Source organism: Pinus tabuliformis, chromosome 7 (assembly GCF_031772625.1).
Source record: "Pinus tabuliformis cultivar Carrire ecotype Pingquan chromosome 7, CPIR1, whole genome shotgun sequence".
Classification (NCBI taxonomy): domain Eukaryota; kingdom Viridiplantae; phylum Streptophyta; class Pinopsida; order Pinales; family Pinaceae; genus Pinus; species Pinus tabuliformis.
The window spans coordinates 1,015,433,806-1,015,505,894 of NC_142293.1; the positions used below are offsets into that span (position 1 = coordinate 1,015,433,806).

At 38.6% G+C, this 72,089-nt stretch overlaps 1 pseudogene; it reads right to left on the reverse strand.

The window, feature by feature from the left end:
* Positions 1-19,702: 19,702 nt before the first annotated feature.
* Positions 19,703-40,519, reverse strand: LOC149251006 (conserved oligomeric Golgi complex subunit 5-like; annotated as a pseudogene).
* Positions 40,520-72,089: the final 31,570 nt, after the last annotated feature.

The window sequence follows — 72,089 nt, forward strand, 5'->3', positions numbered from 1 at the left end:
TCATATGTCTGGTTATGCTACTACCCAAAAAATCCTTTGTGACTTTTGGCCCTCCATCTTTAAGGATTTCATTCTTGTCGTCCGTTCTTGTCATGCGTGTCAGATTTACCAGTGGAAGATGTGTGTGCCACCTTCCCTTTTGCATCCTATCATCACCATGGGCCCTTTTGATAAATGGGGCATTGATTTTGTGGCCTGTAACCCTCGCTTAGCCGGGGGGCATTGGTATATCATCATTGTCGTCGATTATTTTACAAAATTGGCCAAAGTTATGCCTACTTTGTCTAATGACGGTAAGATAGCTGCACAATTCCTATTCAATCATGTGATTACTTGATTCGGAGTCCCTCAGGCTATTGTCACTGATCACAATTCTAATTTCTGTGGTTATATGATGACTGAGTTAACAACCCAGTTAGGTTTGTGTCACGATAATTCAGTGCCTTATTACCCTTAGGCCAATGGCCAAGTCAAAGCCGTCAACAAAGTGTTGGTTATGCTGCTTCAGAATACCATTGGAATGCACAAGTCCAACTGGCACTTGATGTTGTTTTCCGCCTTATGGACCTACCATACCTCAGTGAAGGATGCAACCAGATTCACACCTTTTCAACTAGTTTATGGTATGGAAGCCACCCTTCCAATTGAATTTGAAATACCTTCTCTCAAGTTAGTTGTCAAATTGCTCCCTAATACTACTCCTGTGGAAGAACGCCTTCTTTATCTAGAGCAGCTAGACAACATTGAATTTCTTCTTTAATAATTGAAGCACAGAAGAAGAGAGTGAAAACTCACTTTGATCAGAATGTTAACCCTCGTTCTTTCACAGAGGGAGATTTAGTCCTGCTATATGATCAAGAAAATGATAAGCTATGGGTAGGAAAATTCATACCTATGTGGCATGGGCCCTATAGTGTGAAACATGTTTTGCAAAAAGGGGCTTATGAGGTAATTGACTATGAATAAAACCCTTTGGATAAACCCTAGAATGAGATTTATCTTAAAAAATATTATGCATGAGTCTTTCATGCATCTGCTATGTACATAAGTGTGCTTTTCATTTTGTACATGTTTGGCTTGGTGTGTAAGCATTTGCCACTTATTGTGTCTTTTACTTCTTGTGCAAATGTCTGTTGCACCTTATATCGGTTTTGCTGATGGTTCCTACCATAGTACCCAAAATCTCTCCTCTGCGGCATGGGTGATCTACAATCCTCACGGTGAGTTAGTATACCTTCAAGGTGTTAGTCTGGGGTGTACGACAAAAATGTTGCTGAATATAGCACCGTCATCGAATTACTGGCTGAGGCCATTGACCTCAATATTTGTGCATTATTGTGAATCTGGACTCTCAACTTGCTGTTCCTCAACTTAACATGCATTACTCTGTCAGAAACCCTCAAATATTAAAGTTGTAATTACGTGTTTTCTTATTGCAAAGAATTTTGATTATATCACATATCGACACATTCCTAGAAGGCTAAATACGTTAACTAATGCATTAGCAAACCATGCATTAGACAGACATTTACACAATTTATAAAAATCATAAACAAGTATTCAAACACAATAGGTAAATGCAGTAAAACATAAATAGATATATATCGTGTGTTGCGCACCGAGGTGCTCAAACAATATATGTATATGTCCAAAAAATATGTTTTCAAGTTACAATAGGAGACACATGTCTCTCAAAAACACCAGAAAATGAAACCTAGGAGTCTAACTATGGATGTTGTTCTCTATAGTAGACCACTACTCGGACCACTCGTTTGAGCAATTGGTGTACCCTGTTTGACACACTCGCGGTGTGTCATTGGTACCGTCTCAGGACCTACTCAAATCCTCTGTAATTAGGGATCCCCTTAGTCAAGCCCTCTAGGTTCTGGGCTATCTCCTCCTCACCATCTCCACCCAGAGGTGGCAAGGCGATCTCTCTGTTATCCCTCCCGATAGTAGGAGCGAGACCTACTTGTATCTCAAGTCCGACATATGAAAAAAAATAAACATAATGATCAGGGCATATATATTTAAAATCCAAAAAAAACAACAAAACACAAATTACAAAAAGTTTGACGGTCAAACCAAGTATTTTACCTCTCTAATCCCACTGATCTCCAGGAGGAAGTAGCATGTCAGGGTCTCCCCTCAAGTCCATCCCTGAATATGGCCAATCCTCGACCACCACCTGCTGATGATTTAGCCACTCCATAAATTCGGGACCCCATGACACTGACTGGCCGCCACCTCCTCGCGGCATAACAAGATCCCATCAAATTATTCGGGTCTCTCGTAGTCCTGGCCACCCCACTCACATGTCCTGTAACTAAAGGATAGGTGCCCTCTCCAGCATGAGTGGTATCAAGATCAAACCATACCCAAATTTTTTTGTCTCGCCTCTCTAGCATTTGGTCAACTGCCACTTCATGTTCAGAGACATGACCTCTGCCCAGTCAAAAAATAGTAGAGTTGAGACAATATAAGGGCAACCACAGTTGAGTTTTGGATGCCTTGTGCTAGGTTTGGGAACCAGCCACCCTCGTGATGGTGAATAACAATACTTGTAGTGACAGATCATTCACCGTGGGTATCTGTAACTTACCACTAATGGATGATTTTTGTGCCCGTGGGCATAATCATGCGATGAGCATATCTAAGGAATCCCCAGTGATTCGCAAACTACCCATGCGGGGTCTCTTGCCTCGTCATGATAACTCGGTCAGAAAATAGATATCTGTGGCATCAAAGTCAACCTCTTGCCCACGGATGATGAATTTCCACTCTGTTGGGTTCCACGATAGAATTAAGTATTCAGGGAGATCTAGTTGCGCTCTCAATAGCTGTGTTAAGAAGAATTTTAGAAGTCCGCAGTTCTGGAGAACATTCAAACACTGAGGATGAACTTCCCCTCTCATGTCATCATTGTTGTGAGTGCATTCTTGCTAGGAGAATGGCATTTTTCACCTGCATGCACAAGCATTCTCTAATTAAAAGTTGTTTAACCATTTTCATATGCCAAAGTGGTTTAAAAATGAATTTTTTCTGCTTTCTGCACTCGTTGCAGCCATTTCTAAAACATATATTACGGTCCGATTTGATTAGTTCATAATTTCTTGGATCATCGCAAGGGTACATCACTTTCCTGCGACGATCCCGATTTTGGCCTGTTTAGATTTCTCGATCGTTGCAACCCGAGGGGGAAACCTGCGATGACCAGGGGGGATTTTTGAACCAAAAATTCCTCCAAAACCCAGTGAAAATTGTGAAATTACATTTCAAATTAACACAAAAAACAAGAGAAAGGGCAAAGTATTTACCTAGAGGAAGTTTGGGAAGCAATGAACCATCGAAGCTCCAAGAATCGACCACCCAATTTCGCAAGGTATGTGTAGTTTGAAGTTTTTACCATGGTTAAAAAAAAACACGAAGTGAATTATTTTTTACCATATGCCTTTTTATTGCCCTTTTTTCAAAATTTAGGGTTTTGAATTAGGTTTTTTGAAAATTAATCATGTATTCTTGCAGAACGAGTCTTACGCTTGGACTTCTTTCTGCAGTAACAGGTGTTTTGGATGTGGGTAATAATCGATACATGCTCGGTAAATACTGCAAAAGTTTGTCTTGAGTCAACTTTAAGGTCTTTTCTGACTCTTGAAACATGAAAATATTGTCGAGACCTTTTCGTTTCGAGTTCGTTAATCGTTACTAAATATCGTTTCCTCAGTAAGTTTTCTACTTTTTTGAGCTGGAGGCACTATTTACGAAAAGTACTCCTTGACTGCAATGGTCAAGCGGTTCTCTCGAGTATCATTTTCTACCTTCTTGGGCTCAAGAGACACAAAAGTGCGAAAAGGGTTCCCTTTGGAGTTTTCTTTTCCATGTAGTTTTCAAACTCTCTAAACAAGAAAAAGACTCTGAGTTTTACCTATGTCGGATTCATTAAACCCCGATGACATTGGAGTCGTTGCCATGATGAGACTCGAGCTTCTCGTCCCTAGGGCTCATTAAAACTTCACTAGGTTGGATTTATCTGAAGGATGAACATATATGGCAAGCATATGCTATCCCCTTCAAGCTTATGTTTCAAAAATAATCGGGGTACTCGCCAGCAATGGTGGGGGAAAATTTGGAAATATTTTGTTGATTACCTACGGTAGCTTGTTGCTCTTGAACATTGACACCTTTGTTGATTTTAGCTGGGTTTGGGACATCCTCACTTTTTCATTGGCCTTCTGGGTTTGGGTTCTTCCTTTTTCCTCATTCCATTTGATTCCTACTGTCTCTGCATGACCTTCGATCCCTTGGTACCAAAATGCTGCCACATTCTGAATTTGTGTTGCCAATGTGTTCAAGAGCTTAATCCTTTTGCAGTTTGCACCCTTACCTCCCCCTCTGACTCTTTGTTTCATCCATCTTCATCTTGTTCCTTGTCTCATGTCATTGATGTGGGAAACATTATGGCCCTCCTGCGGAGGATCGCTTCCTGTCGACATCAACTCATTATCTAGGAAGTTGATATAGAGACTCCTTTCGGGTATCTTGGAGCTTGCATGCCTCAATGGAAAGTTCTTAATGCTCGACGACAGACTTGCATTATTGGTCTTCGATCGAGTGATTTCACAAGTCTTCAACTTCATCTCATTCTTCATACTTTGTGGATTGTACTAGCAGTACCTTGAGGACCATTGATGCCACTGGTGGTCTCTCTCGCACTTGTTAATAGTTCACATCATTGGCCGGTAATCAAGTGATTTTCTAGTATGCTTGACTTCAACACATTTATTTTCATATTCGCAATTTTATGATGGACAGGTTGGATTCAAGACCCCAGACTAAGATTACATAAGTTCGGGTTGTGTGGATTGGTTGGTGATTGTATACATGACTCTTTGATTAGATGGCTACGACCATACCTGAGTCCTTCTAGATGGCTGTGACCATACCTATATTTTCATATGGTCTTACTAACTGGGTGGCTCTATCCATACCATAGACCAATTCTATTTGTCTTTTGCATGGCTGCGCCCATACCTAGACTACATGTATTTCTTTCGCTATCAAAGATATTAGTTGTACTTGCATCTACAGGTTCTCCGTGATGGTATTCTGATTCAATTATGGTTTCATAAATCATTTCACCCCTCCCACTCTCTTAGCCATCATGCTTTAGGGGGCATCTGTTACACAGTATTTTGTCACCGACCCCACATTCCTGATCCCAGGCAGAGTCGGTCCCTAAATGGAATCCGTTCTGTGTGATACATCAAAATATGTGTCCACATATTCCACATCACTCAATAAGATCAACCATTCTCATTAATCATGAAGCTGACCCTTTTTGCCTATGTTTCAAGATTGTCACAAGACATTAGTCTTCTATCTGCGACAATGGACCAAAGTGAACCAAAACCTCGTGACACTGTCGCAAGAGTACATCTGTTCTCTATGACAGTCAGATTTTAGGGGTTTTCACAAGTCCTCAATATCCTTCTTGCAACAATAGCTTTGAATACAATGTTTCCTCATGACGTCATCTTTGAGTCCTATTGTTTGACTTGCGACGACCCAAATATGGCGAATTAGTTCAAATATAATGTTTCTAGGTGGTTCTAGAACTGTTTGTTGGGTCAAGGAAGTTCACCTTTGATCCTTTGAGATGGTGCTTTTTCCTTTTGAGTAACCTCCCATGAAGATAACTTCCCTATCCCTCATTTTTGGAGGCTCCTCCTCTTATAAAAGCATCCTCCATTTCTATGATCAGCGAGTTTTTTGGGTGTGAGAAAATTAGCAAGCTTTTGGTGTTGGATTGTTAGTTTGCAGTGTGAATTGCTAATAGTCTAGTAATTGGTTATGGATTGTTAGTGTGATTGCCTTAGCCTTATACTAGTTCCTTTGAGTGAGAGAGAGAGAGTCATCATCCTTTCTGGGAGACCTTTGAGAGTGAATGCTCATGGAGACATATTGCATGGACCCTTTAAGGAAGCTTGTGATGTTAAGGCATGGTTATAAGATTTAATTTTGCTCATATTAATATGATCAATGGCTACTTCCTATATCTTGTATGAAATATATTTGATAGCTTATGGTTCCTTGACTCTGTAACTGAATATTTCATTGTTGTGCTCTATTTTGTGTTTCGTTGTTCTCTTATGTTGTTTTAGGTGAACCACTCATCAAGGAGAAGGAAATGATAGCTAGAGCAATGTAATGAATACTACATAGAACACCGACATAAGGTAGGCTCTTTTGACAATGACTATTAAGGAATTAACTATTACATTTGTTTTGCGGTGACTAGACCCAGTTCAGAGCTAGAGGGGTTGCCTCTGTCCGCAGAGGGAACTTTACCTACATCACATGGGGTATCCAGCAATTTTCCAACAAACTGACTCCCACCATAATGTGAAAGGCAGGTTAACTGTGAAACCTCTTTCCCACATTGTAGTATTGTTGCCTCTTGAATTCCAACAGGTATCTAGCTGCTTAGATCCACAAAAATTGTGCCAGGTAAACTATGCATGATACAATTGTGACGTGCAAGCTTGACACACACTCTAGTTTCCCTCTAAAAGAGGATAAGTCAAACTATTATGACAATATTAAATGTAATTTGATCATACACTATTGAGGCATTGCATGGAATGAACAATATACTATCAATGCACTAATTAAGAAATCAAAATAAATGAATTTCTTATTGCTACAATAGCGCCACTCTTGGGATTCTCGGATAAAGCACCTAACTTGCATGGAAAAAGCTTCCTATAATAGAGTACCTCCTACCTAGAAGTGTCTCCCTTGCTCAAAATATAGAACCCTTCTCTAATGTGCACTTTTCTTAAAGATAAATCTATGCATAAAACAGAACTAAGAAAAACACTTAAATTAAGAAAAGTGAGCATATAAGTCAATCTATAAAAGCATACTAAATATGGCTCTATCTAAGTTTTGGAAACACTAAACATGCATGCTTGCATACCTCAACCACAAGATGCCTAAAATCGATGCACTTATTTCATCGGTGCTGCACCCTCATAGGAAAACTATAATCTACAACATGTATCCCAAGGCTGCATGCATCTACTGAAGGTGTAGACTGAAAGGATCTACTGAGATGAAGTATTGTTGAACGAGAAACACCTTTAAAACAATAGGTAGAGTCTAATGTGCATTCAACCCATCTGCACACAGGCCAAGGTTTCTACTGGGCACACTTCTCCCCTGAATGGACACTGCAACGTATTGCTGCTCTACTGAAGGAGAAACACCTTCAGAGAAACATGGATAAAACTATAACATATATTGTCACTGTGGTATCGGTTGTAGAAGATCTCTTCAATATAGGTAAAAACTTCGATAATTGAAAAAACAAAAGGTGAGCTACATAGATCATTTGAAATGATGGATTTGGGCATACTTTATTATTTTTTAGGAGTGTTAGTATAGAAAATGCAAGGTAGCCTATTGCATCTTTATGTCACAGACCAAGGATGCGAAAAAATACAAAAAATATTAAATAGCATTGTAAAGGTTATTGCAGGTTCTTTTGAAACAAGAATGGAGTTCTCCTTGTGCAGATTATAATCTGGTGGGTATAGATTTAAATAAGAAATTTATAGTTATGGGTTGGAATTGTTTCACGATTCATGGCATGTCCCAAATTTGTTCACTAGAAAGAAGTAGAACGGGTCGATAGGTTTAGGAATGGGAACACCCTATTCTCACGGAGAAAACTTCAAATTAGTTAGGCATATTATTTCTCATCTTATTGTATGTGTGTGATTTTAAAATATAACCACCTCCAAAGACTCAAGAACAGCTCTGGTAAAGTTTATATGTGTGAAGCACTTCTAAGAAAACCCATCACATAATGACAATTGAGCGAGGAAAATTTCTAAGGATTCGATGTTTCACTCAATCATAAAAAGGAGGAAATCTACAACACTTTGCATGAGGTAGGACAATACTACGTTTAGTATAGGATCACATGATTGTTGGAAATAATACTGAGAGGGGGGGGTGAATCAGTATTATCAGATCTATAAAACTTTTTCAATGCTCAGAAACATATACGCTACTTTCGTTAAGTGAACCAGCGTGTACACGCAACGGTGTCTAAAGAAAACAGCGTATAACCAGAAATATTATAATTCAGTTAGTTTATCTTTAGTTAAGTGCATAAGGACATTATTCACGATATTAAGAGTAAACAGATGCAGTAGAACAGATCACACAAAAACCACACACATGAACACCATGATATAAGGTGGAAACCCAATGTGGGTGAAAACCACCTGCTGCAAGTCGTCTCTATCTTTCTTTAATATGAAACTTCAGTTTACAATCTTTTGTACTGGTGCAGCCTTATACCAGTACGCAGGCTACAACCTGCAGAAGGCTACAACCTTCTCTCGTTCTCCAAACTTCCTTGGAAGGGAGCTCCAACCCCCTTTGCTCTTGTACTAGCCAAGATACTAGTACGTAGGTGCTGGCCTACAATCTTCTTTCTTTCAGGTACCACCTTTCATACATTTTCAGACTGGATATTCCTGAAGCACAACATTACAATCTGAAGACCACAATTCATTCAACTTTCACAACAAATCATTGAAGCACAAGACAACCAATACTAGCATCATCAATCTTTGAATCACTGAACCACTGAAACCCTGTCAACACCTGTCACCAGAACACAGAGCAGACTACAGAACTCTGAAATATCAGTCAGACCCAACTGCAAACCCAAAAATCATGCTTCAAAAGATACACGCTACTTCAATGAGGGCAACCCGCGTATACACGCGGTTTTACCGAAGACAACCTGCGTACAGATCTAAAAATAACTTTTCATAACTTGCAGCTGTACCAGATATCAGTTAGACCCAGAACATAACATTGCGTCAGTATGCAGATCTAGAAATATGCATAATCAACCATATCATAATAGTGCATTTCAAATCATTAGATCCCGATCTATCCTTAGATCTAGTCTTCCATCAACCGAAGTGATCTCTCCTTAGCTTAGATCAAGCAACCCAGAACCTGCATACCAGATCTCTTTCTTTTTCAGATATTCAAGCCTTTTCAAAAGATGCCCTTGCCTAATGATCTTCTTCTCCTTATATAGCCTTAGGCCTTGCTCAATACCAAGAGCCAAAACCATAGAAATCCAAAACCATCAACTTCAAAACTAGAGATCTACACGTCTATCGAGGTACTTTGGTCCAAAGACATGGGCACAAGTACCGAGGACTAACTACCATGGACCAAAAGGAAACTTCCCGACATATACGCCCTTTTCTGTTCATGCATCTGCGTGTATACGCGCCTTAGTATATAGCTCTCCTGCGTATACGCGACTTAGTATGCATATCACCTGCGTGTATACGCAACTTTGACTTAATTAACCTGCGTATATGAGATTTCTCTTCATTCTTGTAGTCTGGATGGAGATCTGTCATCAAGGAGAGTTGCCATCAAGGACAACACCTGTATCATAGCGCCACACCTGAGCCAAAATGCCAACAATCTCCCCCTTTGGACTTGATGGCAACCTTCAGATCCTTAGAATCATTCTCCCCCTTTGTCATCAAGGGCAAAGGGCTGTGCTCCCCCTGAGGACATGCTGATACCTCTGCTTGCCTGTGCTGAATCATGCTCCCCCTGACTGTAGGCCAGATCTGCAAAAGATGTTCTTCAACAAGAACCAAGACTTATACACCATAAGGGACCTTCCTATCCCCAAAAGACTCAATACACACATCCATACTCCCTACCAAGAGGGGACACATTAGAAACAACCAATTATATTACATCATTCATCCCAGGCATAGTGGGGAAACCAACATAGGCCGTTACATGACCTTGACACCATAAAAGAGATATCACAAAAAAATACATGACATAGAGACAACAGATCTAGACCAAGACTTATGAAAGTCACCAGCAGCATCTGATAAACATTTTTAGATCAGCAACCAGGATTTCTTTCTGAGCTCCTTCTCCTGAAACCAACAACCAAAACATCTAAATGCCAACAATGCTTTATGAGACTTTTAAGCTGCTCCCCCTGAACCTGTGCCTGCTGCACCCCTTGAAACTGTGCCTGAAGAATTCTGACATACCCATCTCAGACCTGTTCAAACCAGAGATTGCCCTTGTTGTTCAGAACTCCATATACGCGATTTCACCTGCATAAGCCAGCGTATGTACGCGGATATACTGTCTGCAACAAGCGTACAACATACACTACAACATACACGCGACTTACCCCGCATATATCCGCGTATATACGCCGATATCCCTTACGTAACTTGCGTATACCAACTTTTCTGTAGAACAGACAAGCTTTAACAGCAGGATGAAGCATCAACTACTCCCAGCTTTTGTCTGAGATATTCAAAAGTTTCCCTGGGCAGTGGTTTTGTGAGAATATCAGCAACTTGTTCCTTAGAAGGAACATACTCCAACTTGACCTTCTGCTCAAGTACTTGTTCCCGAAGAAAATGGTACTTGATTGGTATGTGCTTGGTCTTTGAGTGCATGACTGGATTCTTTGAAATGCTGATTGCACTTGTATTATCACATAAGATAGAGACTGGTGGAGTGCAAGTGATTTGAAAGTCCTGCAAGGTCTGCATCATCCAAAGAAGTTGTGTGCAACAAGATGCCGCAGCCACATATTCTGCTTCAGCTGTAGATAAGGCAATCGAACTCTGTTTCTTGCTGAACCAAGATACTAATCTGGAACCCATGAAGAAAGCACCACCACTTGTGCTTTTCCTATCATCCACACTTCCAGCCCAATCTGCATCTGTGTACGCATGAAGAGTGAGATCTGTATTTCTAGGATACCATAAGCCATAGTTTTGGGTCCCTTGAAGATACTTGAAGATTCTTTTGACTGCCTGAAGATGAGTTTCTTTTGGGTTGGCTTGAAATCTTCCAACAATTCCTACTGCATGTGTAATATCTGGTCGGGTACCTGTCAAATAAAGCAAACTCCCAATCATGGATCTATAAGTGGGTTGGTGAACTGCTGCTGATTCATCATTTGCACTGAGGCTGCATCCTGTAACCATGGGTGTACATACTGGCTTTGACTCTTCCATGCCATACTTCTTCAAGATCTGCTTGAGGTATTTGGTTTGAGACAAGAAGATACCTCCTTCATTTTGTTGGATTTGCAATCCAAGAAAATATGTCAATTCTCCAAGTAGTGACATTTCGAATTCTTTCTGCATAACCAAGGCAAAGTTTTGACTCATAGTCTCTTCATTGCTGCCAAATATAATATCATCTACATAAACAACAAGAATTAGCAATTTGTTATTTTCAACTTTTATATAGAGATTGCTATCTGCTGATCCTTTTGAAAAGCCTTGTTGGTGAAGATATTTGTCCAACCGATAGTACCAAGCCCTTGGAGCTTGTTTGAGTCCATAGAGAGCCTTTTTCAATCTGCATACAAGGTTTGGATCATTCCCAAGAATGAAACCATCTGGCTGCTCAATATATACTTCTTCTTCTAAGTCTCCATTCAGGAAGGCTGATTTCACATCCATTTGAAATACCTTGAAGTTTTGAAAGCTTGAGAGAGCAAGAAACATTCAGATGGCCTCAAGTCTTGCTACAGGAGCAAAGGTCTCTTCAAAATCTATCCCTTCTTGCTGCGCATACCCTTTACAAACAAGTCTGCCCTTGTTTCTAATTACTTCTCCATTTTCATTCAATTTATTCTTGAAGACCCATTTTGTCCCTATGACATTCTTATCTTTTGGTCTAGGAACCAGTTCCCAAGTGTTGTTCTTTTTGATCTGCTCAAGTTCTTCATCCATTGCTTTGACCCAACATTCATCTTTGCATGCCTCTTTCACATTTTTTGGTTCAGTGGAGGAGAGTAATGCCAAATAGCTTGAAGCTTCTGCAAGTGTCCTTCTTGTTTGTACTCCTGCTTCTTTCTGCCCCACAATCTGAGATTCTGGATGATTCTTTTGAACATATATGGATGGAGTCTTCTATTCTATTCTTGTCTGCTCCTCTGGTTCTTCTTGAGGTTCTTCTTCTTCTTGAGGTTCTTCTTCTTCATCATTCTGCCTTTGAGGGTAGCCTTCATCTTCTTCAATGTCTTCGTGATGAACTTGCCTAGGAATATATCCCTTCTCATCAACCACTACATCTATGCTGTCAACAATTCTGCCAAGTCTTTTATTGTAACACTTGTATGCTTTGCTATGTGGAGAATAACCAAGAAGAATGCCCTCATCTGCTCTTGGTTCAAGTTTGCCAAGTTGCTCATTAGTATTCCTAATATAACATTTGCTCCCAAAGATTTTGAAGTGCTTCACTGAAGGAGTCTCACCACTCCAGAGCTCATGAGGAGTTTGAGTGCTGTTTACTCGGACATTTGTTTTGTTAAGGATAATAACCGCAGCATGTGCAGCTTCACCCCAGAAGGTTGCGGGAGTACCTGATTCATCAAGCATAGCACGAGCCATTTGTTGGATTGTTCTGTTCATTCTTTCCACAACCCCATTTTGCTGAGGAGTTCTAGCTGTAGAGAATTCTCTTCTTATCCCATGTTCTTCACAGAAATCGAAAAATTCGTTTGAGGTAAATTCCCCACCTCTGTCAGATCTGAGGCACTTAATTTTGTGTCCTGATTCATTTTCAACCAAGGCTTTGAAGGATTTGAATTTTTCGAATGCTTCATCTTTGTGCTTCATAAGTCCTAACCAGACAAACCTGGAGAAATCGTCAATGAATAATATCAAGTATTCTTCTCCTCGAGGTGCTCTTTTTCTGAATGGACCACATGTATCTGTATGTACTAGCTCAAGAGGCATGCTAGCTGATCCTTCCTTTTCTAGAAAGTTAGTTCTGGTTTGCTTTCCAAACTGACAAGATTTGCATATAGTGTTGTCTGGAATTTTGATATCTGGAAGACCACGAACTGCCTGATATTTGCATGCTTTCCTTATTTGTGAAAAGCTTAGATGCCCCAACCTTCGATGCCATAGCCAGTGTTCATCATCCTTGCTCAAATAGCATTGTTGTGGTCCTTCTTCAAATATGTATAGATTATTTGGAGTCCTTCTTCCTTTGATCACTGTTTTACCTGTATCAAGATCACGAACACAACATCCATTTGATCTAAATATTACCTCTGTTCCTTGATCGCACATCTGACTGACACTCAGAAGATTATGCTTCAATCCATCAACATACAAAACATTTCCAGCTTTGACCTTCTCTTTCAATGGAGCCACACCTTTTCCTTTTATGGCTGCAGAGATATCGTTTCCAAAAGAAACTTTCTTCCCCTTTTCTAATGTGGTATATGACTCAAGCTTTTCTTTGTCCCCTGTCATATGCTTCGAACATCCGCTGTCAATGTACCATAGACTTTCTTGACCTTCGGCATAAAAGGCTATCCCACATCTTTCTGGTTGTAGTTCCTTTATTCTCCATGTTCTGACATTTGAGTTTTGCTCCTTCTGAATTGTCTTCCGGAACCTGCTCCTGCATTCAGAGTCTTCATGACCAAAGTTATTACAAATAGAGCATTCAACTTCATTTTCAAGAACCGAAAAGTTGTTATAAGTCCTCTTCATGGTTTCAGTCATTCTTCCTTGCTTTTGAGCTTCTCTAGTCATGATTGTCTTGTATGCAACACATTGAGCTACTTTGTGACCGAAGTTATGGCAAGAAAAGCATTGGCCATTAAAGAAACTTCTGCGATAATCAGATCTATCATCCAACCGATTGTAGCTTCTATTTATTCTTGGAGCAAATTGGGAAGATTTTACCTGTGGCTGATTGTAGCTTCTGTTTGTCCTTAAGGCAGTTTGTCCCCAAATTTCTTGATGGTCTTTATTTATTCTTGAGGTAAACTGTCCCTGATTCACCTGATTACTTTTATTTGGCCTTTGCTCGCTTTTTCTTGCTGCATCAAGATAACTTTTAGAGGTAGAGGCTTGAGATGTTTCTCCATTATATCCAAGACCTTTCTTGATCAGAGGAGATCGCTGCACATTGATAATCTCATCCAAGGTTTCAGATCCTTTAACAAATTTGAGATTAATAGCTTTTGTTTTCTCAATTTCTTTTCTAAGACCAACAGTTTCACCTTCTAATTTTTCAAGATGTCTTTCCTTTTCATCAATTTGAAATTGTAGAGTATCAATGATCACATTCTTCTCTTCTATACATCTCTTCAATCTAGTAATTTCTTCATGAAAGTAATCCACATCTATAACATCCATATAATCATCATCTTCAAATGCCATTAACAATTTATATTCATTACCTCGTTCATCTTCATCACTGTTTGATAGACCATCACTATCTTCATGAGTGTAGTAGCTTTTCTTATTTGCACTCTGTTTCTTGTTCCATCTAGCAGGTTCCTTTCCTTTATCCTTATAAGGACATTTTGCAGCATAATTACCTACTCTTCCACAAGCAAAGCATTTAAAAGGTAACTTACCTCTGAACCTTCCAGAACCCCTTTGAAGATTTCTGACAAAATTTGATTCTTCTTCTTCTTCTGGGACGTGGCTTGCTTCATAATAATCTTCTTTGCCTGATGCCTTGAAAGCAGCTTCTCTTATGTCTGATGGACCTCCCTTTCTCATTTCATAAGCAGTTAGAATTCCATGTAGCTGAGACATAGTAAGAATTCGTAGATTTTCCTTTTCTTCTATTGCAGAAACCTTAGATTCAAACTTGGGGGACAATGATCTTAGAACCTTTTCAACCACGATAGCCTCTTTTATTTCTTCACCCAAATTTTTCATACAATTAACAATCTCATCTACCCGAAGAAAATAGTTAGCCACACTTTCATCATTATACATCTTGAGAGTCTCGTACTGAATCCTGAGAGTTTGAAGTTTAACACGCTTTACCTGTTCATCTCCTTCATAGCTCGTGACAATTTTGTCCCATATCTCTTTTGCGGATTTGTAGTGCATTACCTTCATGAATTCCATTTGGGATATACATCCTAATAGGGTACTGACTGCTTTCGCATTTGTTTCATACTTCTTTTTCTCAGCTGCATCTGTAGGAGTAGCTGAAGGAAAGGCGTAGCCTGTTTCTACGATGTCCCAAACTTCTTTACCCAGAGATTGAAGATAGGCAGTAACTCTTACCTTCCAATAATTGAAGTTTGTCCCATCAAAAACCGGTGGCCTGATTGATGCTTCTTTCTCGTAGTTGCTCATGATGAACGATCTACCTTCAAGCAGTCAAGCTTCTCTGAAGGACCTGCTCTGATACCAATTGTTGGAAATAATACTGAGAGGGGGGGGGGGTGAATCAGTATTATCAGATCTATAAAACTTTTTCAATGCTCAGAAACATATACGCTACTTTCCTTAAGTGAACCAGCGTGTACACGCAACGGTGTCTAAAGAAAATAACGTATAACCAGAAATCTTATAATTCAGTTAGTTTATCTTCAGTTAAGTGCATAAGGACATTATTCACCATATTAAGAGTAAACAGATGCAGTAGAACAGATCACACAAAAACCACACACATGAACACCATGATATAAGGTGGAAACCCAATGTGGGTGAAAACCACCTGCTGCAAGTCGTCTCTATCTTTCTTTAATATGAAACTTCAGTTTACAATATTTTGTACTGGTGCAGCCTTATACCAGTACGCAGGCTACAACCTGCAGAAGGCTACAACCTTCTCTCGTTCTCCAAACTTCCTTGGAAGGGAGCTCCAACCCCCTTTGCTCTTGTACTAGCCAAGATACTAGTACGTAGGTGTTGGCCTACAATCTTCTTTCTTTCAGGTACCACCTTTCATACATTTTCAGACTGGATATTCCTGAAGCACAACATTACAATCTGAAGACCACAATTCATTCAACTTTCACAACAAATCATTGAAGCACAAGACAACCAATACTAGCATCATCAATCTTTGAATCACTGAACCACTGAAACCCTGTCAACACCTGTCACCAGAACACAGAGCAGACTACAGAACTCTGAAATATCAGTTAGACCCAACTGCAAACCCAAAAATCATGCTTCAAAAGATACACACTACTTCAATGAGGGCAACCCGCATATACACGTGGTTTTACCGAAGACAACCTGCGTACAGATCTAAAAATAACTTTTCATAACTTGCAGCTGTACCATATATTAGTTAGACCCAGAACATAACATTGCGTCAGTATGCAGATCTAGAAATATGCATAATCAACCATATCATAATAGTGCATTTCAAATCATTAGATCCCGATCTATCCTTAGATCTAGTCTTCCATCAACCGAAGTGATTTATCCTTAGCTTAGATCAAGCAACCCAGAACCTGCATGCCAGATCTCTTTCTTTTTCAGATATTCAAGCCTTTTCAAAAGGTGCCCTTGCCTAATGATCTTCTTCTCCTTATATAGCCTTAGGCCTTGCTCAATACCAAGAGCCAAAACCATAGAAATCCAAAACCATCAACTTCAAAACTAGAGATCTACACGTCTGTCGAGGTACTTTGGTCCAAAGACATGGGCACAAGTACCAAGGACTAACTACCATGGACCAAAAGGAAACTTCCCGACATATACGCCCTTTTCTGTTCATGCATCTGCGTGTATACGCACCTTAGTATATAGCTCTCCTGCGTATACGCGACTTAGTATGCATATCACCTGCGTGTATACGCAACTTTGACTTAATTAACCTGCGTATATGAGATTTCTCTTCATTCTTGTAGTCTGGACGGAGATCTGTCATCAAGGAGAGTTGCCATCAAGGACAACACCTGTATCATAGCGCCACACCTGAGCCAAAATGCCAACAATGATTTCTTCTGAAGCTTAATGGGTACATCAAAGTTAAAATACCTTTAAGAAGTGGAGGAAAGTGTTGTGGGAACCATAACATGTAAAATTGTAACCCTCTTGTTCTGGTGATGTCACATAACTGACCATAATATGAGACCTGTATTAGACTGACCCTAGAGATTTGGGTTCCACCCTGTAATACTAGATTGGGTAGGGGATGACCATACCAACCAACCATTATTCTCTCAAATATGCACCTATATATATTTATATATATATATATATATATATATATATATATATATATATAGATATATATATATATATATATATATATCTATATATATATATATATATGTATGTATGTATGTATGTATGTATGTATGTATGTATATATTCCTAAGAAGTGCAAGTATCAATCTAGATTGTGCCAGTACCAGGTTAATGCACAGGCATTAGCTAAAGAAATACAAGGATTACATGTATATCATGAAAAAAATTATCTGAATTTGACTTTGGACCCCAGTTTGTTAATTAAAGAAGACATGGCTGTAGCAAACAATTATGCTTCATGATTTTCAAATATATATATATAATTTTAGGAACAAGTCCTTCATAATAGCAGAAAACACAGTTTTGCAGTAGAGTTTTGTCGTGCTATATCTTTAACAAATCTATCAATCGGTTAGCTTCTAGTATTTTAAAATATTATCAACTCACCCTTCTCTATATCATCAAACAAAAAACTTGTCACATGGAAATCCTTCCTATTGTAGCCAGCCAAGGTCATCTCACTATGATAACTGAGAAAGGATTGTAGAATTTACGACACCTAACCTTGGATTTCAGATGTCTTCTAGAGTTTTAAGTGTTGGATGTGTTCAATCAATCAATATGTACATCATGTATGGAAATTTAGTTTCTAATTTCTTGCAGAAGTTATGTATAGTCTTTTGACCTGGCGTAACCACATGCAAATGAAAAAAAAATTGGCAGCTATGTAAAGATATTACAGATGCATGGAAGTGGCATGTATACATGTGGCACTTGCTTAAACTGTGGGCATAAGGAATATTTACATGAACCACAAACAACTATGTAATTGTGATTAGATCCCTATATAAACAAAATTGTATGATCTTGATCATGGTAGTATTAAACCTCCCTTTTGAGTGAGCTTGAAAAGCACTTCCAGCTTGCATATTCAAGCTTGCCAAGGGGGGACTAGGGCTGATATATACCATGAGATACATGCATGGATCCTTAAGTAACCTCAATTCCCCAAGGAGTACAAGGGAAGAATAGATCCATGCTTCTTATTTTGGTAATTCATAAACAAAATGTCAGCCAGGGGTAGGCATGATATGGAGTATGAACCCAAGTGAGACGTCTAAGTCCAAGTGTATACCAGCGTCTGCTAAGAATTTCTTCTACATACGTTGTTTCTAGTATGTGATGATTATGTGCTCATGACATGAACTATGAAGCATGTAAGGAGAATTGATAGGCTAGAGGAGGACTTACCCAACTTACCCAACCACTTATTTAATGACATTTTCTACTCTTAAGTCTAAACTTTTTATAGAGATGGATATAAGCATGTGTGTACGGGTACATGTGAAACTTTGTATTCTTAGCTGATAGGTCACAAAGTAGCTGAAAATGTGAAATTATATGTGAACATAGTTCCATTGAAGCTTCCTTCCTGGATAATATGGAGTCTATGGACAAGCATATTATCCCTTTAGATCCTAAAAGGAGAGAAATGTGATAATAATATCTCGTGAAGATAGTGATTGGTTTTCCTTCTTCTGGAATCTTGTGATCAACTACCGAAGGGCTTGAGGTGTACTTGGCATGGTTTGAAAGCCAAGGGAGTTGGGATGGCCTGAAACCCTTCTTGAGTTATATCTTCTAATGGGCCAGGATACATACCTTGTACTCCAAGGTGCAACTTGGAAATAGCTATGCTTTGTAGGGTCCAAGAAGGTCATCCCTCTAGGTGTTAAGGCTACAGAAGTCTATTGGAGATTTTCCAAAACTACAGTTCAAGCAAGCTAGCTCTGGGAAACCAGACAGAGTTAAGAAAAGTGGGGACAGGTGATTGGAGCGATAGTGACCATATTGGAAGTTTTCCTCATGTATGCTCTTATGCCTGAATATTAGTATTGATATTGGGCTGCGAGCATGTAGAAAAACACATTACATACTTGGTGTGGGCCATCTAGAAGACTGTAATCATTGTGTTCCACTATGTTGAGAGGAGTGTCTGCCAGTCTCAGAGTTCTGGTTATGGGAATATACATATTGTGATGGTAGGCCACGTGGGTGCCATGCAGCATGACATAAGGAAACTTTAAAACGACAAAAAAAATGTATTGTATGTACCCCATTCTTGTAACCACACCACGAGAGCCGGATGACATAATAACCACCTCTGGTAAACAAGTGGGGGTTTTCTACAATACAGGGGGGGATTCTGGTTTTAACTTTTTAGGAATTGCATTATGGTAGTTATTTTGTGTCCTTTCTTATAGAGCTAAATTTATAATGAATTTTTATGCAAAATAAATGTAGTAGAGCAGTCCCAAGATACTGAACCAAAATTCATTCAGTGGGTTGGTCCCATGTAAACATCAACTCAATCCTAGATGTGAATAGTTCCAGTTTGTGGGCTTGAGGGTGGAGTCTAGTAACAATGTCTATTTGTTTGTTACATGATATGAACAATTGCAAATTATAGCATTACACAGAAATTTGGAATACAAGAACAGACTCCCAAAACAAAACATATCAATATAAATAAGTGAATCCAAAAGGGTGAAATGATAAATGTGCATCCAAGAAGAATTACAAAGACAAATGTTATGAAAATCTAAAAAAATAACTTAAGGTTAATGTATCAAACCACAAACTAAACATGAGAAAAAATGTGGTACTTGATACTCAACTATTTCTACTAGGAAGTGCATGACTTTACTGACCTCACATAAAACAAGGAGTGTTAGATGTTTGTCCAATTTAACTGATTCAATTTCTTCTTGAATGCAAGAAATAAACCTTGAGATTTTCTCTTGTGATGGGATACTCCCTTGACTGGACATTGGAACAAATTATTGACAAGATCTGAAAGGCTACTCAAACAATGTGTTGAATAAGATATTTGGAAAGATTCTATAGTAGCTAGCATTTTATTTTTCCCTTCTGTCTTGATAGCTGGAAGGACACCCTTAATATTGATGTCTCGCAAAATTCTCTCGATCAGATTCTCTACCATGGACAAAAAATTTTGATAACCCAAGACAAGTATCTCTTTTACAAAACTTGATGTTGTGAATGTAGGTTTCATTTGACTTGCGAAAGCCTTGACAAGCGCATCCCAAACTCGATCTGTCAACATTGGATCACCTTCTTGTATAGTCATGACAAGCTTTATGTAAATAGATTGACCAAGCTAAAATTGTGAGAATAATCATCACATGACTGTGCATCCCAAACTTGATCTGTCAACATTGGATCACCTTCCTGTATAGCCATGACAAGATTTATATAAATAGATTGGCCAAGCTAAAATTGTGAGAATAATAATCACATGACTATATAATATAACATGTATATAAAAAGGTCATGTAGCATTCAATGCTTTAGAGGAAAAAAATTGCAAACAGAATCAGGGGGCATTGCTTACTTCAATGCAAAATTAGTTGATAAGTTATGCAATGTTTTAACAACAAGTTACAACATTAGATGTAGGATTCCTTAAGAAATCCATAACCTTATGAAATTGTATAAATCAGATATTTAAAGGAAATATTTATAGAGAGGAATTAAAAGGGATAATGCGGTTCAGAAATAAGTATTTAAGAAATAGAATATAATAAGTAAACAAATGACAGCTAAATGACAAAAATATGGGTCTGATATTTTCTTTCATGAGAAACATATGTATATTTCGTATGAGGAATATGCATGTTTCAGTCCTCAAGAGACTACTCAGACTCAACAGAGCACGTCAAGTCACTTGTAGGAATTGAACATGAGTGGGGACGATAACAATCATTCCCCCCAACTGGTTGAGATAAACCCAATTGACATGTGTCTTTTATTTTATTCATATAAACATAATCAATAAAATAAAACAATAATATCAAACTGGGCCTTACTAGAAAAGGGGGAACAAATTTACCTAGGTCAATCGAGAATGAGTTTTTTGACCAACTGCAAGGTTCTAGAATGGCAACAACAAATCAATTTAAAGTTTAAACAATTTCAAGAGCACAAACATATTTGAAATTTTTTCCAGACTGTGGAAAAGATAGAACACTACTCAAAGAAATTACAATGAACCTTGGACAATATTTCATAGATAGGCATAATAGGATGCATTCACTATCTGTAGCAAGGATGTGTTCACTATATCAAACTCTCAACAACCTATATATATACAGAATGATTCCTTGTATTGTTTATTATAATATAGTGACAAAATTGCCATGCCCTGAAGCCTAAAGGTTAGAATCAACCAATCTACTGTTATAATTTTCTAATTAGATTTAACATACTTGAAATATTGTTTTTTTAGTCTGCATTTTATCCTTCCCATAATTGAACATAAAATAATCCATTCAATTGCAACCTTGTAGTAGTTATCTGATAAATTTCATTTTGATCATGCATCCTTCTTATGACATCAGACATACTCAGGAGAAACATTTTGAAGTTGGTATAATTCAAATAGAGTGTTTCTCTTATTAGTATAACCCCTACCTATGTTTGATTCCTGACAAGAAGTGGCCAATGCGCTACCTGTAAGGAAGCCATTGAGCTGCCTAGGGGTTACTAAGTCAAGCTACATTGTGGTTCAGTGTAAGTAGTGCCTCTCCTCTTGATAGGTGGCAAATGCTCGCCACCACTAGAGTAATAAGGAAGCATTATTCAAAAAATTATATAGCCTTTTATAGATGACCAGTCAGTAGTGAAAATTATCATCCATTTACAAGTTGGCATTGTGCTTGGTGGAGAGCCTTTCTGAATGTATCCTTCAAGGTGTAAATTTCTCCTTCAACATCTAGGCTCCCTTGTCCTATTGTTGATTTTGCCTTCGAATTCCTCTTGAACAGTGCATTTTCTGTGCTGCTTTGCTCCTACTCTAGATCACATTGCCTCTTGGGAGTCAAGCTTTGCAAAACATATATTCTATGTATTTGGTTACCTTCAACCTGTAATGATCTTCAATGTTTTTAATATTTGTATTTTGGCTTGAAGAATCCTTCTTTGGAGATATATTTATTTAACATAAGTTCTTATTGTTGATTATGATACATAAATTTTTGTTTGACAAGCTAATTGGTTAAGCACTAAGATACAAATTTGAAAAATATAGGCTTCAATATGCAAATAATTCAAACCTCCTTTTTACTTTGCATCATTTGCTACACTATATTGCTATTATATTAATTTTTTATCTCTACAGGAACAATAAATTGCTTGAACTTAACACAAGAGAAAATATTCCATCTTATATAGTTTAGAAGACAACCAATATGATGGCCTATTTTGGCAGCAACCAAATTTAGAAGGACCATATTTAACATTGAGAAATAACATCGAGAAGAGAGAGAAAATATGGATTTCCTCAAAATCTTTAGAAGCTATATTAATTACACATACCTGTATGCCTAGCAGATAGAACTGAGAGTGGTGGTTTTAAAGTTTTCCATAAATGTATAGTACATTCAATATTAATATTATGTTTAGAGCTATCCATACTCAAGCATCCCATTGCATCTAGGGAATTTTCAATTGAATTCTGCCCTCCTAGACTTGCAACTGGCCAAGAAATTCTATAGGAAGTACCAACTTACTATGTACAATCCTTGAATACCACTCTTTTCTCACAGGACACTGTTGGAAAAGCATGTTGTGTGTCTAATGTAGGCTTAGATTGAACCCTTTTACAGTCTTCTTGAGAACCAAGAAAGGAAAAAGGATAATTCAATATGTTGACTGAGATAAAATGTCAAAGATATCTCTTAATCTCATGGATTATAAAATAATTAACATTTTTTGTTGGTAAAAAAAACTTTGTGATAAATTGAAAATCCAAGCTCAATCAGTAAACAGATATCTTAGAATAGCTATTTTTACCTCACATGATAGTTGTAGTCTCAAGTTAATGCTGACAAATATGTTATAATAATGGATTTGCATTTCAACTTTCTTGGATCAGGAAATCATGTTGAATTAAGAAAAACTTGCAATGGAATGAACTCAGTGCCTTTTATGGCCTTCGTCTTTAGATGGGGCTCTCCTTTTCTCCCTCTTGCAATTGTTCAAAATTTTATTTTCATAATATAAGCATCCTTAACCTGGTACATATGGCTTTATGTATATGAATTTGTGTTGTAAGCATTCATTGAGTCTTTCTCTCCATTGTTTTCAGAGTCAAAATAGAATGTAGCAAATTTTCCTTTCTTTAATATGAGGTTTCCTTGTAATCAGAGGAATTGCAATTTTAGTATGTTGTTGACTCATTTCATTCTGCTACATGGCACAGGCACATCTTGAATAACTATGAGACCTTATTCTTGTGTTTAAAATTATAATTGTGCATTTCATGGGCATTCCTAGTTCTGCTACAAAGACATTTGCTACATCTTGAATATTGTTGGTTGTTGTCTATATTGAAGGAAACTTGAAACATATTTTCTTTTTGAATACTTATAGGAGAGGCCAGCCAATTTGAATACACAGAAATGGGTTTGAATAAAATCATATAAGAGGCACTAACATGCCAAAAATAATTGCATAATCAAGTGAGGTAATAGCTTCTCAAAGGATGTTCTCATGGCATCCAAAAATCACCTAGTAATGCTATCTTTGCAATTCCATTTTATAATTTATGTTTTATCAATTCAAACAGTTTATATATTTATGTATAATGCAAATACGTAACTACTTTATCATTATAATATGAGAGTCTAATCATGTTCCACGTTACTTCATTTATTGATTAAAAGTACATCCCATTGGAGATAAATTGGTTGGAACATAGATGGGTCATCAACAAAATATATTTTCTTATTTACATTCACACTGATATGTTTTCCATGTATTAATATATTTATGTAGTTTGAATAATTGCATACTTGTGTAATGAATTGTTCCTTATAGATATTATGGCTCATATCATCAAGAATAAATTCAACAAGGAGAACATGGAGAGGAATGTGTTGTTGCATACGGATGGAAATATGAACTCTACCATGATCAAGATGTGCAAGACGAATAGTAAGATCATCCAATTGATCAATGTGAACAAAAACTCTTGACTCATAACTTGTGCAAAAGGAGGAACCAACAATCACATCCAACACAAGAATGGGAACATACCATTGCATATGAACAGGATATATTTCCTTATCTTCAAGTTGGGTGTAGAGCATTGGAAAGGTATGTTTTAACGAATAACTTAGTGGTGTTTCAAGCAATAGTTGTAACCTTTTCTTTGTTATAAAATAAGGAGAATGTAATGAGAATGAGCACGAATGACCCAATCACTAATAGTTATATTCTCTATGCAGGAAAAGACAAAAGTAGGAAGGCGCGGTGCAAAACGAGAGTTCCATGAGGAGATAACGACTCTCCCTCCAAAACCAAATAAAATCCAGACCAGGGCGAGTAAATCAAGGCAGATCAATCCGGGACGAGATGAAGGACTATCAGTTCGGAAGGCTAGGCAGAGAAAAGAGAGGAGTTAACAGTTTAACAGATCCCTCAGGATCTTTGATCCTGAGGGATCGTTACTTTCAATTATTTTGTTGTTTAGTTAACTCCGCCATTACTTGTATAAAAAGCGGCAGCATCGAAGACTTCAGGGACTTTGGATTATCTTGTATCTTTACTTTCTGTTTACAGACTTCACAGTTGGTTAAACTCAGACTATCGAGTCTCTTTGAGACTTAGTTTTGTTGTACTATCATTGATGCGTTAATATAATATATTTGGTGTTACTTTCTCCCTGCATCTGAAGTAAGTTACGGCGGTGTGCCATTGGAAGCTAAGGGCCCGGCTCCAACGGACACTGGCGGATTGTATCATTACAGTTTGGCTTTGTGTGGTTTGTTTATTGTTCTTAATAATCTGATATACTTACATGTTGTTCCATACTCGTTCATCAGTAGTTTTCCTTTTGTAAATATTTGTAACAAGTTTACATCATATTTCCAGAATTGATCACATAACATTGTTCTGAGTTGTTCACTTCTGTTACAGAATTTATAAGTGGAATGTTTTAGCTACATATGGTTGGAGTGACGATCATAAGAAGATGGAATTAACGTTGTGTGTGGACTACTGGTGATCATTTCAGATTATGTGTACATATGATTGACGTTTCCGGTTTATGGTGGTTTGCTGTTCCATTTGATTAAGCTGTCTACTTGTACAAAAGATTGCTCTTTCTTTGTATGTAAGTTGATGCCAAGAATTGAGAGTGTTGAACTCGTGAGATTTAGTTTCTTTACTGTCGTTCCTTTTACTGCTGTTCCATTTCTGAACTGTCGTTCCATTCTGCTTTCTTGCTGTTCCTTTTTACTTGCATTCATTGGTTTGGTGTGGGAGGAGGATCAAGGCTATCGTGAGACACAACAGATGCTATTATGCTCCCAGATCCATGATCCATACTCTAATTCCTTTTCCTTCATCAGTTTCTAGAGGGATGGGTTACTATTTCCGTACCCTTGACTGATAAAGTTGCCGCGTGTGATTTCTTTATGCAAAAGTAATTTAGCCATAGCTTATCATCCGTTTACTCTTGTATTTCTTAGACCTATACTACTAAGCATTACTCTGACAAGTAGCCTCAAATTGAGATACCCTTTACAATAACAAAACGCTCCCGGATTGACTTGTAATGTGAGATAACTAGAGGTGCAAAAGACCCTTGTTACAGCTCTACATTTTGGCGCCGTTGCCGGGGAAAGGGTATAGCCATTTGTCTTTTAAACAGGGTAGTGTACGAATCTGCTAGGGGAGAGTTGGATTTTAAAAACGGAAGGTAAGAACCTGCGTACAGAGCATGTAAAAGCCCTGCTCCACCGTCCGCTTTCCTAGCAGAATTGATTGGTTAAATAGGATTTAGCAGTTTAATTGGAGTGCATGACTAAGCAGAAAAACCCAGAGAAAGATCAAAAGCCTCCATCCAAAGCCAAGGGGCCGGCGACCCTTGGACGAACGTCCTTCATAGACGAAATCTATAAGAAAGCCGAATCTCAGCCATCAATAGGTTATAGGAAAATCAATTCTAAACAGCCTACTAGTTCCCTTCAGGCCTCGGGATCACCATCTAAAGCCTTTGCTGAAGTGCACAGTCAAACAGAGGAGCAAGACTTTCAAGAAATTAAAAATTTGACTCCTGGACTATTGCACGAAGGGAATCTTAGTAACCTTTGCGAAGGAGGAGGAGAAACAGGGGAAATCGGGGAACCTAGATCTCCTATTGAACCAAACCAGCCTTTAAATAGCCCAGATAAAGGAAGCGCTGCAAAAATCATCGTTGAAGGAATTCATTCACCTCAGATAGTTGGGACCATCATTATCCCTGATAAAGGGAGTGTTGTCAAAACAATCCCTGTTAAGACTACCCCTTCTCAACCAAGGAACACTCTCTTGGAAATTCCTGAAGATTACTGGCATATATTCGATCCCATGGCGTAGAATCAACCAAACACCCAGACCTCCACATTGCAATATCCTATAGTAGATTCTGCAGCAAATGCACCCATGAAAGCTATCCCTCTCCAGCATATCCCCACGTTTCATGGCCTTACATCAGAATATTTGGATGCATTCTTGTTCGAATTTGATGTATTATGTAGAGGATACGATTACACCACCGATCCCTAGAAATTAAAATTGTTCCCCTCCACATTAAAAGGGGCTGCTTTAAGATGGTTTATGGGCTTAGGTGGTGGGGTTATTAACAATTGGGATCAAATGAAAGAAGCCTTTTTAAAGAAATATCAGGATTACTGTAGGTCAAGAGAACTAAAAGATGAAATTTTTCAAATGTCAGCCAGACCAAACGAAACTCTATAAGAATATGTGGAACGTTTCCAATATAACTTGCAAAGATCTCCATATGCATCATTACCTCTGCCTGATAACGTGTTGAAAACCGCATTAATTAGAGGTATGAAAGAACAATGGATTGAAACGTTGAATATTATGGGGAAAGGAGACATTTATCAGGAAAATTTTGCTGATATCATTGATCTGTGTATCAGGAGCTCAAGAGGCAGCACGAGGATAAAACCAGCAGAATATGATCGCTTTACCAGATATAACAGAACATCAACAGAGGGAGTAACATGTGTGGAACTTGGAAATTTGCTAGAAAATTTTAAAATTGATATCCTGGGGACATTAACTACACAGCTTGATATTGTGCAGGCTAAACAGAAGCAAGCAGAGGCGGAACAGAATCTAGCGGTTTTCTTCCCTCGATGCAGGAAGAAACATAGCCACAAGGAATGCCCGTTGGATACAGTCCAAATATGTGCTATCTGTACCAAGGACCACCTGACTGAAAGCTGCCCCTCACTTCCTGGTTTGAAGGCAGTATACAAAGAAGCAGAAGAGGAGCCAAAATCAGCATATTTTATTAACCAGCGTCGTCAATGGCAGCCTAGGCAATCTGGTATGTTTTCAGACCCCTCCTCTTCTTTTCAACCCCCGCAGTTCAATGCTCAGCAACAGAATATGTGGCAAAACCATTCTTAGCCCCCGTTTTCGAATTGGTCACCTCAAATGTTTCCTACTCCGAATCCTTGGATGACCCAATTTGGTTGGCCAAACTTCCCTTATCCCCCACCATATTGGCAGAATAATTCATATCCTCCGCAGTGGACCCCTTCTACTTCGCAAGGTTCACCCTGGCAGACAAGCTGGCCAAAATCGACATATCAGCCAGCAGGATCAATTCCACTCCCTCAACCAACTCTGCCAGCCTTACAACAAAATCCCCAGCCTAATCTGAGACCGCAACTCCCAGCCCAACCCAACCCCAATCCAAATAATAGACCAGTTCAATCTCTTCAAATTATAGAATCCTTAGAGATTGAATCTGATCTGCAGGAGTGCAATGATCTTCAGTTAAGATCTGGGCGAATAATAGAAACTGAGGGACATAGAACAACTCACATTGAAGATCAGTTACCTATAGAACAGCCGTCACAACAGGAAGATGTAAATAAAAACCAGGCTCATCAGCAAGTAATTACATCTCCTCCACCTTTCCCGGAACGATTGGCCATTCCACGACCAACACAATATCCAGATTTTGATATTCTGGGAGAACTACAAAACTTGTATATAAGAATTCCATTCCTTCAAGCTATACAGGATATCCCCATATATGAAAAAACCATAAAAGACCTGTGTAGCAGAAAATCAAAAAGAAATGTAACCTCTAACCCAAGAGTCCAGGTAGTCGGCACCTTATCCGACCTCCTATCGGGAAAAGAAACACCAGTTAAATACGAGGACCCTGGAAACCCAATTGTCACTGTTCAAATCTATGGGCAGACCTTGACCAACGTCTTAGTTGATCTATGGGCTGCAATTAACATCCTGACAACATCGACTTGCCAGAAGCTCGGAATTACATCGGTAGAACCTACTTCCACTTTGTTAGAACTAGCTGACCGATCAGTAATTAGACCAGAAGGCACCTTGTATGATGTCATGGTTTCAGTGGATTCCTTGGAATACCCGACCGATTTCCTGATAATTAATCCGAAAACCCGACTAGATGGACATCCGCTAATTCTAGGTAGACCGTGGCTCGCTACTGCTGATGCCTACATTGGTTGCCGGCAGGGAAACATGACCATAACCAGAGGGCCGGATATCAAAAATTTAATCTTGTACCCTCCAGCGCAGCCAAGCATCACGATGATGAGAACCAACTTGCGCCCTGCCTCATATATCACTGACAATATTAGACCCCCATTAACAGTCCAGGAAGCGCTAGATTTCAAAGATCAAACGGAAGACGATGCCATCAATAAATGCATTAATCAAACAGAATCCACATCGTATACACAATGTTTTATGATAAAAGCAGCATTTGATAACGAATTAGAGGAGGATCCTCTGAAAGACGAACATGACCAAATTATACCTGTGACTTCTGTCGCTAATAGCAAAGTAGTGCAAATTGAACCGGGGAAACTTTAAATATTAACGCTAATCTGACACTAGATCAAGAGACAAAACTCATCTAGCTGTTACGAAAGTATCAGGAGGAATTTGCATGGGACTATCCCGATATGAAAGGGATTGATCCCCAGCTATGCACACATCATATTTATATCGAAAAAGATGCAAGACTTGTTCGTCAACCGCAAAGAAGACTCAACCCCCATTTAAAAGATGTTGTAAAAGCTGAGCTTCAGGAACTTTTAGATGTTGATTTTATTTATCCTATTTCTGACAGCAAATGGGTCTCTCCACTTGTGGTAGTACCTAAAAAGAACGGGAAATGGAGGATCTGTGTGGATTATAGAGAATTAAACAAAGCCACACAAAAAGATCACTTCCCTCTTCCATTCATAGATCAGGTACTGGACACCTTAGCAGGCAAGAAATTCTTTTCTTTCTTGGATGGCTTCAGCGGATACAATCAGATTCAGATTGCCCCTGAAGACCAGGATAAGACTACCTTTACTTGTCCCTGGGGAACGTTCGCTTATCGAGTCTTACCTTTTGGTTTATGTAATGCTCCAGCCACATTCCAAAGGGTTGTTCTTAGCTTCTTTGCAGATTTAATTAATGATGGATTGGAAGTCTACATGGATGACTTCACACCATATGGAGATGACTTTGATCCAGCTCTAGATACTCTCGAAAAAGTCCTACAGCGCTACATCGCTACCAGACTTTGCTTGAGTCACGAAAAGTGTTACATGATGATGACTGAAGGACTCATTCTGGGACACTATATTTCAGTAGCTGGTATTCAGGTAGACCCGGCTAAAATTCAAATACTTTTGCTTATTCGGACCCCCACTAATGAAACAGAGGTACGCAGTTTTCTTGGTTTTTTCGGGTATTATAGACGATTCATACAACATTATTCACATATTGCCACACCTTTACATGCATTAACTGGAAATGTTGACTTCTTATGGACAGAGAAATGTGATCGAGCCTTCAAAGAATTAAAGAAGCTGGTATCTACAGCTCTACTTCTCCGAGGACCTAATTGGAATTTACCATTCCAAATTTCAACTGACGCCTCAGACACAACAATCGGTGCAGTTCTGGGCCAAGAAGAGGATAAAAGACCATACGCCATCTATTACATCAGAAAAAATTTGGCTCCGGCTGAATTAAATTACACTGTCACCGAAAAATAATTTTTAGCTGTGATACACGCTGTTAATAAATTTAGACACTATATTACAGGCTATCCCGTTATTTTGTATACAGACCATTCTGCTATTAAGTATTTAGCAAATAAGCCTGTTACAAATGGAAGAATAACCAAGTGTTTGATCCTGTTGCAGGAGTTTGATATTACAATCAGAGATCGATCGGGGAAGGAGAAACCTGTAGCTGATTTCCTCTCACGAATACCAAAATCAGTTGAAGCAGCAGCAGTCGAGGACCAATTTCCAGACGAACACTTATTTGTTGTCGCTATTCAGACTCCCTAAGACGCTGATGTTGCTAACTATCTTGCAGTAGGTAATCTTCCAAAACATTTAACCCCCAATGAACGGAAGCAGATTGTTCAGAAAAGCAATCGATTTTCGTGGGTTGGGGGCTATTTGTTTCACACAGGAGCAGATATGGAAATAAGAAGATGTATTCGAGAGGATGAAATCTTTGATATCTTGAAAGCCTGCCATGACGGGCCATGTGGAGGACATTTTTCTGAACGAAGAACAGCACATAAAGTATTACAAACGGGATATTACTGGCCTACAATTTTCAAGGATGCGAAAAAATTTGTCCAGGCCTGTGATAGCTGTCAGCGTGCAGGACGACCTGGTCCAGCCGACGAAATGCCTTTGCGGCCTCAATTAGTGATCGAACCTTTCGAACGCTGGGCTCTGGACTTCGTCGGACCCATCAGCCTGCCATCAAACCAAAGAACCTACATTTTTGTGGCAACTGAATATGTTACCAAATGGGTTGAAGCGGAGGCATTGCCTAGAGCTACAGAAGATTCGGTAATACAGTTCTTGTTCCATTTGTTTGTACGTTATGGTCTTCCGAGGGAAGTAATTACAGACGGAGGACCACAATTTGTGGGGCATAAATTAGCAGCAACACTCAATAACTATCGTGTCCAGCATAAAATTACTACCCCATACCATCCTCAGGCAAATGGGCAAGTGGAGAGCAGCAATAAGATAATAGAGTCTATTTTGACAAAAACCGTTGCCTCACATCGGCGTGATTGGGCCGCCCGACTACCCGAGGCACTGTGGGCTTATCGAACCACATGGAGAAGCACCACCAGCTATTCACCATATCACTTAGTGTTTGGAAAGCAACCCATTTTTCCTATAGAATTCGAGATCCAAACGCTGCGAACGGACCAAGAAGTCGAATTGGATTTAAGTGAAGCACAGAAAAATCGATTACAGCAAATTAATGAATTAGATGAAATAAGGCTCTCTGCATTACAGAATACAACACTCATTCAACAGAAGCGAGCCAAATGGCATGATGCGCTTATCAAAAACAAGATATTTCATGAAGGAGACTGGTCTCTGTTATATGATTCTAGATTTCAGGATTTCCCGGGGAAGCTTCAGACTCGTTGGTTGGGACCATACGAGATTCAAAAAGTCCATGACAATGGGACCCTTACTCTGATCACAATCGATGGGTCTGGATATACATTTAAGGTAAACGGCCACCGAGTTCGTCTGTATAGTAAACCGCTCACTCGGGAATCTTTTTGTCAGCAGCTATGCCAAGATACTAACATTGAGATTATGGGCGAGGAAGCAAAAACTTCCTCACCTATAGATCAGTAAGAAATTCATCTTTTATTACCACATCTTGTATATAAGATTGTAAATTTTGTATATATGTTTTTAGTATTTGTGCGTGTTGTTCCTTTTCAAAAGGAACAACACTTGTGTGTTTTTGCTGTTCCTTTTCAAAAGGAACAGCACTTGTGTGTTTTTGCTGTTCCTTTTCAAAAGGAACAACACTTTTGGGTTTTTGCTGTTCCTTTTCAAAAGGAACAGCACTTGTGGGTTTTTGCTGTTCCTTTTCAAAAGGAACAACACTTGTGTGTTTTTGCTGTTCCTTTTCAAAAGGAACAGCACTTGTGTGTTTTTGCTGTTCCTTTTCAAAAGGAACAACACTTGTGTGTTTTTGCTGTTCCTTTTCAAAAGGAACAACACTTGTGTGTTTTTGCTGTTCCTTTTCAAAAGGAACAGCACTTGAGTGTTTTTGCTGTTCATTTTCAAAAGGAACAGCACTTGTGTGTTTTGCTGTTCATTTTCAAAAGGAACAACACTTGTGTGTTTTTGTTGTTCCTTTTCAAAAGGAACAGCACTTGAGTGTTTTTGTTGTTCCTTTTCAAAAGGAACAGCACTTGTGTGTTTTTCTGTTCCTTTTCAAAAGGAACAACACTTGTGTGTTTTGCTGTTCCTTTTCAAAAGGAACAACACTTGTGTGTTTTTGCTGTTCCTTTTCAAAAGGAACAGCACTTGTGTGTTTTGCTATTCCTTTTCAAAAGGAACAACACTTTTGGGTTTTTGTTGTTCCTTTTCAAAAGGAACAACACTTGTGTGTTTTTGTTGTTCCTTTTCAAAAGGAATAGCACTTGAGTATTTTTGGCTGTTCCTTTTTCAAAGGAAACAACATTTGTGTGCTTTTGCTGCCCTTTTTTTTTAAGGCAATGCATTAGATGAACTCCTCCTCACCCTCCCTTTCAAAAAGGAGTAGTATGCTCTTGTCCCTTTCATATAAATGATGTGTTGTCCATCCTCTTTCCAAGGCCATAAGTAGCAGCTATACATTTATGCACTGAATATAAAAGTCAGGATATATCGAGATCAGCATATCATAAATCGCTATCTTTAGCAGCCCTAGTATTGATGCAACAACAAAGGAAGGATCCACACACTCATCATTTTTGCTATCATGGTCTCACCTCCTCTGCCTTGTTGGAAAATTTCATCATGTTGAGTTCCTACAATTTTCTCTATTATTACTTGGAAATAAGAACAGAAGATTTATATCTTCCTATTGGGATGACAACACTTCTTCCGCCATTCCCACTCTTAAGGAGGGCTGAACCACCCTTATGTGTAATTACACAAGAGCAAAGTCTGTTTCAAAAAAAAAAAAAAAAAAAGGCAAAAGCAAAATAAAAAGAAATTATTTGTCAAATGCAGGATAGGGGGTTTCATTAAAGAACCAGCCTACTATGATCATAAGATTGGAAGCGAAGTGGCATTCCCATCATGGCCACCACACCAGGGATATGGTCCAATGGGTTCACTACATAAACAAACCTTGGAACAGGGGGTCTCATTACGAGCCGGCCTGACCACGTTTCGCGCCTCTCTGGTGAATGGCATCATGGTTATCTGGTTACCAAGCCAACATGATGGCCTGCATTTTGACAAGAATTGCTCTTCAAAAATACACAAAGGACCATGGTTCCAGGGTGAAATAAACAACTCTGCCAAGGTTATGAACACCTGTCGGCAGTAGAGCTCTGTTAATGGTCTCAGAGTAATAATATATACACCAATTTGGATCATATCAAATACTTCTTTCTATCCTCGTAATAATTATATCTTACACTTTGATGGATACGTCGCATGAATATCTATCACCAACAATCATGGCAAAGGTATTGACTATGACTACCTCAGACCTTATATGAGTGCCAGACGTCCTATCCTCCTGTTTTGCATCACATCACGCAGGCTTATGCAAAACGCGATCTACCTTTTTCCTCAATCTCGGTATTTCTTTGTCTAATCTGAAACATGGCAAAACTCTATATGTTGTTCCTTTATGACTTGGTGACGGGATGGTGGCTCCTCCTCCATTTGATGGCTAGGACAGCCTATCATATTGCGAGGGGGGAGGTGACCTCATTACTCCGCCGGCCACGTGTTAGCACATCATTCGGAAATGATATGGTACGAAGGTACGGTATGGGTTAACGGCATGACAATGCTATTTTTGCAAAAAATTGTTATTTACAATCAATTTTCATGCATGCTCTGTGTTTTTTTTCTTGCTGCAATTACGTTCTTTGCGACAGGTAATTACTGTTCCATCTAGGATCCCGAAATAGAACCATGGGAGGCAAGGCTATCAGAAGCGAGCCTAGTGAGCTAGTAGTCTCCGAAGCTGCTCGGGAAATCCTAGAAAGGGCGGCGTGGCTAACTTATTTTAGCCGCCTGCGTGAATCAAATGAAACTGTGGCCATGGAATTCCTGCAGAATTTGTAGGAAGAACACTTCGTAGTGGGTGGGAAGCAGATAATGGTCACGAAGGAAATAATCGCGGAAGTAACAGGATTACCAGCCTCAGGACCAATATGGACGATAAAGAAAGATAGGTTGCAAAAGATCATAGAATTTTTCCAAGACGAAGGACAGAATCTAACAGTGAAGGGAAAAGGAGTGCTGCCGGCAACGCTAGGAGAACCCTGGAGCGAATTGGCAAAGGTGGTGCAGAGCTACATCACCTGCGAGGGGCGAAAAGATGTGGTAAGACCGCGTCACCTTAAGCTCCTGGCTGTGTTAAAAGGAAAATGTTCTGTGAATCTCCCTGCATTGTTAAATTCATTACTGCATGATGCCTCTCGGAGCCTGAAAAAGGCACACCATGAAGACGCAGTGGTTAGCCACCATGGGTTGATCCGCCTGATAGTGAGCTACAGTCTTACTCAGCAGCAAAGTAGATGGGGGGAGCTTATTACAGCAATTGGAGGGGGAGTGGCATCACCATCCCCAAAGGTTAAGCATCCCGCTAGTACCTCTGAAGCACCCAAGGAGCCCAGAGAATCACCAAAACCCAAGCATCCCTCGGATACACCCGAGCAACCCAAGAAACGCACGGAGTCAGTAAAACGAAAACTTTCCTCTAGAGCATCTGGACATGCAAGAAAACATAAGGAACTGGCCACAGAAGAGCGTGCTGCCTCGAAACGTAGGCATTCCTCTGGCACGCCAGAACAATCTGAAAAATGCAGAAAGGTGGTGGTGGAAGAACAGGTGGCCAGCATACCTGAACAACCCGAGAGGCCTAGGAAGTCAGCTCGGTTGGCAAGAATAAAAGGCAGGCTGGAGAAAATCTAGCTAAGCATTGACCAGCCGATCGAAATAACAGATGAGCCACCAGTGCCAGAACAGGAACCCTTGAGGGAAAATGTGGAACAAATTGAGAACGAAGCAGAAGCCGAGGAAGGAAATGAACATTCTGACTCTGAGGCCGAGGCCGACTATCCGAAGGCAGCCACTGAGCAGCCAATTCAGGAGGAGGAGATGGAACAATTGGGGGACAACCCTCCACAGGTCTCCGTGGAGGAAGAAGAGCTGGCCACCATCTTGGCCAGCCTGGGAGATTATGCTTCACATTCCAGTCCAGCAGACCCTCCTGAAGGACCCTCTGGGGAAGAGACGCATGAAGAATTGCATGAAGAAATGGCAGGAGGAGAAAACCTCCCTGTTGTTGACAAAGAAAATGTAAATACCAACCGGGAACAATCCGTTCCCAAGACACCAGAAGAAAACCCACCTGCTGATGACGTGGAGAATGAAAATGCTTGACGAGAACAGTTCGTTCCCAGAATGCCAGAAGAAACCCTCAATGAAAGAGGAGCAGAACTGAGGGCCACTCATGCACCCACTGCCGAGGCAAGAGAAATTAAGAAATTGAGAAAGAAACAGCAGAGACTGCTGAATATTATAGCCCAGCTTCGGCAGAAAATTCGAAGTTTGAAAGCCAGTCTGAGAATAAGAAGGACCATAAGGAGAAAAAGAAGGACAAATGCAGCAGGGTCCTGTCAGATGAGAAGGCAAGGGGCTTATAGGCGTCTCGTAGGTCAATACTCCGCTGATAGACCTACGACTGTTCCAACCAGCACTAAGGAACAAAATTCCGTTCCATCTGATATGGAACATCAGAATGTCGTTCCTATTGACGCTGAGGAACAGACTGCTGTTCCAAATAGCCCATTGGGACCAATTGTCGTTCCAATCAAAACCGAGCCGCAAGACGACATTCCATTTACAGAGGGGCCATCGTACCGCTTTATTCATGTTAAGAAAGAAAGGGAAAACAAAGCAGTCCAAACTGAGGAACCACCTTTAGGGATAATTCGGGATATGAATTCCAGGCAACGAAACGTGAAGGTCCAGGTAAAACTCCCTGCCTCTGAGAAATCATGGAAAAAGGATCCAAAAACCAAGGCCTTGCACCACGAGATGAAGTAAGCCCGACAGGAGGCTGACCAGCTAAGGGAACAAATGATCCCTCGGGAAAAATACGAGGAGTTGCAGCAGGAAGCTGAGCAGTTAAAGGAACAAATGATCCCTCGGGAAAAACATGAAGAACTGCAGCAGCAACTGCGGAACATGAGTCAATCAGAGAGTCAGGCCTTTGAAGGATGGCAGAAGGAACAGGAAAAGGTTGCCAAGGTAACACGTCGACTAGATGCTGTTATTAAACAATTGGACATTGTATGTTCGTTGTATAATGATGTTTCGACTTGCAGGGCCCCTGCAAAGAATTATTCTTTATTTCTCCTTGAAAGATACTTAAGATTGAAAATAAAAGTTGTGAGGGTAGGTGCCCCTATTCAGATTAATACTGTTAATGATTTTATTGGTTTTTGCAAACATTATGGGGTTAAGGTCCCACGGTTACTATGTGAATTCTATTTGCACAATATGGTGCTTGAGCAGGAAACTGATTTAAACCATGGCCCTTTTGTGGGAGATATACAGCTACAAGCCTTTGTTTCATTTGGGGTCAATCAGTTAAAGTGGCTCAGGGCTTACAATGTCTTTCAGAGGCAGGAGAACAGCCTAGATCTATGGGTCAGGGCCGAGCCTAGAGACCCAGTTCACCTATGGCAATCACACAAAAGCCTTATGAGAACCCCGAGCGTCATAGAACTGCTAGGACCCATGCATGAGGATTTGATCCGAAATAGCTTGGAATACTTTCTGGCTATTAAGGATTCTGCCCTGGATGCCGCCAAATTCCGCTATCAGATTTCTACCCCAAGCATCCAGCTCAGGGAGCCATTCAAATACGAGAATTTTTGAGCTTGTTTCTGAATGGTTGAGCCTTTATGGCCAGCGCATTCTGCAAGCTGGGCTGTCTTGGTTAGGATACCGGTTCCGTAGCCCAATTATTTGGCACCCTGCACCTGGGTACCAGGCCTTGTATAATATGCCTACAGATCAATTGAATCAATTCTTTGATAATCTGGTTGCTCACCATGGTTGCAGACCTCCTCACGAGGTGCCCTCCCCCGCCTATTCTCTTACCGCTCTCCATGTTAATTATAACGTTTTCATGAGGCCATGAAATAGAGTAAGCCGGGGGGTGTGTAGAGCATTGGAAAGGTATGTTTTAACGAATAACTTAGTGGTGTTTCAAGCAATAGTTGTAACCTTTTATTTGTTATAAAATAAGGAGAATGTAATGAGAATGAGCACGAATGACCCAATCACTAATAGTTATCTTCTCTATGCAGGAAAAGACAAAAGTAGGAAGGCGGGGTGCAAAACGAGAGTTCCATGAGGAGATAACGGCTGTCCCTCCAAAACCAAATAAAATCCAGACCAGGGCAAGTAAATCAAGGCAGATCAATTCGGGACGAGATGAAGGACTGTCAGTTCGGAAGGCTAGGCAGAGAAAAGAGAGGAGTTAATAGTTTAACAGATCCCTCAAGATCTTTGATCCTGAGGGATCGTTACTTTCAATTATTTTGGTGTTTAGTTAACTCCGCCATTGCTTGTATAAAAAGGGGCAGCATCGAAGACTTCAGGGACTTTGGATTATCTTGTATCTTTACTTTCTGTTTACAGACTTCACAGTTGGTTAAACTCAGACTATCGAGTCTTTTTGAGACTTAGTTTTGCTGTACTATCATTGATGCGTTAATATAATATATTTGGTGTTACTTTTTCCCTGCATCTGAAGTAAGTTACGGCGGTGTGCCATTGGAAGCTAAGGGCCCGGCTCCAACGGACACTGGCGGATTGTATCATTACAGTTTAGCTTTGTGTGGTTTGTTTATTGTTCTTAATAATCTGATATACTTACATGCTGTTCCATACTCGTTCATTAGTAGTTTTCCTTTTGTAAATCTTTGTAACAAGTTTACATCATATTTCCAGAATTGATCACATAACATTGTTCTGAGTTGTTCACTTATGTTACAGAATTTATAAGTGGAATTTTTTAGCTACATATGGTTGGAGTGACGATCATAAGAAGATGGAATTAACGTTGTGTGCGGACTACTGGTGATCATTTCAGATTATGTGTACATATGATTGACGTTTCCTGTTTATGGTGGTTTGCTATTCCATTTGATTAAGTTGTCTACTTGTACAAAAGATTGCTCTTTATTTGTATGTAAGTTGATGCCAAGAATTGAGAGTGTTGAACTCGCGAGATTTAGTTTCTTTACTGCCGTTCCTTTTACTGCTATTCCATTTCTGAATTGTTGTTCCATTCTGCTTTCTTGTTGTTCCTTTTTACTTGCATTCATTGGTTTGGTGTGGGAGGAGGATCAAGGCTGTCGTGAGACACAGCAGACGCTATTATGCTCCCAGATCCATGATCCATACTCTAATTCCTTTTCCTTCATCAGTTTCTAGAGGGATGGGTTACTATTTCTGTACCCTTGACTGATAAAGTTGCCGCGTGTGATTTCTTTATGCAAAAGTAATTTAGTCATAGCTTAGCATCTCTTTACTCTTGTATTTCTTAGACCTATACTACTAAGCATTACTCTGACAAATAGCCTCAAATTGAGATACCCTTTACAATAAAAAAACGCTCTCGGATTGACTTGTAATGTGAGATAACTAGAGGTGAAAAAGACCCTTGTTACAGCTCTACATTTGGCATCAAGTGATTGAAAGGCATAGGAAAGGAGTGTGAAGGATTTTCGCAGTTTGTAGGCCAAAAATCTCAGGTGGAAAACATATCCAAGTAGAAAACCAAAATTTTAGCCCTATGTTGTATTGTTTTTGGGCCTTCTAGTATTGATATCATATACAATCTGCTAGAAAACAATTGGGTAGTATGTAGAAGCAGAAAATTGATCTCATTTTATCATATGTTGGCAATAGAGATCATAGTTTGTGTAGTGAAAATTAGGAGAATGTTTCTGTTATGTGTCAAACAAAGAAATTCTAAATTATAGGGTTGATCATATGAAGGGATTTGTTATGAAAGGTTTGAATAGGAGGCGCAACCAATAATGGTATCAAGTAGATTTTATCAAAAAATTGAATATTTGGGGGATAATTTGTAATGAGTTTATATGTCTCAAGTGATATTTTGTATTAAAATCCCTGTGGCATCCCATGCAAATTTAATAAAATAATGTATTTTTATTCACCAAAGCAAGTGCTAGTTATAAAGATTGTAAATTGCAGATCAAGAAATCAATGGTAGCATTTACTTACAAGTACATACCTGCATTACTTCTTCAAGAAACAAAGAATAATGAAAGGATCCCTTTTCTTCGATGACACCCTTTGCAAATGCCACACTGTAAGGACAGTCAAATGCAACTGGTCCATACAAGATCCCATCCTCTACCACAATACCTCCTTTGCCTTTAGACTACCTTTGATCTGCGGTGTGCCACTCTTTTGAATCCCACACAATCCAAAGCCTGAACCAAAACTAACTGATATGGCCTTCATGTCTAATACCAAACTCACATGCTTAACAGCTTGGGACCTGTATTTACTAATCATGGCCTCCACAGTGGACCTTAATTCCTCCATGTTGTAATACACTTGCAAGGAACTTCCTACTTTAGCCTGGTTCAAAGCCTCCATTCCTCTCTCAAGAACCTTCATCGCCTCTGATCACAATCGGTTCCCCGCTTCCATTAACCAGGGGATCTCCTCATCGACAACCTCGATGCCCAACAGATCCCCTTCCTTTCTCAGGGTTTCAATTTCATTATACATTTGAGAAACTTTAATGAGGTCCAACTTGCTGCTATCACCTTCAGAATCCATCAATTCTCTCAGCTTTCTCACCTGTTTTATAACCCTAATAATGTTCTGCAAAATCTCAATAGCCTCATGGCCAGGGAATATGAATTTGAGGTGCTACCATGCAGATCTATAAGCATGTAGGTCTAAAATGGATTGAGGAATGCGCCAGTGTAGATCTTGTGAGAATTTAGAAAATCGAAATGCAAGAAGAGAAAGGGAACAAGATTCAAATTCGGAGAGGTGCGAATGTGTGCAGGTTGATGTTTAATAGTGCTTAGGATTTCTTGTTGACTGTGACTCACAAAATTTTACCTTCCAAATCCATTGATAATCAATACTTCCCCTCTTTGAATCAGGGCAGAAGTATTTTTGAGGTAGGGAATCCAGACTTGTCAAATCTGTAAGGAGCCATCGATAGTACGCTTCTACTCCTTGAAGGAAGGAAGAGAGCATTTCTTCGGGTAAGGGAAGGAAGGTTTGTTGAATCCTTAAAAGTAGAAAGAGTATGTTCCAACTCTCGAAGTAGAGAGAAGTTCTTCGACAGTAGGAAGGAGGGCTCGATTGGCCTGAAGTCAAAACCAAAAATGAAGAAATTACCCTTGTCGAGGAAAGGAATGGAGAGTTGCTGAAGAAAAAAAAGGAGTAAGCGCTTCGACAGAGTGAAGGAAAGGAATGGAGAGCTGCTGAAGAAAAAAAAGGAGTAAGCACTTCGACAGAGTGAAGGGAGTCTCACTTTGGCTTGATGGATAATCACCGTGTGACTAAATTTCCTAGGCATATTCTTATATAGGTTGAATTTTTAATATAAGCATGGATACTTCATTAAAATGTTTCCATGTGAAATTTTGGTGAGTAATTTTTTATATTTTGTTAGGCGGTTTTAATTTGAAATTTTGTGGAAGCATGTTATTTTTCAATGATTTGACAAAATATTAATATTTTAAAAATAAAAAATAAAGAGTATATTAGTGAATAAGGTTGTTATATTTTGTAAATTTAAGTTATATTTTTTAAAATCAATATGTTTGTTTCTATGCATGTCTTTTACCTACATTTATGAAGAAAGAGGGGAAGGTTGATTTGTCTAAGTTTTTTTAATTATATTAACTTCTTCTCCTCCATTTTTTTTTACAACATAGATGGGAGATTTGCTTAGCATTGAAAGGGTCGGTGCTTCAATAGAATAGATTGGATTGGTAATGGGATCACCTAAACAAGCACATAGATTATCTCAATATTTTCTCTTGCACTCTTTTCTCATTAAACAAAGTAGATTCTATTTATGTTGGAAGGATGAAAAAATCATGGTTTTAATTGTTATATTTTCATCCTCCACCACTTAATCCAATGAAATCACAATCAGATATTGTAGAACAATCAGGAATTGAACAAAATTAATTGCAGTATTTGTAGCTAAACCTAATAACATGTTTGAGTCAAAGGAATCATTTCAATTATGCATGAAGCTACAACGAAATTATGCCAATTCGTCTAATATTGGATCTTAAAGGAGCAAGAAAACTCAAGATTGTGGATATGTCATATTTATGTTGTTTGTCTATTGGGAGATGACTCTATGATGGGATGAACGAAATGCAAAAATGCATGATAAATTAAAAAATGAAATGGTAAGCCTACGTAAGAAAGTGGTTAAACTAGTTAAAGTGATAGTTATACATTAGTAAGAAGTCAAAACAATTAAGGGGTAGAAAATGTGATGTGGCATCTCTAGCCCATGCATTTTCAGCCATGGAGGGATAGCCACTTTTAGGCCATTAGAAGTTTGGCCCTTGAGGGACCATTTCACCATTTTAACATAAATATGGTTTTCTTAGGGAGGTTTGTAATTCATTTAAATGCACACATAAGGTGTAGAAATAAAAATGCAATGGGATTAAAGAAGCATTCACTAACATTTCATAGCAACCAAGAACCTATGATTAAATTAAACCTAATCACACATAACATGCATAATCCATGTAAATTTATTACAATAAATAATATGAAATCACATTTCATAGAAACTTATTTTTCAACTAAGAATTGTCCAAGGAAAATAGTTGCATATGAGCAATTTTCCTCCCAGCTATAGGCATCCACTATAGATGCCATCCCCAAGTTGGCTTATGAGGTCACTAGGGAAAATCAATGTAAGATATAGGCTCCCACTCACTCAGTCAAACCCATTTCTCTCATGGAATGGCTAATCCAATCATTACAAAGCATTGCACACATAATCTAACCCGAAAATATCAATGGCACTCTCTTCCACTTCCCTACACAACATAAGGAAGATCTTCCCCTACTATACTTGAGAGTGCCTTAGGGATTTTCTTCCCTTCCAATGCTCTTTAGTGTAGGCAAAAAGAGTCCAATTTGTTGAATGTTTTCTAGGAATAACTTGGAAGATTAAAATGTCTCTAAAAAAACCAATGAACAATTATAACCAATTGGTGAAAGCTTCCTTAGTTGCCCAACCTCTATGCTCATCTACAACATCTCTATCTCTTCACCAAGGACAACCAATTCCCCTTTCATGGTCTTGGTTTTGATAATTTTCATATTTATTGTTAATTAGTAATAGAAGAGAATGTAGAAAGCACTCCATAAAGCACTTTTTGTGTTTCTCAAATGCAACTTGAAATTACTTACAAAAGGGTATTTTCAACCTACTATGTGCCTTTATTATCCACCCATATTTTAAATAGGGGTTACAAATTAGGTTGATAATAAGGTTGAAAAGTATTTAGTCTAAAAAATCCAATATAATACGTGTCAAAACACCCATCACAATCTAGCTCAAAACTATTTATAAAAAGCATAATTTTAGATTCAAAAAAATATGTTGAAAATGGATGTTACAAATGTGATTGAAAAATGATTTGATGGTCACCATTTATTACAGAAATATTATAAATGAGGTAGAAATTTATTTTGAAATTTTAATAGGAGGTATAGGTTGAAACTTTTATTTTAAAAAATTGTTGTTGATCATGAGCTCAAATATGATCCTAGTAATAATCAATGATAAAATCCTAATCCTAAACTCACTTCCTACACTTAGCTTTTCTTGCTAAGCCTAGCAACTGGCCAAGTCAAAATCACAGTCTAAGTGGCTATATTCAAATTTGGATTGATAAGCTCCACAATATCTATATCTATATATATATATATATATATATATATATATATATATATATATATATATATATATATATATATATTGTGGAGCTTATCAATCCAAAGTTGAATATAGCTACTTAGACTGTATGTGTGTGTGTGTGTGTTATGTTTCTATGTTTTATATTTAGATTAATGCTTGAATCTCTCTCCATTATTAATATCAATTACAACAACCTAATTTAATCTCATAACATAGCTAGACGACAAATTATGGTTGTTGTTGGATTGCATAGTGTTAAATGAATGTATATGGAATCTTACTTGAAAGCACTGCATCACAACATGATAACTTCACTATGTAGAGCTCCCTGCCTATCCAATGCCTGGGTAACACTCCTCAAGTGAGACCTTCCTTGCTTTAGGAATTGATAATGTCAATGCTAGACTAGTAAAATGTTTGATGGACACTTAAGTGGACCCTAGTTTACCAATTAGAGCCAAGAAATGGTTATGTTGTTGGGACCACAACATGATTCTGAGGCCTTAGCAAAATGAAGAAACAATTGGCTAAACCACAAGTGGAAGATTGTTTTGATGATAAAACGAAATATTTGCTAGTGAGGAAGCCCCACTACTTTGTTGGAGAATGGAAAAATTCAAGGAGACATTCATGTATGAAGACATCTTTGAAATTTTATGGATAGAGTTTTCTAGTGAGTTTGTGTGAATGGTTGCATATGATTGATGAAGCCCCACATCACCATTAAGGAGACAGGAAGACAAGTCAAATCTTAAATCTAATAAATTTGGAGCATTGCAATCACTTGGTTAATCAAGCAATAAACTTTCGAGGGGAGCAGACAATGAAAGGATACATTGTATCTAGTTTGTAGTAGAATTGTACTAGTTGTACTCAAAAGCTAAGGACCAATTTCAGAAGGGGTTTTGAGAGATATTGGTGAACACAAACCCTACAAGGATAAAAAAGTTGTTGGTGAGCAGATCCACTTCATTATAATACGTGTACTACATCCAACATACCCAAATAGATTCACCGTGAAACATTTTCCTTAATGGATGCCTAAAACAATTCTTCATGATGACAATGAACGAAAATGTTTTGGAGATATCAAAAATCTCTCTATCCTAGCAAGACTAGTGAAAGGCCTGTAGAATAACCAAGCCGAGGGCTGAACAAATCCTCATGCCCACATTGAAAGGCATCATCTTCATCTGCTTAAAACTCCTCTTCTGATTCTTTCAGATCAAATTCGTCTTCGTCCTCGTCAGCTCAGCGATTCAGAGACTAATTCAGAGATCGAACTTATCAACATCCTCTGCATCTTAATATTCTCAATCCACTTTCTTAAGATAATTTATCATCGATATTCAAGGTTTTATTTTCTAAACTCTCACTCCTGTGATTGCCTTGTTGCTTCAACTTTAAAGGATCATTTCAATATTCATCTGTCTCAGTCTTCTCCTTAGAAATTATCTATTTCTTTTCAACAATTCCATCACACTTCATTTGGAGAGTAAACAGTGTTACAAGCCATAAAACAGTGCATAATAAGGCTGCTAATCCTTACCACTCCCAGTATATGTTCTCTCCGTACAGGTTGAACAATGTACCTTTGGTATGTATGTATCACTTATCATAAGCAGTAGCCATTCTTCCCAAGTGTCTCATCCTTTCACTCTCTGAAGGCTTTAGGTGGCCATTAATATCACCATAACCATGTAATATTTGAGCCTTCGTCAAATCATCCCAGCTGCAATAAATTGAAAAGAGGAGGGTTGTATTGCTTTTTACAGGCAAATGATCTAGTTGGGAGGCTATTTCTTGTTTTCTCGTTATACACTATTGACCTGGATAGCATTATACATCTCTAGAATTGTATAACTATTGTGGAGGACACAACTTATGCATCCTCGATTACTGAGAGAGGACCTTCTGAGCTGCTTCAGCTGAACACATAGTCTCTTGAATGTACAGAATGGATGGATAATGTTTTTTATTAGCATATTCATGGATCGTTGTTGGGAGGCCATCCCTATTCCCCTCATATTATGGGATATCATATACATCCTTTCACCCCTGAGGGAGACGAAGGGGAAAATGTTAATTTCATAACTCATATTCAGTTCTTGCTTACAATATATTAGTTCTTCATGAATTTACTATTGATTACATTTTTTTGTGAATCAACTATTGATTGAGGTTCACAAGGTATCAATGATCTCATTCTCACTTTTGGATTCAAGGGCGATACAAAATGTTAGATGTAGGTATTAAAGATTGATAATGAAAGGTGATACAAATAGTTACAGGATTGATAATGAAAATGACAAGAGGAACTCATCTCGTTCTCAACTCAATGGCACCTACCTCAAACCCTTATAGGGTTCCACCCATAGATTTCACAAGGCCTTTAGATTGCAAAGGAAAGCAAGGAAGTCAATGATTTAAAGGGAGAAGTAGAGACACGACACCTCTAAATATCACAGATTCTTGTTAGGAATTTTCTATAACAAACTCAAAGGATTTATCTCATGTTTTATGTGTCTTTCACAATAAGTCAACCTCATAGACCTACATCAAAGGCACATTATCCTACATAACTTAACAATCTTTCAATGATGGAAATAGGCATGTGTATTTTGTGCATCCTATTGATGGTGATGGGCACATGTCTTACGTTTATGGCAACCTGCATGTGTATTGCGTCAATGGTATTGACCTTATGTCTTTTATTGGTATTACATTGATGTATATGTTGATGGTGGTGAGCTCTTCGTATGGGCTTGGATCTTTTTCTCATCGTGGTTCCTAGTGGTTTTACATTCATTGAAATGTATCTTATTGTACATAATTAAAATTACTAACGTAAACCATTGATTCATATTATTGTAGTACTTGGTAGGTAGTCATTCTTTTGTTCCTAGACTAAATTAGTCATCAAGTTAGTCAGTTTTATTACTTATTAGCTAGTCGTATATTTTATGCTGGGACTAAATTAGTCATTTATATTAGTTTTTTTTAGTTGGGTCACTTAATATTGCTCATTTTTTGTAGTATTCCACTTGTAAAAGTTGTGGTGACTAACTTTTTTAGTCACGTAGTCACTAATTTATCATTTTCTACTAGTGGTCCCTTCAGAATTTTATATGGTAGAACATAGAGAACATAAGGTGAAACATAGACGTTGATAGCTAGATTATCTTATGGTCTACAACCATACATAATCAAATTCCCAAGAAAAATCTCTAAGCATTAGTTATTAATCATCAACCATAGAAATTTATTTGGTTTGACACTTTTCTCCAACTCTAGAAACACACACAGGCTTAAAATAAATTGCATACCCTATTCTGATTATAAATCCAAATTCCAATCCTTGAATTCTATGGTTTGCTCAAGCAACCAAACATAAATAAAAGAGGAAGCTTTACATGGAATCAGAGGTATGAGAGTTAATTATCTTCTTTGCAATCGTGGCATTACCTCAACAATAAAGTGAGCCTAGATCTTGTCACTACGAGATTCCATGACTCCCTTTAAAATCATAAGCCCCAAGCCTCAAACAATGTCAACTATTTCAAGGAAGAGCCCCTAATCCTCACAAAGCATTTACAATATTAGTCAAAACCAAAAGAAGATAACATGACAACGTTAAACCATGTCTCAAAATAACAAAAATGAGTTATTGAATGCATTATAAAAACCTTGTTAATCTAAGAAATTAACTGAGCTCTATAAGAAATTCTGGGGGCTAACTCATATTCTCCACTAGGATAGGGCACCCCATAGTTTGAAGACCCAATTCCACAGTCGAGCTTGCACCACCTTCTAGGTTACCTTTTGAAACTAATCCACCATCCTTATCAAGCACCTACATGGTTTCCAAGGTAATAAACAATTATACCCGACTGGCAAGTTTACAGCGATATTTTTCTTTTTTTAACTATTGGAGGAAGTGATTTACCAGTTGGAGAAAAACAATCACTGAATGGATGGACAATACATAAAGAATCACAAGAAGATCACAATTGTAAATGTAAATCCCCAGTATATCAAAATGGAAATGTAATATCTTAAAGTGCCAATAAACACCAAGAATGGACATGAAATACTAGTCTAGTTATAGTAATTGTAACTTGGTCAAGTTGTTGTTATAGTTAAGTTGTTGTTATAGCTGATGTAGGATTATTTTGGGTTCCCATGTCACAAAAAATGTAAGGTTAGTTGTGAGGTCATGATAGCTAAGGAGTGCCAGGGCATGCTAAGGAATGAAAAGGCGTGCTAACACATGCCATACAATTTTGTTGTCTGATGGTTTGATTTAATTTTATGGTGTTATTTTTATTTTCCGCTTTGCATAGAACTATTTTTCCTAGTTTGGAACATTACGATTATCAATTTCTAGGTGTTCTAAGGAGGGAGTGACAAGGTATGCTATGCATTTCTGCCAAGGCATGCTAGTGTGATAGGGAAGAATACCAAGATGTGCCAAGTGCCAAGGTGTGCCAATGCATTTTAAGGAGTGTTAGGGAGTGCCAGAGAAACATAAGGGAGCACTAGGTCATAATGCATGGAAATGAATTAATAAGTGTGTGTGACAAGAAGTGTCAGCGAGTTCCAAGTGTTCTAAGGAGAGAGTGACATGGTATGATAGGTTGTGCTAAGTGACACTGGATTGCTAGGGTGTCATGCAGCCAAGATTTTTTGTGTGCCAAGGTATGTCAACATGTGCTAGGATGTCTTATGGAGTGCCAGGGAAACACAAGGGAGCACTAGGTCAAATTAGTGCATGCAAATGAACAAATAAGAGTTTGTGATAGGAAGTCTCAGTGAGATACATGTGTGTTGAGGTAGTAACAAGGTATGGTAGGTAGTGCTAAGGTATGCTAGAGGCCAAGGCAACATGCCAAGATGTGCCAGGTGCTAGGGTGTACCAAAGAATTCCACGGAGTGTTATGGAGTGCCAAGGAAACAAAGGGATCACTAGATTCAAATACATGGAAATGAATGAATAAGAGTGTATGACAGGGAGTGTTAGTGATTTTGAGGTGTGGTAAGGAGGGAGTGAAAATATATGTTAGGTAGTGCCAAGGAATGCTAGAGTGTCATGGCAACATACCAATATGTGCCATGTGCTAGGGTGTGTCAATGTGTTCCAACGAATTTTAGGGAGTGCCACATAAACCCAAGAGATAACTAGTTCAAAATGCATGGAAATGAAGATATAAGAGTGTGTGATAGGGAGTGTCAATGAGTTCCAAGTGTTCTAAGGAGAGAATTACAAGGTTATAAGCTAGGCAATACCAAGGCATGCTAGAGTGTCAGGGCATGTCAAGGAGTGCTAGGTTTTACTAGGGAGTGAAAAGCATGCCAATAAATGTAGGGGATGCTAACACACTCCACATAGGCCTAAGGGATTGTTAGACATGCCATGTGTTATGGCATGCCAAGATGTAAACTATGTTTCTTAGTTGTTTTATGGCCATGGTTGGAGCAAGCCTTGAATTGGTAACTTATTAAGTGGGATGAGTTGAAATTGGACATGAGTAGCCTAAGATGTGTTATAGGTGGTTCTTAGGTGAACAAGGCATAGTCTAGTTGTAGTAACTATAACTTGGTTAATTTGTTGTAGTTGGAGCAGGACTTGGTTGGGTTCTGACCAAGTCTAAAAAAAAGTAAGGGTAGTTGTGAGGGCATGATATCTAAGGAGTGTCAGGGCATGCCAAGGAATGAAAATGTGTGCTAACACATGGAAGATAGTGTTAATGGATGGTGAGGAGTGTTAGGGAGAGTTAGGGGAGCACAAGGGAGAACTAGGTCAAAACACTTGGAAATGAAAAAATAAGAGTGTGTGCCAAGGAGTGTCAGTGAATTCTAGGTGTCCCAAGGATAAAGTGTTATAGGAGAAGTTCATAATATGAATTGCAGGAGGCAAGCCTATGGTTATGATAAGGCATGGACAAATAATTTCAGAGAAATGAAGACTTTGGGTTGGGCATAATATTTTTTTCTAATGAATTAATTGGGTTCCCAAGTCGCAAAAAAAGTAAGGTTATCTATGAGGGTGTTAGTATCAATTAGTTCAGTCTATCACCAGTGATAAAATATGCTCTTACAAGGTGGTGTTAGGGTATCAAGTCAAATTTTTGTCATTTCAATGAGTCTTCAAATAAAAATCTGGTCACCGACTAGTGTGTCTAGGGCTATTTCCACTCTCTCAAGAATTTCATATGTCGGTCACTTTCATCACTAAGTTGAGTCTGTTGGTACTCAGAATGAACCTCAAGGCTGAGAAGAGGCAATTCTGAGGTAACCACAGACCAAGATTTTGATCTAGCATCTAGCCCTGCCAAACCAAAGAGGGCTCTCTCTTTGCCAACTAAGGGTGGTTGAAATAAATGAATCTTAGGCTAGCTATGAAGAACAAGGATTTGGTTAAAATTGTGGGTCAAAAACAACAAGAGAAGGGACCATTGGGATATGGAATCGAGGCTAGTTTTTTTCATCAAACTTGGGGAAAAGTAAGTGCAATGTTCAGCCAAATTAAAGATATAATGAGAGAAAAAAAGAGGAAAAATACCACTTCCATGCATGCATGAATTAGGGGATGGATATACAGTGGAAACTTTAGAAGAAAGAGAAGCACAGGGTTACTCAAAAAAGCATCTAACAGAGGATGGATTCTGTAACAATAAGAACTACATTAAAAAACATAATCATTGTGAAAGGAGCATCATGCGTGGATGGATTCCTAACACTTCCCTTAGAGAATGTTGTAATGAAATTAGCAGAAAAAACAACGCATGGAAATGAATTTAAAAGAAAAACATGCTACACATTAAACGTCGTGATGGATCCTAAGTTTAAAGGGTAGAGACTGCTCCAATAGAATAATATTCAGAAAAGTTTAAGCTTTACATAGTCCAATAGTAGCTTTCCTCTGCTGAAAAATTTGAACACTTTACAATCTGAAATTCATAAAATATATACAATTAGCTCATCCCTAGGCTAAGGGATTCGAGCTCAAACATCTCCCTAAAGATAGAAATAGTTACATTAAATTTGGAATTCCCTGCTAAGAATAGGGTCCGAATTTCTAAAAATAGGGGTCAAAGATGAACTTGTATCTCTTGAACCATAACACTTGTTACAAAAATGAAATAGGTTTTTGTAGATAATATTATTTTTCAAAAAAATGTCTCTCAAAGTTTGAAAATTCAGTTCCAGTTGCACGAAATCTATGCCACAAAATAATCTCTAAAATAGGAAATCATTAAATATTTAAATCTATAAAAATAGGCTGTAAAGATCTAGCCCAATATTCCAATTCACGAAACCTGTGAATAAACTGAAAGAGGTTTTTGTTATATTTCTCATGGTTGACAAAAACTGCCTTGGGTTTCTCAAAATTACTTTCCATCTGTTATAAAATGGCGCCAAAATACAATGACTAAAACAATAAAACAAATGCAAAATTTGTTTTGTTTTAATGTAGGCTTCAAATCTCACTGCATATCTCCCACATAGTAATATATGTTCATAAAATGAAGGAATTTTTTATTATTTGTTATGTGATTCACAAAAACCTCTTTCATTTTTGTAAAATTTATGTCCATTACTTGAGAAACTGATTTTGCAGTAAACTTGCCCCTGTCTGCAAGAAATGACCTCAAAACCCCAAAAAATCATGCCAATCACCTCCTTCATAAATCAATAATATTGAAACTAATGCTTCCACACATTATAGCTCACATAATTGACCATATTTCACTGGATTTGTAGCTATAAACCATGAAAAAGGTGAAGGAAGTTTTCACAATGTAAAATTATAAGAAAGCATGCATCATGCATAACCAAGAATCAATCATTCTTTTCGATCATATCTTCTAATCCAGGAACTAGTTTCAGGTGTGAAATATACTGTTGGAAGTCTCTTTCCAAGCTACTTCTGATGAACATACTTAGGATATGATTTACACTAAAGCTCATGTGAAAAACATCTCTGAAAACCAGACATAGTAAGAGCCCAGTTTTCTCCCTGGTGACAGGCTACCAAGACTGGAACTAACAGAGTCAACCGTCATGAAAACATCATTAATATCACTTCAGTCACATCATCATGGTCTCCATTTAGCTCAGTGTCACCATTAGGTCATTAGGGTTAAGGTCAAAAAATCAGTCATTTCATGTATAAATCCAGCAAATGAGGAGTAGCAATAGATAAATTTGTTCAATAACACTTGATTTCAAATGTAATTTATGTTTTTATATGTAATAATGTTCCTAAGTTTCTAAAGTTACAAGAAGAGGTCTTAAGGCTACAAAAATAAAAAAGAAAGTGAATTGGTGAGGTGGACCATCCTACCTCATTAATCACTCATACACCAAAATCAAATTATAAAAGCACATAGAGGAGCTCATTCACACTCATTTGCACTTATCTACTATCTTGTTAGAAAATTATATATTACGGAGTAATGGAACACATAAAATATTGCAGAAATATAAACACAGAAAACACATAAAACAAGAGAGAGACAAATATACATAGTTCACCCAGTTTGGGCTACGTCCACCCCGAACAGCCAGTCCTTCCTTTCTATTATCCAGCAAAATGAAAGACACAACCTACAACAGATCCGTTGTAATATCCTCTATTTTCTCTCATAGTTTCACCTCTCTACTTCTCGCTCGGAGAATACACATATATTACACAACCTCAATACAATGCCCTCATATGAAGAGAGGGGTTTCCTTCTAGGGAAAAAAACCCTAAACTAAACATAAGTTCTACCATCAGATCATCTACCTAATGAACGGCCTAGATTGACCAAAAATTACTATACTTTTACAAGGCAATTTTACATATGTTTTTAGCTTCGGGGGCGCTGCCCCTGAACCCTTGCCAAGGGACCACTAGCCCCCGCACCCCCCCACGTGGAGGGGTGTACAAACTTCCTAGGGTATACATCTGGCTGAAACAAAGACCTCTGAACAATCATGCTCCACATCCAACAATCTCCCACTTGGAGAATGATTGTAGCAACTCCATCGCTGCTTCATTTGTTGGACAATGAATCCTCTTTGGACCTGGCTGTTTCTCATCTTCATCATCATCCTTCAATACCAATTGAAGCTGAGCATATTCTCATTTTCTCCCTAGTTACAACTTTTGTTAGCATATCTGCAGGATTCTGACTAGTGTGTGTCTTTCCCAGCTTCAACTCTCCATCTTCCAACACTGATCGTATGAAATGGTACTTGAGATGTATGAGTTTAGTCCTGGAATGAAATGCTGAGTTCTTTGCAAGATGAATGGCACTTTGGCTATCACTGTATAGCGTGCCCATATCATGCTCCTTACCCAATTCACCCATAAACCTTTGTAACCAAATCATTCCTTTACTAGCCTCTGTACCAGCAACATACTCTACTTCTGTTGTTGAAAGTGAAACAACACTTTGGATTTTTGAAACCCAACTGACAGTTGTTCCACCAATAGTAAATACATATCCTGTAGTGCTCCTCTTGTTATCTCTATCATTTTCCATATCTGCATCAACATATCCTTGTAGAGAAATGTTTGAACCACCAAAGCATAATGCTTGATTTTTGGTACTTTTCAAATATCTGAGAATCCATTTCACTGCCATCCAATGTTCCTTTCCTAGATTTTTCATGTACCTGCTTACAACTCCCACTGCATGTGCAATATCAAGCCTTGTGCAGACCATTGCGTACATTAAGTTTCCAACTGCTGATGCGTATGGAAGTTTAGACATATAATCCATGTCTTCTTGGGTCTTTGGGCACATTTCCTTACTAAGTTTGAAATGGCTAGCAAAAGGTGTACTAACTGGTTTTGCATTGTGCATATTAAATATTTTCAACACCTTTTGTATGCACTCATTCTGAGACAATGTTAATTTTTTATTTTTCCTGTTTCTAGTGATTCTCATACCAAGGATTTGTTTTGCAGCTCCAAAATCCTTCATTGCAAATGAATTTGCCAATTTTCTTTTAAGCACATTTATTTCCTGCATGTTAGACCCTGCAACAAGCATGTCATCTACATACAATAACAATATAATATAGCTGCCATCATTTTTCTTTTTCAGATAAACACAATGATCAGAGTGACATCTAGTATAACCTTCTTCAGACATAAACTTGTCAAATTTTAGATACCACTACCTTAGAGCCTGTTTTAACAAGTACAATCTCCTCTTCAACCTGCACACTAGTTTCTCCTTCCCTTTCACCTCATATCCTTGTGGCTACTGCATATATATCTCTTCCTCTAAATCCCCATGGAGAAAGGTTGTCTTTACATCTAACTGCTCAAGATGCAAATCTTCAACTGCTACTAGACTTAAAATCGTTCTGATTGAATTCATTTTAACAGCAGGAGAAAATATTTCATCAAAATCAATACCTTTCTTCTGTGCAAACCCCTTCACCACAAGTCTAGATTTCTACCTCTTTTTTCCTCCATCTTCTTCTTTCAGCTTGTAAACCCATTTATTCTTCAATGTAGTTTTTCTTGCAGGCAACTTGACTAAGTCCCAAGTCTAGTTATGCACTAAGGAGTCCATCTCTTCTTCCATGGCTACCTCCCACTTCTTCCTGCTTTCAACCTGCATTGCTTCTTCATAACATTCGGGTTCACTAGAATTAGTCAAAAATAAATAATATAATGAAGGAGAGTATCGTTCAGGGGGTCTACTTATCCTAGTAGATCTTCTAACACCACTTTCAAGTGTTTGGGGTGCCTGTTGTTGTTGTGGTGGTGGTTTTTGCTGTGGTTGTTGATTATTATTATTTTTAGGCACCTTTCCTTTTTCAGTGATTTCATCAAGAACTATATATTCCTTGTTTTCTTTTTCCTGTTCCTTTTCCTGCAACTGATTTTTATACAAGACCTTTTCATTGAATATTACATCTCTGCTCCTAATTGTTGGCATTATGATACATATGTTGTACTTGATGGCAACCCACTCATCTCAGATAATAAATTATAGTGTAGAGAAAAGTTCACGCACTTTTATGCAGAGAAAAGTTTATTTCATGTAGAGAAAAAGTTCACGCACTTTCATGCAAGGAAAAGTGTGTATATGTTGGAGAACTTACCTTTGGTCCATGGTAGTTAGTCCTTGGTATTTGAACCTATGAGGAAAAGTGTGTATATGTTATAGAACTTACCTTTGGTCCATGGTAGTTAGTCCTTGGTATTTGAACCTATGAGGAAAAGTGCGTATATGTTGGAGAACTTACCTTTGGTCCATGGTAGTTAGTCCTTGGTATTTGAACCTATGGTTTTCAACCATGGTACTTCGTCAAAAGTGTTGATCTCACGTACTTTCATGGTTGGTTCATGGTATTAGTCCAACAGTTTTTTGATCCTATGGTTTTGGCTCGTGGTATTGTGAAAGGCCTAAGCCTATATAAAGCAAAGGAGATCACTTGGCTAATTCATCCTTTCAATTGAATATCTTAAGATCTGAAATATTGGGTTATTGTTTTGAAAGTTTGATCTATGAAAGTGAAGTTGAAAGCGAATCTGTGAAGGGTGATCTCTCGAGCGCTACAGCTGCGGAAGTGCGGAGGCGCCACAGAAGGCGCAGTGCAGAGGTGCCACAGAAGGCGCAGTGCAGAGGTGCCACAGAAGGCGGAGTGCGGAGGTGCCACAGAAGGCGCAGTGCGGAGGCGCCACAGAAGGTGCAGTTGCGGTGGTCGCGGCGCCACAGAAGGCGCAGGTGCGGAGGTAGTACAGATATCCGCAGATCTATACCAGTGAAGTTGCGATCCCTGCTTAAAATTTGTTTTAATTGCCTTTGACTATTCTGCAGGGTTTTGGGTGCATAACTGATGTTTGGTTACTGGTATTTAGTTCAGATAATAGCATGATTAATGACTTATCTTTATGTACTAGATCTGGTTGATAACTCTCATAATATCATTGTATATGTATGGATCTAGTGATTGGGTGATTCAGAAGGTTGCTTGATTATGAGCTTCAATGTTGTTGTTGGGTCCAGTATGAAAATTGGATGAAAAGTGGCCTTTCAGATTATGTGTTGTGCTTCAGTGTATCCAGTCTGAAAATTGATGAAACGTGGTACCTGGAGGAGAGAAGATTGTAGTCCAGCGCCTATGTACTAGTATCTAAGCTAGTACAAAAGCTAAGGGAGATCTTTGGAGCATTGTAGCAAGTAGCAGCCTGCGTACTAGTAAATGGATCGGCTAGTACAAGAGCAAAGGGGGTTGTAGCTCCCATACTGGTATAAGACTGCACCAGTACAAATATTGTAAAAGGATTTTCTTATTAAGAAGAAGATTGAGATGACTTGCAGCAGGTGGTTTTTCTCCCGCATTGGGTTTCCACCTTATATCATGGTGTTCATGTGTGTGCCTTATGTGTGATGATCTATTCTCTATTACGACATCTGTTATCTGATAATATGGTTGATAATGTTCTAATGCACTCATTGAAGATAAATTAACTTAATCATAAGAAGTTGTGGAAGTAGCATATATGAATTTGATTATGGAAATGAAAAAGTTTTATTAATGTGATAATACTGATTCACCCCCCCTCTCAGTATTATTTCCAACAATTGGTATCAGAGCAGGTCCTTTGATAGAAGCTTGATCGCTTGAAGGAGATCCGTGGAACAATGGGAAAGAAGCTTAAGAAGAAAGCACCTAAGAAAAAGAAGTCATCTCAGAAGAACTATGACAGTGGGAGAATCGATTGGGGATTAGGTATAAGAAGCTCTTCAGATTCAGAATCAGATTCAGAATCATTATCAGGTATGAATATATTATCCTCTGATGTTCCAACTATATTTCCTTTTGGAAGAGATGAAAGTGATAGCGAAACTACTGAATTTTCTCTTATGGGTGAACAAGAAAGATATCAAATAGAGGCAGAATTTAAAAGGCTGACAAACAAAATTAGAGATCAACAAGATCTATTGAACAAAAGGGAATGTGATTTCAAAGAAGAAGCTACCAAACTAAAGGCCCAAGTAGAAGAAGGAAACAAGGTAAGAAAGCTACTCAAGGATAAGGAAGACCAATGTCAAAAATTGCAGCATGAAGTGACATCATTAAGAAAAGAAGTCAACGAAAGAAGCACAACCATCAAGAAACTCAAAGATAGATCCAGCTACTATGAAAATCTTGAAGCTACAATCCTCTCACTAAAAGGAGATCTTGAAGAATCAAAGAAGCAGAATACAGATCTACTCCAAGCTATTTCAAAACAAGAAAACGAAGTCACCAGCTTAAAATCTCAACTAGAATGTGCCTTCCGAGTTCTTCAAATGTAGCAGGATCTGAATGACAAACAAGAAAAGGAGATTCTCAAACTAAGGGAACAAATGGAAGAAGGAAGGAAAGCTGAAGAAGATTTGAAAAAGCAATCTCTTAAAAAGGAAGAACAGCTTTAGGTTGAGGTAAATATCTTGAAAGGTAAACTAGAAGAAAAGGATAAGCTTTTACAATTTCAAGATAGTTCTAAAGTCTTGGTTGATATTCTTAGTAGTCAAAGGTCTCCTGCTATAAAGACTGGTCTTGGTTTCCATGAATCTTTTGAAGGTGAATCTGGTTCACAAGGTTAGGAAAGGAACTCTAAAGAGAAATCTAAAGTGATCAACGAAGAAATGAAAGATCAATCTCATCATCAACCAAGAAAATATATTCCTCAAAGAAAATCCTTTACTCCTCCTATGAATAATGTTGAATGTTATGTATGTCATAATCTTGGACATGTTGCAGCTAGATGTAGAAGAAGAAGGGTTCAAGACCATTATGCAGAAAGATCATCACATTCAAGGTACTTTTATGGATATTGCTTTGCTTGCAATATGTTTGGTCACAAAGGTGCTGATTGTTACAGGAGGAATATGAAACATGTAAGATGTTATGGATGTAACAAGCTTGGACATATAGCTAAGGAATGCAGGAACAAAGTGTGGGAACCATATCAAAAGGAGAAAATGTCATCATCACGCTTGAAGATATGGAGGAAAAAGGAAGTACAGTCAGAAAAAGGCGGCACTGCACAACGTACAGACATACCAGAATCAGAGGGAGCTGAAAGTACAAAACTTCAGTGTCCTGAATCTCATATGCAAACTCCATAAAGGAAAGTTGCATATATATGCGAGTTAGTTACTGCACAGTCGCGTATATGATTGTTTGAAGAAAGGCAGTAGGGACAGATTCAAGAGAAGGATCAGTTTTGCTCTAGTTAATAATAATGATGTGTGGATATGATGGTTAGAAGTGTTTTGGTTCTAACTTGATATTGATGATGTCTCGATACTTCTTATTGATATGCATGATCAGACAGATGGCACAGGTTTAGATGGAGCATATGGACTTAATGCATTATTGGCATTATGGTTAATAGTCCTTGGTGATGATACTTATATGGATAAATGATTCATCTTGATATGGTTATGAGTTGTTGACATGGTTCTTGGATCAGATTTATGGTTGATTCTCTAATGATGTTTGCATGGGAAGCACTTAGCTTGAATTCACATCTTCTTGATGTTGAGTCACTCATATGCTGCTGTCATCATATGCATAAAGATCATATATTACAGTTATGATTCCTTTCATTCTTGACACAAATGGATGAGGATTGTTGGCTGGATACAGGGATGATTATTCAAAGTTGCATTGTTGGAGACATGATGATAATGAGCTCTTATCTATATGATGATAGGATTGTTTCATACATATGTTGATTAATGCAGATATTCCCAATTGATGATACTTGATTCATGTAGATCTGGATGGCTATGATGTTTCTCACATAGAATGTGAAATTCTGTTGATGCGGACATACCTTGATGATTCATGCACTAATACAAGTTGCTAGTCTAGTTGATGTTGACAGATACTATGGAGCATATCATAAAGTGTTGTTGCTGATGTTCATCTTATTTAGGTGATTTCATATCAAGACTCATGATGTAATAGTGTCATCTCTTCAGGTCATGTAACGACCTATGTTGGTTTCCCCACTATGTCTGGGATGAAGATGTAATGTATTTGGTTTTCATTTTTCTGATATATCCCCACTTGGTTGGGTGATGGATGTATGTATTGAATCTTTTAGGAAGGTCATTTGTGATGCAGAACATCCTTTTGCAGACCTTGCTTACAGTCAGGGGGAGCCTGAGCATGAACAACACTATATAGCAGAGCAGACATTTCAACTTGTTCTCAGAAAGAGCATGATCAGATTGGTGCACCATGACATATACAAAGGGGGAGCTCATTCAGAGATTTCAACAGGTACTCAGGGGGAGCTTATAATGCATTGTTGGCATTATGGAGGACGTACAGAAGGAGATCTTGGATGCTGGTCTTATTATTGCTGCAATCTATCTCTTTCATGGTCATTTATGGTGTTTGGTGGATTATGTTTCTTCTTTACAGATCTGGTTCATATTCAGGGGGAGCATGTTCTTAGGGGGAGCATAACCCTTTGCCCTTGAAGTCAAAGGGGGAAAGTGATTGGTTGTTGTTGCCATCAAGTCCAAAGGGGGAGATTGTTGGCATTATGATACATATGTTGTACTTGATGGCAACCCACTCATCTCAGATAATAAATTATAGTGTAGAGAAAAGTTCACGCACTTTTATGCAGAGAAAAGTTTATTTCATGTAGAGAAAAAGTTCACACACTTTCATGCAAGGAAAAGTGCGTATATGTTGGAGAACTTACCTTTGGTCCATGGTAGTTAGTCCTTGGTATTTGAACCTATGAGGAAAAGCGCGTATATGTAGAGAACTTACCTTTGGTCCATGGTAGTTAGTCCTTGGTATTTGAAGCTATGAGGAAAAGTGCGTATATGTTGGAGAACTTACCTTTGGTCCATGGTAGTTAGTCCTTGGTATTTGAACCTATGGTTTTGGACCATGGTACTTCGTCAAAAGTGTTGATCTCACGTACTTTCATGGTTGGTTCATGGTATTAATCCAACAGTTTTTTGATCCTATGGTTTTGGCCCGTGGTATTGTGAAAGGCCTAAGCCTATATAAAGCAAAGGAGATCACTTGGCTAATTCATCCTTTCAATTGAATATCTTAAGATCTGAAATATTGGGTTATTGTTTTGAAAGTTTGATCTATGAAAGTGAAGTTGAAAGCAAATCTGTGAAGGGTGATTTCTCGAGCGCTGCAGTTGCGGAAGTGCGTAGGCGCCACAGAAGGTGCAGTGCAGAGGCGCCACAGAAGGCGCAGTGCAGAGGTGCCACAGAAGGCGCAGTGCGGAGGCGCCACAGAAGGCACAGTGCGGAGGTGCCACAGAAGGCGCAGGTGCAGTGGTCGCGATGCCACAGAAGGCGCAGGTGCGGAGGTAGTACAGATATCCGCAAATCTATACCAGTGAAGTTGTGGTCCCTGCTTAAAATTTGTTTTAACTACCTTTGACTATTCTGCAGGGTTTTGGGTGCATAACTGATGTTTGCTTACTGGTATTGAGTTCAGATAACAACATGATTAATGAATTATCTTTATTTACTAGATCTGGTTGATAACTCTCATAATATCATTGTATATGTATGGATTTGGCGATTGGGTGATTCAGAAGGTTGTTTGATTATGAGCTTCAATGTTGTTGTTGGGTCCAGTATGAAAATTGGATGAAAAGTGGCCTTTCAGATTATGTGTTTCGCTTCAGTGTATCCAGTCTAAAAATTGATGAAACGTGGTACCTGGAGGAGAGAAGATTGTAGGCCAGCGCCTATGTACTACTATCTAAGCTAGTACAAAAGCTAAGGGAGATCTTTGGAGCATTGTAGCAGGTAGCAGCCTGCATACTAGTAAATGGATCGGCTAGTACAAGAGCAAATGGGGTTGTAGCTCCCGTACTGGTATAAGACTGCACCAGTACAAATATTGTAAAAGGATTTTCTTATTAAGAAGAAGATTGAGATGACTTGCAGTAGGTGGTTTTTCTCCTGCATTGGGTTTCCACCTTATATCATGGTGTTCATGTGTGTGCCTTATGTGTGATGATCTATTCTCTATTACGGCATCTGTTATCTGATAATATGGTTGATAATGTTCTAATGCACTCATTGAAGATCAATTAACTTAATCATAAGAAGTTGTGGAAGTAGCATATATGAATCTGATTATGGAAATGAAAAAGTTTTATTAATGTGATAATACTGATTCACCCCCCCTCTCAGTATTATTTCCAACACTAATGATTTTGTGATTTTCATAATCATATAAGAGATAACCAAAATAATTAACACCATATCCAATAAAGGTACATTTCTTTGACTTTGCCTCAAGCTTTGTTCTATTTTCTTTATCAATATGGACAAAGGCCTCACAACCAAACGGATTTAAAAAGGAGTAGTTTACCTTTTTACCTGTCCATGCTTCCTTTGGAACACCACCATCCAAGGAACTTGAAGGCCCTCTGTTTATTAGATAAACAACAGTATCTACAGCATCTACCCAAAACTGTAAAGGCAATCCTGCATGCAATCTCATGCACCTTGAACGCTCCATGATTGCTCTGTTCATCCTTTCTAACACACCATTTCCTTGTGGTGTTCTTGGAATTGTCTTCTCTCTGTGAATTCCATGCTCTGAACAATACCTATCAAACTCTTTGCTGCAATATTCACCTCCATTTTCTGATCTAAGAAACTTCAATTTCTTTCCTCTCTCAATCTCAACCAAAGCTTTCCATTTCTTGAAATTATCAAATACATCAGATTTATTCTTAATACAATAAATCCAAGTTTTCTAGTTGTATCATCAATAAAAGTAACATAATAACGAGAGCCACTGAGAGATGATACCTGAGCAGGTCCCCATACATCTGTATGCACAAGCTCTATTTTTTCGCTCTTCTTTTCTTTCCCAACCCTAAGAAATATGACTCTCTTCTGTTTTCCATAAATGCAATTCTCACAGAAGTCCAAATCAACATTCTTCAAACCCAGCAACAAATTCCTTGAGTGAAGAATCTTCATCCCCTTTTCACTCATGTATCCGAGCCTATGATGCCATAATGCTGCATTTTCTCCTTTGGAAGTTAAAACATTAACAGAGTTAGAAATACCATTACATAAATACAATGTACCAACCTTTCCGCCTTTTGCTATTACCAGGGCTCCTTTGGTGACCTTCCAGGCTTTATCTGTGAAAGTTGTCACACAACCTTCACCGCCTTGCTACCCTGTTGAAATCAGATTTTTCTTTAGATCTGGAACATGCCTTACCTCCTTTAGTAGCCATTGGTTTCAATTCTGCTGTTTTATAAGAACCTTACCCATTCCAACAATTTTATAGGGTTTATCATCACCCAAACGAAGTTGTCCAAAATCTCCTTGAACATAGTCATGAAAGTATTTCTTATCAGGCATGGCATGGAATGAGGCCCCTGAATCTACCACCCAGGAATCAATAATATTTTTGAAAGAAAGAATCAAAGCATCTTGTAACACCTCACCTATCACATTTGCTTCATGATTGTTTTATTGTTGTGCATCTCCTTCTTTTCCCTTCCGAGATCTATAGTCTTTCTTTAGGTGTCATTTCTTTCCGATTTTCCAGCACACTATCTCCGATCTGGACTTGGATCTGCCTTTCCTTGATCTACTATGATATCCTGAGCTCTTTCCCCTTTCCATTTTTCTTCCCCTAGATTTTGCACTCAAAGCATTACCCGATGTCTCACCGGAGCTTTTCTGTCGCATTTCCTCGCTAAGGATAGCACCGACAACATCATCAAACTTTAAAGTACTAGATCTAAAAACAGAGTTACTAATGGCCATTACTAAACCATTCCAACTTTCTGGTATTGAGCACAAGAATAACAGAGCTCTAACTTCATCATCAAAGTTTACCCCTATAGAACATAACTGACTTGTAACAGTATTAAAATCATTTAAATGGTCTGCAACAGATCCACCTTCCGATATCTTCATATTAAATAATCGTTTCATAAGAAATACCTTGTTTGAGGTCGAGGGTTTTTCATATAGTTTATCCAATGCCTTAATCAAACCCTCTATTGTTGTTTCCTTTGAAATATTGAAGGCGACGGATGCTGCAAGGCACAACCGTACTGTTCTGAGTGCCTTTCTATCGAGAAGGTTCCATTCTTCATTTGTCATACCCATCGACATCTTTATTTTTCTGCCCAATGGTAGGTATAGATCTTTCTAATACAGATAATCTTCCATCTCCATATTCCATAGAGAGAAGTTTTGGCTGTTAAATTCCTTGACCCTAAACTTACCATCTTCTATCATTGCTCCCACTCAAACGAGGAACCCTTCTTTCTTGCAAGTTTATCAGCCAAATATACATTCGGCTCTGATACCAGTTGTTAGAAAGTTATATATTACGGAGCAATGGAACACATAAAATATTGCATAAATATGAACGCAAAAAACACATAAAATAAGAGAGACACAGATATACATGGTTCACCCAATTTGGGCTATGTCCATCCTGAACAGCCAGTCCTTCCTTTCTATTATCCAGCAAAATGAAGAGACACAACCTACAGTAGATCCGTTGTAATATCCTTTGTTTTCTCTCACAGTCTCACCTCTCTGCTTCTCACTCGGAGAATACACATATATTACACAGCCTCAATACAATGCCCTTACATGAAGAGAGCGGTTGCCTTCTAGGGCAAAAAACCCTAAACTAAACATAAGTTCTACTGTCAGATCATCCGCCTAATGAACGGCCCAGATTGACTAGAAATTACTATACTTCTACAAGGCAATTTTACATCTGTTTTTAGCTTCGAGGGCACTGCCCCTAAACCCCCGTTGGCCCCCGGACCCCCCTTGGATCCCTACGAGGGGGACAAGTCCCCCCTGCGTGCGGGGGTGTACAAACTTCCTAGGGTAGACATCCGACTGAAACAAAGACCTCTGAACAATCATCCTCCACATCCAACACATCCTAGCATCAAGATCTTCCCCCTTCTTTGCAAAACATTGTGATTCCATATTCCTCCCTGGCAAAAATTAACTCTCGTTGTGCATAGAGATCCTTCACTGCGCACCTGGACAGCACGCTGTGCATAGGAAGCCTTTATTACACATGAGGTAGAGTTGTCCAAAATTTTCATTTGACCACCAAAATTCATTTTTAAAATCTCCTCTTCAGTCATGTCATCCTCCAAGCTCTATAGAAAGTAAGTTGAACCATTTTAATGCCCTTCTTTGCCTCATATGTCAAGAATATGATCAAATACTTCCTATTCTAGGGTTTACATGATTTCTATGGTATTGATCCTCAAATGATGAGTTTCTTCCTTAAACCCTATATTCCTTGTCCCTACACCTATGTTTATAGATAATACACCATTTTCATCCATCACAAAGCCTTATCCCCTCATTTTATATCATTTTCCCTAGACCCTAATCTACCTTATCTCTTTCTAGGATAGGCCTAGGTTTTGGTCTTTTCCACCTCCTCTCCTCACTCATTTCCAAAAATTCCTTTTTCCCCTACTCATTGACATCATCCCATACCCTCCTAAATTTCCTTACAAATTCAGGAAACTCCTAAGTCCATCATACCACTTCATTTCCTCACAGCATCAAATTTCAATTTTTTTGCTTGCCTTTCACCTAGTGTTTGAAGTATGGAGCCTGAATCATCACCATCAGAGAAGAGGAAGTAAAAAAAGTGGGGCAATATACTGAGGTTTGGGTCCTCTAGCTGCAATGGAATCACCTCCTCCCCATTTGTCATGAAATGCTTTGAAGATGTTAATTTTTTAGGGTTTTGTCAAAGAGTGCAGGAAGTAGTTTACCATGAGCATCTCACAGGTATATTTTCCCTCACCTTGAAGGAAGACAAGATCACCATTGTAGGGATTGATTTCATGTTTTTAGTGGATGCCATCTCTCAAGCAATAGGCATACCAAACCATGGTGAAAACTGGTTCAAAGGCATGAACCTAGACCTAGAAGAGTACAAACCCTACTTGAAATCACAATACAAAGGATCTCACTCACATGTTTTCCCATTTAGATACTTGTTGGAGAGATATGAACCATTGATGAAGGTTGTCATGAATTTCTTAACATGTGAGGGCATATTTTCTAGGCTATATCAATACCACATAGTACTTCTCATGCACTTTACAACTGCCAAGTCTCTAAATTTGTCCAGCTACTTGTATAGGAGCCTACCCAAAATGTCTGAAAGGGTGAAATCAAAAGGAAAAGTGCATTATCCCAGCCTCTTTCACCATATCCTGATAAACATTATAGTACTCCTTTAGATCAAAGAGAAGGACATGACATGGGTCACCTTCATTGAGGCAGCCTTGAAAACACATATAAGCACTTCACCAAGCCAACACCAAACGATGTGAGTTTAACCCATGAAGGTGGGGTCGTTAGGCAAACATGATGAGCTTTTCAAGGCACCTAGGCTTGAGGTGACCAAGACATATTAGAGAGGCCGAATTCTTGTGTTTTCTCCTCAAATTGAGGAAGGGGCCAAGCCTACTACATCAACAAAACAAGGATCACGATCACATCATGAGGCTTCTTTACATGATGAGGAGCCCAACGAGCATGAATTTGACTTAGTTGACTTGGAGGCACATGACGAGAATAAAACCATAAAACAATTCATCAAATAGAAGTATTCTCAGATCATGGAGCTCAAGGAAAATTTTTAAGGGGACAAATTCATCATTTCATTCCTTGAGCAAGAAAACAATCAACTTAAGGCAAAACAACTAGTTAAGGAGAAAGAGAAATTCAAAGCCAAGAAACAAGAGATGAAAGGAAAGGTAATGGTGGACCATGAGGAAACTAAGTAGCATGAAGGACATGTTGCAAGGAAGAGACCAAGGACAATGGGTCTTAGGAAGGCACTTCAGAGGGAAAGACAACAAAAGCTACCAATGAAAGAATTGACCTTTGAAGAGAGAATTGCCATGGAAATAAATGAGGACAGGGAGTTTTGGCTTGAAAAAGTAAATTGCCACCTTGATAATCTTCTTGACAAGGCCAATAAGGATAACAACTTGTAAAATAAAATGGCCATCCATTATTACACAAGGAATCAGGTTGCCAAGGTCAAAATCAAGCAGTTGAAGGAAAAACTCAAGGAAACCTTAATCAGAAAAAAGGAGAAGGCTAAGTTAGATTTTCTTGTTGATGCATCCATGATTGCATAACATACCTCATCAGGCATCTCTAGAAAAAATTTGGGAGGATTTGGAGAAAATTTTGTGTTTTGGTGCAGACTGGTGCAGACTTGCAATTTTTTGGCAATTTTCTATCTAGGAGCGCAGCGAGCTCACACTATGCTTCTTCCTTAAGGCTCCAAATAATGGAAACTCGGAATTTGTGGAAATATTATGACCCCATCTCAAAACCCATTTTCCCACATTCCTGGTTTGGTGTTATAGACATTTTTGGGCCTTACAACCCCAATCATATATGTCCATAAACCAAGGGCTTCTGAATCCCTAAAAGTGTTGTTTCATGCCGTATAGGAACAAGGTCAACTGATTAGATTATCTTCCAGAAGTTCTCCACAGAAAACTGCTCAGAACTGGTCAAAACTGGACCATACAGGTTGCTCAGTACTAACGGTGCAATGCATCTCACCTGCCCAGTGTAAAAGGTGTGATGCATACTGGAAATCCCTTTTGTAGGGTGCGATGGATACTGGAAATCCCTTCTATAGGGTGCGATGGGCGAGAATGGACAAATGGCAGAGATAGTTTGCAAGGTGGATGATCATGGAATCTTCCAGAAACTTCTCTTGTGACACTTGCCTCTCTGAATTCGCCCAGGGATGAGTAAGAGATCATCAATCTCCAAGTGGAATCAAGAACTATCAGAGAGAAGACACTAATAAAAATCCCAGAAGCTAACTCACCTCCCTACAATCATCTATATATGGATCCCTCATCCCAGAGATCCAGAGGCTGGAATTTTGTATCTTGTAAGGAAGTGTTGTTGGTTTCCTGGTGGAATATCATAGTGTTGGGTGATCTAAGCTTTTCATGAGGTGAAGAAGGGCTTTCATGCTGGGAGGATGATGCTGGGTCAGATCAATGGGTTATAATCCTCTCTTCTAATATTTATATCAATAAAGCTATTCAAGTTTTCCTCCACATTCTTGTATGTCTGACAATATATGCATTTGTGTGGTCAATATATATCTAGTCCTATATTGTTTATGATTGTAGATCTCTGCATTTTGAAGGTATTATGCTGCTTTGACCTTACAGGTACTCTTTGAAGCAGAGTGATCAAGGGATAGTGGTAAAGACCTGTCGGTGAGGAGAAGGAACAAGCAAAGAACCAAGCACAAGATCGAGGTTGGTATTCTTTGATCCTCTCCGATCTACTTCTCATAAAGGAAAATGAAAGTAACTTTAATCTATTTGTTTCTAAGATAGCTGCCCATCTGAGTGGGATTAGCAGCTCTGCATAGACACTATATTTCCCGATAACAAAATTGCGACTCCACTAGGGATCGAATAGCTTGTTTTCTTGTTTATACTTGTTTTCTTTATAAACTTATAGATGGAGCCTGAATTTAAGACAGCTAGCGTTCGAACTGCATTTTCTATGAAAGTGAAAAATAGATCAATGCTACTTATGTCTATCTCCGGGTTTTGTTTATAAACTGAACAATCGATTTGCAAACATCCTAATTTCCCTAGTGGTGGCTCTAGTAACCTCATAAGATCAGCCCCTGTGATTTCTATTTACTGACTATCATTAGCTCGGCTTAAATCCCTGAACTAAGCTGCAAATTGTGACCAAGAACCAAGTTGAAGTCATGTCCCTGGACCATCACACTTTCTCCTCTTGGGAATCTGGATGCATCACACCTCCCGTGTGTAGTAGGTGCACTGCATCGCACTTTCGATGTGTTGTAGGTGCACTGATCAGATAAGACCTCTTCTGCTTCCAGATTTTGGTTTCTTTATTCACTCTCTTCAGCTTTATTCAGGAGTTTTGTTGTCTATGATTAGTATACCACTGTGGAAAATACCTTCCTTTGCATGATTCCACCTCCATAGTACAAAAAATTGCAAATGTTTTTATGTATTGTGCACCATTTACAGTTCTCTTTTACAAAAAGTAGCATAATCAAACTGTCGTATTTTGATTTGGAAGTGTCGTAAGTGTCATTTTCAGTCAAAGAAAAGAATTCTATTGTTCTTGATGGTCAATTATATAGTTACTCTTGTATTTTATTTGAATTAGTAGTTTTTCAAGTGTCAAAAGTAGTTTTCGATTCAAAGTCACAAAGTGTCGTCATTATCTTCCTTTCGTTTTTGAAGAGAAATCTGTTAGTACTGTCACTTTGAAAAGATACTTTAGATTTTTACTGATCATTCTTTATGTCATTCACGCATTAAGAAAGTGAAAAACAAATACATGCATGTGCATTTGCATTTGCATTTAGACTGCTTGTTGGTTTGATTTAGGACAGTGCATCTAGTGTGTGCTCTCTGCTCTATGTTGAAAGAATATCATCTCTCTTTCTTTAGTAGCTAGGATTTTCATTGCAAAAAGAAGATTAAAAGATTTTTTATCATCTTAGATTACATTTTAGGAATTTCATATCTACATCACGTGGTGAACCTGAAAGGAAAATTTCTTAAGAAAGATCAACTGTAGAATAAATTCAATGAACATAAAAATGCTTTGGAACCTAACACACAACATTTAGAAGTCTAGGCTAGAAACGTATTCCGGTGTCGTAAAGGCTAGTAACTATCACTTTCATTGTTGGATGGGTGATCCTCCTCTTTGAGATGAAAAGTTCCAGTACAGACTTGTGCTCCCATGTACTATTGAGTATTTATTGGGATACCACAATAAGCTATATCCTTTATCCATAGGAAGCTATGTCTGCCACCCTATCGATCGCAATGCACTGAACACAGCATTCGAGAAGATTGACTGCCGTACCGTAAAAAGTATTCTGTAGTTTTGCGATTGGTTTGGTAGTTTTACAGACATTTTTGGGCACTACAACCCCAATCATACATGTCCATAAACAAAGGGCTCCTTAGTCCCTAAAAGTGTTGTTTCATACCCTAAAGGAACAAGGTCAGCTGAGTACATCATCTCCAGAAGTTCTCCACAGAAAACTGCTCAGAACGGGTCAAAGTTGGACCATACAGACTGCCTAGTGTAGAGAGTGCGATGTATCCCACCTGCTCAGTGAAAAATGGTGCGATGCATACTAAAAATCCCTTCTGCAGGGTGCGATGGATGAGAGTAGACAAATGGCAGAGACAGTTTGCAAGGTGGATCATCATGGAATCTTCTAGAAACTTCTCCTGTGACACTTGCCTATCTGAATTCGCCCAGGGATGAGTAAGAGATCATCAATCTCCAAGTAGAATCAAGAACTATCAGAGAGAGGACACTAATCAAAATCCCAGAAGCTGACTCACCCCCCTGCAATCATCTATATATGGATCCCTCATCTCAGAGATCTAGAGGCTGGAATTTTGTATCTTGTAAGGAAGTGTTGTTGGTTTCTTGGTGGAATACCATAGTGTTTGGTGATCTAAGCTTTTCATGAGGTGAAATAAGGGCTTTCATGCTGGAGGATGACGTTGGGTCAGAACAATTGGTTGTAATCCTCTTTTCTATTCTTGATATTAATAAATATATTCAAGTTTTCCTCCACATTCTTGTATGTTTGATGATATATGCATTTGTGTGGTCAATATATATTTGGTCCTATATTGTTTATGATTGTGGATCTCTGTTCTTCGATAGTATTATGCTGCTTTGATTCCACAGGTGCTCTTTGAAGCTAGGTAGTAGGTAGACAAAGGAGAAGCGGCAAGGATCTGTCAAAAGGGAGAGGAACCGAGCAAGGAACCAAGCGCAAGACTGAGGTTGGTGTCCTTTATTCCCCTTTTATCTACTTCTCATAAAGGAAAATGAAAGTAGTTCTAGTTTGTTTGTTTCTAAGATAGCTATCAGTTTTAGTGGGACTAGCAGCTCCGAGTCGACACTAGATTTCTCGATAACAAAATGGCGACTCCGTTGGGGAGCAAATAGATTGTTTGCTTGTCTATATTTGTTTGTTTTATAAACTTACAGACGGAGCCTGAAGTCAAGCCAGCTAGCCTTCGAACTACATTTTCTATGCAAGTGCAAAGTAGATCAATGTTGCTTCAGTCTATCTCCGAGTTTTTTTATAAACTGAACAATTGATTTGCAAAACTTCTAATTGCCCTAGTGGTGGCTCTAGTAACCTCATTATATCAACCCCTGTGATTTATATTTACTGAAAATCACTTGCTCGACCAAAATCCCTCAACTGAGCTACAAACTGTGACTCAGAACACAGTTGAAGTCTCGTCCCTCGACCATCGCACCTTCTCCTCTTGAGAATCTGGATGCATCACACCTCCCGTGTGTAGTAGGTGTGTTGCATCGCACTTTCCCTATGTTGCAGGTGCATTGATCAGACAACACCTCTTCTGCTCTCAGATTTTGATTTCTGTGTTCACTCTCTTCAGCTTTATTCAGGAGTTTTATTGTCTGTGATCAGTATACCCCTGTGGAAACTCCCTTCCTTTCCGTCATTCCACCTCATTGTGAAAATAACTGTGAATGTTTTTATGTATTGTGCGCCATTTTCAATTATCTTTTACAAAGAAGTAACATAATCAAACTGTCGTCTTTTGATTTGAAAGTGTCGCAAGTGTTCTTTTCAGTCGAAGAAAATAATTCTATTGTTCTTAATGGTCGATTATACAGTTAGTCTTTCATTTGATTTGAATTAGTAGTTTTTCAAGTGTTGAAAGTAGTTTTCAATTCAAAATAGCAAAGTGTCATCATTATCTTCCTTTTGTTTTTGAAGAGAAATTTGTTAGTACTATCGCTTTGAAAAGATAATTCAGATTTGTACATAGCATTCTTCTTGTCATTCACACATTAAGAAATATGAAAGCAAATACATGTATGTGCATTTGCATTTAGACTGCTTGTTGGTTTGATTTAGGACAGTACACCTACTATGTGCTCTCTGCTCTATGTTGAAAGAATATCGTCTCTCTTTCTTTAGTAGCTAGGATTTTCATTGCAAAAAGAAGATTAAACGATTGTTTATCATCTTATATTGCATTTTAGGAATTGTATATCTACATCACGTGATGAACCTGAAAGGAAAATTTCTTAATAAAGATAAGCTGTAAAATAAATTCAATGAACATAAAAAAGCTTTGGAACCTAACGCACAACAACTAGAAGTCTAGGCTAGAGATGTATTCTGGCGTCGTAAAGCCTGGTAACTGTTGCTTTCATTGTTGGTTGGGTGATTCCTCCTCTTTGAGTTGACAAGTGCCAGTACGGACTTGTGCTCCCACGTATCGTCGAGTATATATTGGGAGACCACAATAGGCTATATCCTTTATCCATAGGAAGCTGTGTCTGCCGCCCTATCGATCGCAATGCACTGAACACAACATTCGGGAAGATTGACTACCGTACCGTGAAAAGTATTCTGCAGTTTTGCGATTGATTTGGTAATCCCTCTGTCTAGATTTCCAGAGTAGTCTCTTTCATTCCTTTTCAGACTCCTTAAAGGAGAAGGTCCATCTAAGCACTTATCACTTCAAGCTCATTAAAAATCAAAGGCGACTAGAGTCATCTTTTGTTTTTTCTCAACTCTTAAAAATTGAAAAAGCAAGTTGTGTCAAAGCGTCTAAAATTTATTTTAATTAGAATAATATCACCATTCCCACGTTGGTATTAGGTTGAGAAAAATGGAGTCCACCAACCAAAGATTTCCCCTTGGAGGAAATCCTAGTCCTTTTTCCTCTTGGGGAGATGTTGGTGCACCTCATATGGCCACATTGTAACTTCCAGGATTGAAGATTGGCTTGCCAATATGGCTCTTCTCAACCTCCGTCGTTCAGAACACCGTGATTCCTGAACAATCGAGTCAGCAACTGGATGATACTAAAGTTACCCCCAACCTTCTACTTCGTCCAATTCCCCCACTCCTCCTTCCTCTTCGCTTGATAAAGTTGGTAAAGCCAAAAATCAAGTAACTAAGAAGGAGAAGAAGGAGAAGGAGAAGAAAGAGAAGAAGAAGAAGGAGCCAAAGGCAAAAATGGGTAATCGAGCATCGTCTAGTGAAAATCCACACACTGCACCACCCAAGCCTAAATCTCCATGTGTCATTTGCAAAGGAGACCACTATCATTGAGATTGTCCGTGCATCCCTCAGATCTTAAGGGACTAGTCTTCTCATTTGCACAATCCAGTGTCATCAACTTCTGAAGATCATGTTGAAAGTACACCATCAACTAGTGAAAGCGAAGCATTTGGGCAGAAAAGGAAATGTAAATTTCCTTGTAAACTGTGTGAAGGCGATCACGTCGTCCACTATTGTCCTTTCCTAGATGAAGCTAAAAGAGTTTTGGATAACCGTCCGGCTTCATCGCTATGACTTCCTCCTAGATATATGAAACTCTTGCCGAGTCCGTCACTAGTTGAAAATACGATCGACACGTCATTGTGGTCAGTCGAAGCATCTGTCATTGAAGATAAACCCGCTAAATCCATACCAGATGAAAGTCAAAAGGTTGAGGCGGCAGTTGACCAGGTATTGTCTTCGGAAGGTCCATCTTCAAATGACACAATCACCGAAGAGAATGAGAATGACACCGTTCAAATTATTTTCGTAAACATAGACTCCGATGAACATGGGGGAAATCTACCCTTTCCTTTACTGCAGGAAGGAAGTTCATCAGAGTCATATCCGGTCGTCTATTCGGTCCCACCTCCAAGCAACCTAGTCGTTTCCTTCGATTGGAATCTACTAGGCAGACCCCGTGTA